The sequence below is a fragment of the Pinus tabuliformis genome, chromosome 3_1 (assembly GCF_031772625.1).
Source record: "Pinus tabuliformis cultivar Carrire ecotype Pingquan chromosome 3_1, CPIR1, whole genome shotgun sequence".
In the NCBI taxonomy this organism is placed as follows: Eukaryota; Viridiplantae; Streptophyta; class Pinopsida; order Pinales; family Pinaceae; genus Pinus; species Pinus tabuliformis.
Genome location: NC_142301.1, coordinates 608591880 through 608663968, shown reverse-complemented (window position 1 = coordinate 608663968; position 72089 = coordinate 608591880).

The following is a 72089-nucleotide window of genomic DNA, read 5'->3' as shown; positions in this document are numbered from 1 at the left end:
TCTTCATCAGTTTTATTCTTAATAATAAAAAATTGACTCTAACTTTTTCAAGCCTATAACTGGGTTTCGTCAAGGTTAGCCACTTTCTCCATAAGTGTTTCTTCTTATCATGGAGGGGATCAGTAGACTGATAAAAAATCCAAACTATCAAGTCTCATCCATGGGTATCAATTGGGAAAAATATTCCTCTCACACACTTATTCTTTATTGATGATATACTCTTAAATTTATGTGTAATGTATTAGAAGGGGAAGATATAGATAAATATTCAACAAAATATATATATCTATAAAATCTAAGGTTAATGTGGAAAAATCAACAACATACCTCCTATAGATTGAGGCAAGTACAAGATGATAGGTGATCAGAGTTTCTTACTACAAAGTTGTTGCACTTAATGATGGATTCAAAACATTTTGGGTTTAACATAAAAAACAACTATTATTAAATCATATATTGGAAATGTCTTTAGGAAAAAGTTGAAAACAAAATAAACATCTAGTTCAATAGTTGGATCTCCTCCAAGGGACATCTTGATCTCATTAAATTTGTACTTGAAGAAATCTTGGCTTATTGGAATTTTTTGGCACATATTTCAAAGGTGTCCCTTATTAAAAATTTGTAAAATAGCTTTCAACTATCTCTGGAAAGGATCCTTAGATTACTTGGGCTCCCATCCTATGAGATGGAAACACATTATGCTACCCAAGAAACAAAATGGTTGGGGACTCAAAAAAAAAATATTTTGGGAAAGCATTGGAAAGTAAGTCTTTATGTGTCTTTCTTACTTGAGATAGCTTATTGAAACAAATTATTACTACAAAGTGTATCACACCTAGGACAATATTGGATTGGACCTACTCCAAGTATAAGTATACTGCAAAATCATTCAACCAATGGAAATCAATATCTAGGGAAATTGTTCATAAACATGAAGATAAAGTAATATGAGATACTGACCCACTTTCTTGGTATAGACATTGAAGTCAAAATGGAATCTATAACGTTTGTTTTAAGAAGAAAACTATATATTTTAGCATACAAAGCCTAAGGATCTTTATGAAGGCCTTGAAGAGATTTCTTAATGTGGAATACAAGTTTGAAGTCTTTTTAACATAGTCAATAGGTTGCTCCCTGTAAATTTCTTCTTGAAAACCCCCCTGCAAGAAGACAAATTAACATCTTTTTGTTGGACCTCCCATTTATATTAAGTTGCAAGGGTTAGAAAAATGAAGATGTGATTCATTTTAACAACATGGGAAAATATTTTAATATAGACAATTCCTTCTACTTTAAAATCCTTTTGCAAATAATTCAACCTTACTTCTTTTAACACTTCCATATGAAGCAAACTTAGTTCTATACACCCATGTACATCTAGCATTTTTTCTTCCTTTTAGAAGAGGTACAAGATCCCAAGTATTGTTCACCATTAAAAACAATATTTTTCATTGATTATTTTACCCCAATATCAATCCCTAAATCTTTTGCAATTATTTTTAGATCAAGATTCTTGAAAAATTGAACTAAAACAAAGGAGCTTTTCTTGAACTATTAATGTGTATGATGTTGATTTCAAGGATTGTTGACAAGATAATTAGTTGCTTCTCATGTTGTAAAAACCCATCTAGAGAGTTGTGTTATTGGTGTAGATTCATGTTTAATAAAAACAACTAGAAGAAGGTGAGTAGATGGAAGTGGATTTTCATCCTAAATTTCAGCGTCTAAAGAAACTATCAAAAAAATTGGAATAGAAGATGACACAAACATCACATTATCTTGTAGGATGAGACACCTTCATTATTATTATTTTTTTTTAAATTTTAGGTTTGTGTTTCCTCATAAATTAAAAACATCAACATACATCTTCCATATTTCCATGAATTTCTAATTTCACCGATGTCAATCTCAATCTACCACTAAGGAAACCAAATATATTGACCACCTTCTAAGAAAAATTCATATTAGTACAAAATTAACTGAAATTAAACCAACCTATCAACGAGAAAATTGAAAAGGAAAATATCTTTGAGCAACATAAAAACTCACAAGTCCTAGGAGGTCACAGGTGTATGATCTTTGGCAGTGGAGCTAAGAGGAGTAGAAGGCTTAAGATTGCACTGGAGGTGGCTATGAAGGTGAGCTAGTTGGATGTCCAAACTTTCTATACATGAAAATTGAAATCTCTAAGCACACTTAATATCATTCAAGCCAGCATAAATGCATATTGTTCCTCTTGATTCTCATTTAATACTTTGTCAATAAGAGTTTTGAGTTTCCAATCAATATTTATCGAGTTACGATATTTTTTTTTTCTTCCCCTAATGTGGCCAAGGTCACGAACCCAGTAAGGAACATATTCAATAATATCAGAGTCCAAAAAATCAAGATGTTCATGAACAGGTAGAGTCTCAAGACGTTGAATCTTTTCTCGGATCTCAGGTGGAACAACAACATGGTAAATATTCACAACCTCATGAGCTTGTGATTGGGAATAGGTTCTAATATGAGAAGAATGACCACCCTCACCTTCACGGCCACCCTACCCTCCTTGGTGGCTACACATGTGATGTTGAGGTTGGGTACTCATACTGGCCACACATTGGGGGAATGATACAAATGAAGGAGAACAAATTGGGGAGGAGCATAATGAAGGATAAAACAAAGGCTTATAAAGAAGGAAATTGGAATCAGGTTTGTAGATAGAAAGTGGGTATAAAATGGAGTTAGTGGGAAGGAGAAAGATAACCAGACAAGAATTTAAGATATAAATTTCATGCCCCTTCTTAGCCACATAATGTAACAACAATAGAATATATAACTAATAAAAAACCAAAAGTTAATCTTCCAAGAGTGAGGGGAATTGAGACAATTCCACCAGGAGGGTCACTCGATTGGGGCTAGGGATCAAACTTAGGTGAGAATTTCATTGAAACATAAGAAGAAACAAGCACACTCCCAAACAACCTAATAGTAGGAAGAGGTTATCCACACTCATGAAGCCTTGGATCCATCCACTTTGTGAATATTGTTGTTACAGGGAAAAGTGTCTATATAGAACTACTCTATCCCACTAAGGTGTGACAGCTGCCTTAGAAACAAACAGAGAAAAGCTACTTTCATTTTTCCTTTATGAATTATAAATAGAGAAGAACAAGAAGACCAACCTCTGTCTTGCGCTAATCTCCTGATTCGATTCCTCTCTTCTTTGATAGTCCTTCGCTACCTGCTCTCTTGCACGCCCAGCTTCACAAAGTACCTGTAAGATCACAGTAGCATGGCACTATACAAAGACATGGATCTATAATCATAAAAAATCTAGGATCAGATGTAAATTGACCATACAAATGTAGCAAGCATCAATGACACAAGAGCATGGAGGAAAACTTGAATAGCTTTTATTGATAAACAAGAAAGAGCCAAGAGGAGTTACAGCCAGTTGTTCTGACCCAGCATCAACCTCCCAGCTAAAAAGCCCCTCTTCACCTCAAACAAAGCTTAGATCACCCAATAATCTGATGTTTGTCTCAAGAAACCAACAGCAATTCCTTACAATATGCAAAATTCCAGCCTCTGGATCTCTAGGATGAGGGATCCATATATAGATATCCGTAAGGGGGATGAGTCAGCTTGTGATTTGATTAGTGTCTTCTCTCTGATAGTTCTTGCTTCCACTTGGAGATTGATGATCTCTTACTCATCCTTGGTCGAATTCAGTGAGGCAAGTGTCACAGGAGAAGTTTCTGGAAGCTTCCATTGCCTCTCCACCTCGCGGAATGACACTACCATTTGTCATTTCTCGCCCATCGCACCCCATAGAAGGGATTTTTGAAATGCAACGCACCCACACAGTGTATTTAGGTGAGATGCAACGCACTTGGCCAGTGGAGCAGCTGAAATGATCTTGTTTTGACCAATTCTGAGCAGTTTTTCATGGAGAACTTCTGGGAGAAGCTGTAATCTGTTGAGCTTGTTCCTTTAGGGGTTAGAACAACACTTTTAGGGACTTAGGAGCCCTTGGTTTATGGACATTTCATGCTTGGGGTTGTAGGACCCAAAAATGTCTATAACAGTTGCCCCCTAAAGCATGAGGTCGTTAATCTTTTGATGTTGGGTGAAATGCTTTGTTATGAGGATCCGAAGTTCTTTCAAGCTGGGAGTAGACCTGTAATAAGATACAATACAATACATTATCTTCATAATATTTTCATGATCTAGCTGAGGCGGGCATTCCCATGCTCAGCTTTATAAATTCATTTTCATGTACATAGGACAGACAATCGTCTGAGTGTAGACTGATGATTCTGATAGAGCCATCATCCTTTTGATTGGATGATTATCTGTGTGGCAATGATGTACATTTGATGTCTTTATTTCCCTGAATATATATCGCAGTCCGAATGGATGAAACTAGATCCGGGGTCTTCAATCTTGTTCGATCTTCACTCTAAGTACAAGTCAATCCATGTGAGAAATTTTCTGAAGTCTAACATGGAAAGACATCGCTTGATTACTAGCCAATGATGTAAACTGTTAACAAGCACGAGAGGAATCACCGATAATTATAATGACCCTAATGACCCTCAAGGTACTGCAGTACAATTCACGTGGTGTGAATAAAGGACTTGGCGTCGAACACCATGCAAAATCTTTTGGTCGAAGGCCATTGATGTAAACCTATCGTCGGAAGTGAGAAACTTGCCATTGAGGCATGCAAGCTTCAAAGTGCTGAATGGGGTGTTCCTAGATCAACTTCTTGGATAATGAGCTGATGTCGACAAGAAGTGATCCGTCACAGGAGGGCCTTAATGAATCACACATCAATGACACGGAACGGAGCAAATGATTTTAATGGAGGTGAAAACGATCTGGTGATATAAGGTTCAGGGTGGCGGTCATGAAAGAATGGAGTATAAATGTATGGTAGTGGGTGAGACACAGGTGAATTCTCTGAATGACTTCTCTTGAACATATCGGCGACACTGATGTGATGGATTGGTAGCATTAACCCCAAATGTGGATTGTATGATGGGACCATGGTGATGTGACCGGTGAATGAAACAACCCAACCCGACTCGGACACGGAGTGGAAGTGTCATGTTCAAGAGCGATTTGCTACCAACAAAGTTTCTTCAAGTTTTCTTCCCAATTTTCCCCAGTCATTGCTGACCAGTACCTCTTTATTTTTGTCAAGCTTGAGGAGGATAACATATGCTTGTTCTATAATTTGCCCTTCGAGCAAACCCATCGCTATGTTTTAACGAGCCTAGCGATAGTGAAACTCGTTCTCATCTATATACAAGTTTGTCGCTATTAAACTTTTAACAAGTTTAACGACAAAGATAACTCGGTCCTTTTCAATTTTAGAGAGTTTGAAAAGGAACGTAAAGGTAACTCCAAAATTCCTTTTTCGTCATCTAATCCCTTAAGTCCGAAAAAGTACAAAACGATACAGAAGGGATGAATTTTCGATACTTTTAACGAGCCGAACAAAACAAGCGCTCGATCTTTTTGTGTAATAATCCCTCAGGTCCAAAAAGATTAAAATTTAGAGGAGGGATAGCACTTCCTATCCCTTAACGAGCTGGAGAGGCCAATGGCTCGGCAATATTTTCATATTTTACGAGTCAGTTGAAAAGAGATTAAAGGAGACTCGTCTTTTGAGGAACGAGTTATAAAATGGATAGCAACTGATTCCAGGTAAGGTTCGGAATTTTCCAATCATGGCAGTGTTACAAGGATGGCTAGTGAAATCACTCTTCGCAGCTGTTCCTCAAAATGGGTAAACAATCAAATGGAGGTGAATGATCGGCCAATGCAAAAGTGGAGGTAATGGTGCAAACACGACCAAGGCTTTAATGGCTGAAGTACTACATTCCCGATGGTTATTTACCAGGGAATAGTTCATTTTTTAATGAGCTTAAACGCGGGGGGAAACATTTGCTCATGGCTTATGTTTATTTTTTAACGAGCTTGAACTATGTGCTAAAACTGCTCGATTAATCCAGTCGTGTGATAAGAATGTCTCATATAAAAACGGCAATTTTTAGAGTTTTGCCCCACATCCTTTCTTTATGCAAGTTAGGAAACGACCAATCCAAAAAAACAGATAAATGATCGCTCTTTGCTTGCACTCCAAAAGGTTTGCATGCCCCCAGGTATAAAATAGAGTTTCAAGGTTACCCCTTCTTTATTCTGTTAAAACATTTGTTTTGCCGGGAGAGGCCTACCTCTTACAGGTTACCCAAAGATTGTTTTATTCACAGCGCAAACAAAACACTTCTTCGGCGATGTTTACCGAAATAGACAAAGGTGAGTGAAGGAGGCTACTCCACTCACGTAACTTTGACAAGAGAATCTTGTTCTAGAATAACCCCCTCTCCCAATCACGGATGGGAGTATATACTAGTCATATTCTCTCGCGAAAACCTACCCTATACCCGAAAATTTCCTGCTGAAGCAAACCAGGGTGCATGCCCCCTGGGTTTCAGTCATGTCCCCCCGAATCACTCACACTCATCGGGTGGACGGACTGGGGATTGAGACATTTCTTGCGTGAAAAGACCATTTAAGGATGGTATATGACTATTTGCTATGCGTGAACCGGGGAATGAAAGCTGGTCTACGAGCTTGACCACTCTTCCTTCGTGTGGAAAACACATTACTCTAAAGAGTGAGGAGACAATTGCTCCCATGCAATAAATATAGTCTCGTCCAAGGAGTAGATTGTAATCCAGGGGTCCTTGAACTACCATTACGTTCATGTGAACGGTTTTCCCTCTCAATGTTATGGGCACATTGGGAAGGATCCCTAACGGTCGACTGGTTCCTTTATCAAAGCCTGTTAGATTTCTCATCTCAGGAAAAAGCGATGGCGAACCAAGCGCTTTCCAAGCAGTTGAGGAAAGGATACTCACAGAAGCCCCCTCATCTATGATGGTACCAGCCATAACCATTCTATATATTTGAACAATGATTCAGAATGGTATACTAGCTGGTAAACGGGGTCTTCCTAGTTGATTCCAGTCAAAGGAGACAACTAGGTTGCTCGGAGGTGGGACCGAATAGATGGCTGGGTATGACTCTGACGAACTTCCTTCCTGCGGTAAAGGAACGGGTAAATTGCCCCCATGTTCGTTGGAGTCTGTGCTTATGAAAAGAATTTGGACAGTGTCATCCTTGTTCTCTTCGGTGACTGTATCATTTGAAGATGGAACCTTTGAAGGCAAGATCGGGTCAACTGCCACCTCGACCTTTTGACTTTCATCTGGTATGGGTTCAAATGGTTTGTCTTCAATGATAGATGCTTCAGCTGACCACCTGAGCGGGCCAGCCGGATTTTCAACTAGTGACGGACTCGGCAAGAGTTTTTTATATCCAGGAGGAAGTCGTAACGGTGAAACCGAACGATCGTCAAAAACTCTTTTAGCTTCGTCTAAGAAGGGAAAACGGTGGACGGCATGATCACCTTCGCACAGTTTACAAGGAAATCTATATTTTCCTTTTTGTCCTGGGGCTTCACTTTCACTAGTTGACGGTGTGTTTTCAACATGATCATCAGAGGTTGACGACACCGGGTTGTGCAAACGAGGAGACCAATCCCTTACGATCTGAGGGATGCAAGGACAATCTCTGTGATAGTGGTATCCTTTGCAAATGACACATGGCGATTTAGGCCTGGTCGGTGCAGTGTGTAGATTTTCGCTAGACGACGCTCGTTTACCCCCATTCACTTTTGGCTCCTTCTTCTTCTTCTCTTTCTTCTTCTTTTCCTTCTTCTTCTCAGGTACTTGACTTTTGGCTTTACCAGCCCCATCAAGCGAAGAGGAAGGAGGAGAGGAAGAATTAGAGGAAGTAGAAGGTTGGTGGGTAACTCTAGACTCGTCTAGTTGCTGATTTGATTGTTCAGGAATTGCGGTGTTCTGAATGACAGAGGTTGAGAAGAGCCATACAAGAAAACCAATTGTCAGTCCTGGAAGCGACGATGTGGCCATATGGGGTGCACTAACATCTCCCCAAGAGGAGAAGGGACTACGATTTCCTCCAAGGGGAATTCCTTGGTTGGTGGATTCCATTTTCTCAACCCAAGATCAACGTAGGAAAGGGTAATGAATATTCCGTTTAAAATAAATTTTAGACGCTTTGACACAACTTGTTTTTTCAATTTTTAAGAGTCGAGAAAAAACAAAAGATGACTCTAGTATCCTTCGATTTTAATGAGCCTGAAGTGACAAGTGCTCAGATGGACCTTTTCTGTTAAGGAGTCTGAAAAGGAACGAAAGGGACTGCTCCAGAAATCTAGGTAGAGGGATTATCAAACCAATCGCAAAACTGTAGAATAATTTTTACGGTACGGCAGTCAATCTTCCCGAATGTTGTGTTCAGTGCATTGCGATCGATAGGGCGGTAGACACGGCTTCCTATGGATAAAGGATTAAGCCTATTGGGGTCTCCCAAAATATACTCGACGGTACGTGGGAGCACAAGTCCATACTGGCACTTATCGTCTCAAAGTGGAGGAATCACCCAACCATCAGTGGGAACAACAGTTACCAGGCTTTACGACGCCGGAATACGTCTCTAGCCTAGACTTCTAAATGTTGTGTGTTAAGTTCCAAAGCGTTGTTAGATTCATTGGATTTATTTTAAGTTGATCTTGTTTATGAAGTTTGCCTTTCAGGTTCACCGCGAGATGTAGATGTAATTCCTAAAATGCAATCTAAGATGATAAACAAACTTTTTATCTTCTTTGTGCAATGAAAATCCTAGCTACTAAGGAAAAGAAAGAGAGAATCTTTTCACAAAGAGAAAAGAGCACACTCTAAATGCACTTTCCTAAATCAAGCCAATCAGACTGTCTATATGCAAATGCACATGCATGTATTTGTTTTCGACTTTCTTAGTATATGAATGCTAAAAAGAAAGTTGATGCACAAATCTGAATTTCTTTTCAAGCGACAAATATCAACAAGTTTCCTTTCGAAATCAAAAATTGGAGACGATCACAACACCTTACGATTTTGAAATGAATACTTGTTCTTGACACTATAAAATTACAAATTTAGACCAAAAGCAATAGTAACAGGATAATCGACCATCAACAGCAATCAAACTCTTTCCTACGATTGAAATCGACACTTGCGACAGTTTCAAATCAAGGGAAGACAGTACGATTATGCTACTTTTGCAAAGGAGAACTAAAAATGACTCAACAAACACACAAAAACATCTGCAGTTCTTTTGTACAAAGGAGGCGGAATAAAAGCAAGGAAAAAGGGTTTCAAACAGACATATACTGATCACAGGCAGCAAAATTCAGGAATAGAACTGGAAAGAATGAATCACAGAAACCAAAACTGCACAGAGCCTAGTCTGATCAACGCACCTGTAACACAGAGAATTTGAAATGCAGCGCACCTTGTCCACTCGGGAAGTGTGCTGTAGTTCAGATTCTCTAAACAGTACCTGCGCTGGGCCAGAAACGAGACTCTGTTTGGATTCTGGGTCACAGTTTGCAGTTCAGTTCTTGGGTTTTGGCCGAGCAAAAAGCAATCAGAATGCAACAATCAGGGGTAGATCTAAGGAGGATCTAAGAGCTATCACAAGGGTAATCAGATAGTTTGTGAATCAGTTGTTTAAATCATAAACAAATCCAGTAGATGGATTGAAGTACCAGTTATTTACTTTGCATTTGTTATGGCAAATGCAGTTCGAATACTACCTGTAAGTTTATGAAACAGACAACAAAGAATGATAAACAAACAAACTAATTCTTCCCCAGCGGAGTCACCATTTTGTTACAGGGAAAAGTGTCTATATAGAACTGCTCTATCCCACTAAGGTGTGACAGCTGCCTTAGAAACAAATAGAGAAAAGCTACTTTCATTTTTCCTTTATGAATTATAAATAGAGAAGAACAAGAAGACCAACCTCTGTCTTGCGCTAATCTCCTGATTCGATTCCTCTCTTCTTTGATAGCCCTTTGCTACCTACTCTCTTGCACACCCAGCTTCACAAAGTACCTGTAAGATCACAGTAGCATAGCACTATACAAAGACATGGATCTATAATCATAAACAATCTAGGATCAGATGTAAATTGACCATACAAATGTAGCAAGCATCAATGACACAAGAGCATGGAGGAAAACTTGAATAGCTTTTATTGATAAACAAGAAAGAGCTAAGAGGAGTTACAACCAGTTGTTCTGACCCAGCATCAACCTCCCAGCTAAAAAGCCCCTCTTCACCTCAAACAAAGCTTAGATCACCCAATAATCTGATGTTTGTCTCAAGAAACCAACAACAATTCCTTACAATATGCAAAATTCCAGCCTCTGGAACTCTGGGATGAGGGATCCATATATAGATATCTGTAAGGGGGATGAGTCAGCTTGTGATTTGATTAGTGTCTTCTCTCTGATAGTTCTTGCTTCCACTTGGAGATTGATGATCTCTTACTCATCCTTGGTCGAATTCAGTGAGGCAAGTGTCACAGGAGAAGTTTCTGGAAGCTTCCATTGACTCTCCACCTCGCGGAATGACACTGCCATTTGTCATTTCTCACCCATCGCACCCCATAGAAGGGATTTTTGAAATGCAATGCACCCACACAGTATATTTAGGTGAGATGCAACGCACTTGGCCAGTGGAGCAGCTGAAATGATCCTGTTTTGACCAATTCTGAGCAGTTTTTCATGGAGAACTTCTGGGAGAAGCTATAATCTGTTGACCTTGTTCCTTTAGGGGTTAGAACAACACTTTTAGGGTCTTAGGAGCCCTTGTTTTATGGACATTTCATGCTTGGGGTTGTAGGGCCCAAAAATGTCTATAACAATTGTGCTTCAAGAAGCCCACTCCCATGACTTCTTGGAGAAATTAACATTACTGCCAAAGTGCCATAGATGGCTTCAAGCTGAAAGTGAAAAGAACATTAAGGTTTAGCTAAGGAAACACACTAGAGCTATGAGATAATGGCATATTAGTAGAAAATTGACATTGTAAGTCTCCTTCCAGAGACCCACCTATGTTGGAGAGGGGAATAATTCACCATTTCTAACCCTCTACCTCAACCTTCTGGTAGCAAAATCCAAACAGGATATAGAAACAACCAACTCCATATGTTGTAAATCCATTCACATGCATGTGCATGTAGGGGGCAGGCCACGCCACCACCATATTTAATGTTTCTTGAGGTGTTGGGGTGGTGGGATCACCCCCCAACACCCTACCCATCTGCGCTTCCCACCCACATTGGGGAGACAACTTCATTAAAATAAACATATTTCCTAATAAACATTTCATTGGAAGGAGGTTGCAAAAGTATATAATCTTTTACATTTTTAAAATATCCAAAAAAAAATCATTTCTCACTCTTAGGCCACGCTTCTTTCCTTTTCTCTTTAAGGATGTGAGCCAATGCTTCACTACCAAACAAATGAAAGTGGATTACATATGGTTTATGTTTACTCCACACTTATTTTAGTGTTACTTCTTTTATATCCTTTTTTGGAATGTGATTGATCATGTAATTGGAACAATTAATAACTTCAACCTGAAAATGAAGACTTAGTCCTTCAAATTAGATCATACAATTTTTCATTTCTTTTAATGTTTATTTTTTTTAGAAAGACAATTTGGATGTGGTGTATATGGAATTATATGTTTCATTTTAATGCCCTATGTAGTGAAATAAGTTGTACATTTGTTGTTAACAAAGTCACGTCAATTATCTATTCTTAATTTTTAAAGTTGATTCCCATATTATTTTTCTACCAGGGCCTTATAGATCAAGAGAATACAAGAAAATTTAATATTTAAGGAATAAAATCAAGTTCATATTGAAAAATAATCAATGAAAGTTAATAAATACCTCAATATATTAAAGAAAGAAGTGGAAGAAATCATACCACACAAGTCACTATAAACAAGTTGAAAGGTGGTCAAGGCATGCCAAGAGGAATGTTTTCCAAAACTGTCTCAGTGATGTTTGTTGAGAACATAGTTAGAAAAAACATATCACCATGATAAACAACTAAAAGAATAGGACTTGTTAGAAATTTGGAAAGGAAGAAATATTTTCTTATGTTGATAATTACTTGTGATATCTTTGTGTTCTTATTAACTTTCTTATGTTCTTCTTTTCTCATCAAGAAATCTTCAAAACAAGACAAGAAGATAAATGACACAAGATGTAGACAATCATCCACAGCTAAACCCACTCTATAGGGGAAATCCCATTCAAACTCTTCCACTAGAAAATTCAAGTTGAGATAGACCAAGACTCTAGACTAGAAGGCCTTCGTCATACACCAAGTCAGCCCTCAAACTTTTCTTACAACCTTCAAAGATCGATGCAATAATATTTCATGAACATTGCATAAATACTGCATCAAGGACATATTTTCAACCCTACTACATCAAAATTTCATACGAGCTTCAAGAATACGATTTCCTCCCTTTTACAACTTCAGTTCCTTCACACGTGTGAGATAAGAGAGACAAAATTTCGAATTCCTTAGCTAGATAAATAATTCCTTCTCCTTCGCTAGACATTTCCTCCTTCTTCCTTGAATTTCAGACCTTTTACTACTTCCAACATCTACAATTTGAACTTGTTGAGTGAGTACACCAAATGAGGTCGATTAGATCCAATATATAGTGAGTTTATGAGGTCATATTCCCTTATTGGGGCTGAATTGTTCTTTCTTGAGGCTGGCTTGGTGGAGGAGGCCTAGAAGACCTAATTTACATAAAATTGAATTTCTTTTTTAAGAGATGAAGCCCAAGAATGGTCTTTTACATTATGTCATGGAAAATGACACTTGACATAAACCCTAGAATCCCACAATGCAGGCTTTAACGTATAAACAATTGACCCAAGCATGAAACCCATGCTTTAATAAGTCAATTTCTTTAATAATAAAATTCATTTTTCTTTGTTTTGACAAATACATTACATCATTACTCAAATATAATTATGAAAACCGACACTAGTTACATTCTTCAACACTCCCTCTTAACTAGGGAGGTATTCATAATTACATATACATAAAGGTACATGGAATCTATAAAAATGATATGCTCTATGAAGAGTCATAGCACATGTATGCTACAGATTAGATACTTGACCAGGGTCCTCTAATCAAGTGAGACTAATGTGAACTCAAGCTTTATCCACTCTAGATACCATCAAGCTTTTAAGCTCTATCACCAACCTAGATATCTTGGTGTGTATCCAATTTCTGAGCTCCATGACCAATGCTACCCTCCCTACTTTGGGATATATAAACATCAACACATAGGATAGCTATATGTACTCCCAAGTATCTTCCCATAATATTCTTCATCTCCCCTAACAAACTAAATTAGATATATCCACCAATTCAAGCATGCTTCAAACGCTCGACCTTTTATGGAGAGATCTCGCAAAATCATAATCCTAGTAAGTAATAAACCTTCAAATATATATACAGGTAAACACAAACCTTTAGGGTCCCTAATAATTATGATGCTACTTATATCATCATCAAGTCATCCAAATACAACTTGTCATAAGATTTCTTCTTTAATTTCTTCAGTAGCACCAAATACAGGCTCGGTACTTCTCAAGTCTTTTGTTTACAAATTCATGAATCAAAAACATTTGTCTATAGTACCTCAACTTAATTCTTTCTTCAAAGTATTGATTGTCATAATATGCCCTCCCTCTCAACTAGGGAGATATACCCTCTCTTCTATCCAATATCCCTCTTAACTTGGGTGTAACAACCCTGGTGAAAATTTTGTGTAATAAAAGTTAATAAAGGAAGAATAATAACCACAGTGGATGGGACACTTATTCCATGCTGAATGTTGGGAAAAAAATCCTAGTGGGTGTTCATTTGGTTTATTATGGCTAAGGAAATTGGCAAAGGAAATGGCTAAGGTTTTGGAAAGGAAAAATGGCATTTTTGGCACTTTATTTATGAAAAAAATGGAAATTAGGAGGAAAGGAAGGTGAAAGGTCATAGGTTTCATGTGAGGAGGAAAATGAAGGAGAATAATGGAAAATGAAGAAAATAGAGGCCTAATTGATAAAAAGTCTTCTAGGGATTAGCTTGTAACGTTTTGTCAGTTCAGTTGTGGAGCTCTCTCATTATTCTCTCACTCTTGGAAACTTAGAGTTTTCTTGGAAAATTTTGGCATTGCATCAAGAAAGGAAGAGAAAGCAAGAGGAATGAAGGAGGAATCAAGGATGAGAAGGATCAAGTAGCTAAAGTAGTATTCTTTGAAGATATCGATTTGCATGTGTATTTTCCTTGCTAGATTTGACATGCATGGTATTGCATGTGGTTCTTTTACTATTATGGCATGGGTTTTTCTAGGTGTGACAATGGTTTTATCTTAGCCTTTCCATTTCTAGATAGCCATGGTGTGATCGGGTTCTCATGTTTTGGTTGAGCTGGATCGCTAGATGGATTCGAAGCTGAGTGAGGTAGATCTCTGAATGATAGAAAACATGGCCTAGTAACCTCGGAACTAGACTGTGGATTGTGGTAAAGATGGATTTTGTGTTGTCATGATGTGCCTAGGAATCCATGCCATTGATTGGCAGGATATATTGTAAAGACAAGAGGTGGATTTCTCTCCATTTGGCCTAGTAATCTTAGGTTGGGAGATACGGTAAATCCTATAGAGTGGGTCTCAATTTAGGGCTTAGTGATCAGGTGTGGATTGCGATAAATCCTGAGAGACTACCAGATAGGAAAAATCCTCATAGTGTAGGTGGAGAAATTGTTGGCATTATGATGCATGTGTTGTCCTTGATGGAAACTCACTTGTATATGGTAACTAGATGAATCTAAAGGACAGATCAGAAGAGACAGAATGATGAAAAATAGAGATATAAGAAGTGACAGAATGATGGAACAGAATAATGGTTAATGGTTAGATACAAGGAGATTGTGATAGTGTTGTCCTTGATAGACAACCTTGTTGATGAATGGACTACTTGATAAAGATATAAACAGGATGTGACAAAATGCATGGAAATTGTGTTTACAAATGTGACAAAATGCAGTGTAGTTCAGAGGAATCAGTTCAGAAGTGATGTATGATGGTACTCACATTGTAATAGGTCAATTAAGAGGTAATAGAGTAATGGCACAAAAGAACATGATGATGGAACAAAGGATTATAGATCAGAATCAATAAATTGAAGAAAAAGAATGTTTTAAGTCCTATTAAGTTGTATACGCGGGTAAAGGCACCTATATGTTCAATTATGTGTTCTAGTTATAGTGATCAGTCTATTCCAGTTCATTGATTGAATTTTGTTACAGTATTGGTTCATTGAGTTTTCAATGATTGATTGATTCAGTTGTGGTTGATTCAGAAATTGATGATTGAGTGATTCAATTATGTCAGAGGTTTCAGTGATTGATTCAGTTGTGGTTGATTCAGAGATTGATGATTGGGTTTCAGTGATTGGTTGATGCAGATGTATTTTGTGTTACAGTGGTGATTGATTTTGAGATTCAATGTTCTGATGGGTCCAATATGAAAATTTGATGAAACATGTCCTACATATTGTGTTGTTGTGTATTAGGAGTATCCAGTCTGAAAATTTATGAAACATGGTCCCTGGAGGATACTGAGGGTTGGATCCTTTAGTGAGGAAGTCGAATCTTCCTGCTAATAGTGGCTGTCATTAGATCATGGGGTTGTAGCTCCCTTCCAGTAGAAGCTGGAGCATGAGAGAAGGTTGTATCCTTTTGCAGGTGGGTTCTTGTGTATTGGTATGAGTTTGCACCAGTACAAGTTTGTAAATATCTTATTCATTATATTAAAAAGAAGAAAAATACAACAACACCAAGTGGCTTTTCGCCCACAATGGGTTTCCACCTTAAATCTTGTTGTTCATATGTGTTTCTTATGTGTGATGGTTTATTTATTACAACACATGGTTAATGTTTATCTAATGTTTAATAAAGTACTAATGCACTAGCTGAAGATATACATATGATGGATTAACTGAATTATAATTTCCCTAGATATACGCTAATTGGCTTAAGAATAGTCACGTGCACATGCAGGTTCGATTCAGTAAAGTCGCGTATAGAAATCTAAATATGAAATGTAAAAAGTTATTGATTTGTAAATATTGATTCACACCCCCCGTCTCAGTATTTTTCCCAACAATTGGTATCGGAGCAGGTTCTTTGGAATAAGCTTGATCGCTTGAAGGAGATCCGTTGTAACAATGGGAAAGACGAAAAAGAAGAAAGCACCTCAGAAGAAGAAGACATCTCAAAGGAATAGTGACATCAGGAGAGACAATTGGCTATTAGGTGGAAGTAAGTATTTAGATTTTGAATCACTTCAGATTGAAGATGAACAAGAAAAAGAATTATCAGGTACAAATTTTTGGTTTTCTGGTGATACATTTCTTTGTTCATGCAATATTGATGATAATGAAAGTGACAATGAAACAACTGAATTTTCTCTTATGGGTGAAAGCGAAAGAAATATAAAGGCAGAAGTTAAAAGGCTCACAGACAAAATTAGAGATCAAAAAGATCTATTTGACAAAAGGGAGTGTACCTACAAAGAAGATATTACTAGGTTAAAAACTCAGTTGGAGGAAGGAAACGAAATAAAGAAGCAGTACAAAGAAAAGGAGGATTAAAGTCAAAGACTGCAAGATAAAGTGATATCATTAAGAAATGAAGTAATGAAAAGGATACAACAACCAAGGAACTTATAGAAAGAACCAGTTACTATGAAGGTCTTGAAGCTGTGGTCGTCTCTCTAAAAGTAGATTTTAAAAATTCAAATAAGCAGAATGAAGAACTACTTCAAGAATTTAAAGAACGAGAAAATGAGGTTCTCAAATTAAGGCAACAAGTGGAAGAAGGAAGAAAAGTTGAATAAATCATAAAGAAGAAGCATCTTGAAATGGAAGAGCAATATCAAGTTGAGGTAAATATCCTAAAAGATAAATTAGAAGAAAAGAATAAATGTTTATGATTTCGAGATAGTACTAAGATTTTGGATAATATTCTTAGTAGTCAAAGGTCTCCAGCCATCAAATATGGTCTTGGTTTTCATGAAACTGTTAAAGGTGAATCTAGCTCACAAACTAAAGAAATGAATTCTAATGAAAAATTTGAAATGCTCAACAAGGAGATAAGAGGTCAACCCCATCAACAACCAAGGAAAGAAAGTCTTCAAAGAAAATCATTTACGCCTAACTATGGAAGTGTTAATCGATTATTTCCTCTAATGAATAATGTTGAATGTTATATATGTCATAATTTTGGACATGTTGCAGCCATATGCAGAAGTAGAATGGTTCAAGCTAATAACCGTCACATAGAAAGATCATCAGCTTCCAGGTACTTTAAGGGATATTGTTTTTCTTGCAATTTGTTTGGTTACAAAGCCATTGATTGTTATAGAAGGAATACGAAACACATAAGATTTTATGCTTGTAACAAGTTTGGGCATGTAGCAAAAGAATGTAGGGGCAAGTCTATGGGCCATCATAGACAATATGGTAAGCAATAAAAAAAGCAGATTTATATCATAAAATATGAAAAATATGAATCCATCAAGAATCAAGAAAAGGAAGATCAGATAAGGTGTGATATTTCTCTATGCTCATTCAAAGACAAATATGATAGTGGATGTGCTCATCATATGGTTAGAGACACAATAAAAATTTAGTATCTAATGAAGAAACATCATGGTAATGATATTCTTGGAACTGATGCTTCAGCAAAAGTTCTAGGACCAGGTATAGTAAGAACGGAATCAGGGGAAACTAAAAGTATGTAGTTTCAGTGGTCCAATTTTCGTACGGAAATATTATGAAGACAAGTCACGTATATACATAATTTATAAACTTCACAGCTGCGTATATGTTGGTTTGATGAAAAAACAATGGCGCAAACTCAGAAAAAGGGTCTAATGTGGTTCAAACAATTATCAATTGTCTTCTCTGTTTTGATAGTTGATGATTACAGTATATGGATGTTATTTAGAAGTGATTTTTACCCTCATAAGTTGTTGATGACTTGATGTATAACTAGTTGATGATGATGCCTTGATGATTCTTACTGATATTTGCAATGATCAGATATGACAGTGAATAGTTGGCATAGGTTCAGGGGGAGAATATGTTATACTTCTAACAATGCATTGTTGGCATTATGTTTAGAAGTATTTGGTTACATAATGATGATGATGATGCTTATGTTGTTGAAGTATTTAATGATACATCATGCGATGCTGCAATCATGGATTGCCTATGATGAAGTCTCAGATGATACTTATATTGCTTAGGCAACATAGTTGTTATTTAGATCAGATTTATGGATGATTGTGGATGAATCCTTTGATGATTCATATAGTACATATTGTATGTTGCTTACATGGTGATCTTCATAAGGTCAAGGAGAAGAACAAAACTTGAGTACACAAGTTCATTATTTGATAAGGGTCATTCATTTCTTTTATGTTGCTTTCATAATGACTTCAAAGATGCATCAATTTCATATGGTACAGTTATGGATAAGGATTCCTATATTTCTTGGATCTCACATGGTATATTGGTTGAGGATTATATATCTTGATGATATCAAGAAATTTTGTCTATGAGGTCATGATTTAATTTTCTCATTGATGAGAAGCTACATACATATTATGTTGATACATGGATGATTACTTAAATTACACATTGGTAAATAATGTTGGTTGGTCAAGAGAATGGTGTTGTTGCAGGTTTCATGAAGACATATCTATTTGAAGACATGGTTATTTGGAGACATGGCTTACTTAGTCACATAATGATGATGAACTATAACTTTATGATGATAGGTTTGATTCTCACATATGTTGATTATCATGGTTGATGCTTGTCATATGTGGGATGTTGGAAAAATCCCTAGTGAAGATACATGGTTGATATATTGAGGGTTGTTATGGAAAGATCATACAATTCTTGGTACGATGATGATGGTATAGTCATGGATGATGACTATGGTGTTTTCACATTGTTATATACATAGGGGGGATAATATGGGGTACAAAGGGAGGTACCCAAGGTAATAATGTAATAATGGGATGGGCCATAGTAATAAATAAGGTGGTTAACCCATATCATGTAAGGGACCATAAGTAGTTATTAATAATGTAATGGGCCCATGGTATTAGTTCGATGGTATGAGGGAACCATGGTAATGATCCATGGTATTGTATGTATGAAGCCTATATAGAGGCTAGAGACTCCACATGGAGAGAGGTGAAGGAATATTGTATGAACAGGCATATGGCTTGTGGAGTGTTCTCCTTCCTTAAGGAGTGAATGTATGGTGTTGCCCTACCTTAAGGGTTTTGATATTAATAAAGAAGCATCTATCGATATTCAGATCTTGTTATTCTTAGGTTTATTTATATTATCATATATTTCTGGGTTAGATCTATAACACACATACATATGAAATGATGTGAATAATTTTTTGTTACTGCTTGGAGATATGACATACGCTTAGTTGATTCATGGAAGGCTATGTTAGGGATTTTTTTACTAAGGAAATAGAGCAAGTTGATCTTGATAAGATCAAGAGGATGAGTTGATATCTATATGCAGAATACTTTGTCACTGGTTGATGATATAAAAGCTACATTGACTTATCATGTGATCTGATGATGGACATATACAGGTTGTTGTTCTTGCTATTGCTGACAGATGCTTATGGTGCAGATCATATATGGTGTATGATAGTTGCTACTAACTATCATGATATTGTTTAGGTATTTGGTCTTTGTTATAAATGTAATGTATAGCATTTTGATGTAAAGATCATGTAAAGATATGTGATGTAATAATTGTCATATTCAGTCATGTATGGACTCTTGTGATCATGTCAAATATGTAATCCCACTTGGTTGAGTGGTTGTGTCATTTGGTGTATCCGCACTTGGCTGGGTGATTGATGTATGTATGAGTAATTGGTGATATGAAGGTTATTATATAGTCATGTTATTCTTTCAAATATTTCTGCAGACTCTGCATATGCTCAGGGGGAGCATGGATGGTATAGTGCATATCAACATGTACTAAAGGGGAGGTTGATCAGAGAATTCAACATGTGCTTAGGGGGAGCATGATCAGTGTTCATATTCAGAAGAATGTATTTGGAAGCCTTGAATTTACATTGGTCAACCCTTTGCCCTTGATGTCAAAGGGGGAGAGTAGCTTGGTGCTTCCCTAAGTAGCTTGTTGTTTGGAGAGTAACTTGGTGCTTGTCTTGATGTTATTTACAGGTTGTGGTGATCAAACACAAAAACAGTTTCCATAAAGTCCAAAGGGGGAGATTTATGTCATTATGATGCATGTGTTGTCCTTGATGGAAACTCACTTTTATATGGTAACTATATGAAACTAAACGACATATCAGAAGTGACAGAATGATGAAACACATAAATATCAGAAGTCACAGAAGGATGGAACATAATAATGGTTAAAGGTTAGATACATGAAGATTGTGTTAGTGTTGTCCTTGATAGACAACCTATTTGATGAATGGACAACTTGATAAAGATATAAAAAAGATGTTACAGAATGCATGGTAGTTGTGTTTACAGATGTGACAAAATGCATGGAAGTTCAGAGGAGTCAGTTCAGAAGTGATGTATGATGGTACTCACATTGTAACAGGTCAATTCAGAGGTAACAGAGTAATGGCACAAAATAACATGATGATGGAACAAAGGATTACAGATCAGAATCAAGAAATTGAAGAAAAAGAATTTTTTAAGTCATATTAAGTTGTATACGTGGGTTCACCTAGTCCAAGTAGTGTATACAAGCAGGTTCATAGAACAAAAAGAGCATATAGGTATGCACACACTTTTACAGAAGAAAAAGCACATATGGGATGGAAAATTAAGGTTAAAGAATACCAAGGGTCCATACCATGGTATTACCCCACAATATTGAGTGGAATAACGGTTACTTGATCTCGTCCAAGAATACCACAAGTTCTAAGTGTTGTTTTGGTTTGAGGTATTGAGAAAGGCTAAAACTATATAAGGAGGAGAAGATCAAAGGGCTATGGGTGCAAGTAATGTATATCTTATGAAGAGTTAGATCAAAAGAAGTTATGGGTTTTTGATGCTTTGCTTGATCTGAACTAAGTATGCATCTGAGTGTTTGATGATGGATGAGATCTAATGATGGATCAGGATCATAAGACCTGAAATGACTTAACATTGTATGATCTGATAATGGATGGGCCAGATCTGATTGCTAACACATGTTTTTATCCTTTAAATGTTGGGATATGGGTATGTATGAAGTTTGGAATAATTGCAAAGTTATAAGTTATTATTTGCATATCTATACGCTAGTTCGCCTTGGTAAAGGCGCATATACACACTGGTTCGACACTTCCAAGTAGCATATGTAGAAGAAAATCTTGCTATTCAAAGATGACTGATCTATCTGATCAGTGCTACTATTTTACTGATGTTTGTCAATGATGTCTTCATTAGATCTGAAAGTAAAACTGATTGTATAAGGAGATTGAGTCTAGTTGATTGATTGATTGATTAAGAAGGGTGATCTTTGCTGCGATCTATTTAGAACTATGTAATTTGACAACAGATATTCATAATGTCATTGGTTGGTACAATTTTTGGTTCAAAGTTTTTATGATTTAGTATCTTTAGAGGTATACACAAGTTGGGTTAAATGAAGTAGCATATACATGCAAATTTTCTTCACTAAAGTAACGTATACATTCTAACATATGAATTTTAAGGTTTTAGTTAGTTTTGTTTGCTGATGCAGTGTTCTGGGTTCAATTATGTGTTCTGGTTATAGTGATCTGTCTGTTCCAGTTGATTGATTGAATTTTTTTAATTGTCGGTTCATTGAGTTTTCAATAATTGATTGATTTAGTTGTGGTTGATTCAGAAATTGATGATTGAGTGATTCATTTATGTCAGAGGTTTTAGTAATTAATTTAGTTGTGGTTGATTAAGAGATTGATGATCGAGTTTCAGATTGGTTGATGCAGATGTATTTTGTATTACAATGGTGATTTATTTTGAGCTTCAATGTTCTGATGGGTCCAGTATGAAAATTTAATGAAACGTGGCCTACATATTGTATTGTTGTGTACCAGGAATATCCAGTCTGAAAATTTATTAAACGTGGTCCCTGGATGATACTGAGGGTTGGAACCTTTAGTGAGGAAGTCGAAGCTTCCTGCAAATATTGGCTGGTGATTAGATCAGGGACTTGTAGCTCCCTTCTAGTAGAAGCTAGAGAATGAGAGAAGGTTGTAGCCTTCTCCAGGTGGGTGCCTGCATACTGGTATGTGTCTGCACCAGTACAAGATTGTAAACAACTTATTCTTTATATTAAAAAGAAGACAGAGACAACAGCAGCAGGTGGTTTTTCTCCTGCATTGGGCTTCCATCTTAAGTATTGGTGTTCATGTGTGTTTCTTATGTGTGATGGTTTATTTATTACAGTGCATGGTTAGTTTTTATCTAATGGTTAATAAAGTACTAATTCAATAGCTAAAGATATACATATGATGGATTAATTGAATTATAATTTCTCTGGATACATGCTAATTGGCTTAAGAACAGTCGTTTTCACACGCAGGTTCGATTCATTAAAGTCACGTATAGAAATTTGAATATGAAATGTAAAAATTTATTGATTTGTAAATACTGATTCCTCGCCCCCTCCCCCTCTCAGTATTTTTCCCAACAATTGGTATCGGAGTAGGTTTTTTGGAAGAAGCTTGATCACTTGAAGGAGATCCATTGTAACAATGGGAAAGAATCAAAGAATAAAGCACCTCAGAAGAAGAAGACATCTCAAAGGAACAGTGACAACAGGAGAGACAATTGGCTATTAGGTGGAAGTAATTTTTTAGATTCAAAATCACTGCAGATTGAATATGAACAAGCAAAAGAATTATTAGGTAAAAAAATTTGGTCTTTTGGTGATACATTTATCTGTTCATGCAATATTGATGATAATGAAAGTGACAGTGAAAGAACTGAATTTGTTTTTGTGGGTGAAAATGAAAGAAATATAGAGGTAGAAGTTAAAAGGCTCACAAACAAAATTATATATCAACAAGATCTATTTGACAAAATGGAGTGTACCTAAAATAAGAGATTAGCAGGTTAAAAACTCAGTGAGAGGAAGGAAACAAAATAAAGAAGCAGTACAAAGAAAAGGAAGATTAAAGCCAAATGTTGTAGGATGAAGTGACATCATTAAGAAATGAAGTAAATGAAAAGGATACAACAACGAAGTAACTTATAAAAGAACCAGTTGCTGTGAAGGTCTTGAAGATGTGGTTGTCTCTCTAAAAGTAGATCTTAAAAATTCAAATAAGCAGAATGGAGAACTACTTCAAGCATTTGAAGAACAAGAAAATGAGGTTCTCAAATTAAGGCAACAAGTGGAAGAAGGAAGAAAAGTTGAAGAAATCATAAAGAAGAAGTATCTTGAAATGGAAGAGAAATATCAGGTTGAGGTAAATATCCTAAAAGATAAATTAGAAGAAAAGGATAAATTTTACGATTTCAAGATAGTACTAAGATTTTGGATAATATTCTTAGTAGTCAAAGGTCTCCTCCCATCAAATATGGTCTTGGTTTTCATGAAACCGTTAAAGATGAATCTAGCTCACAAACTCAAGAAATGAATTCTGATGAAAAAATTGAAATGCTCAACAAGTAGATAAGAGGTCAACCCCATCAACAACCAAGGAAAGAAAGTCTTCAAAGAAAACAATTTACTCCTAACTATGGAACTGTTAATCGATTCTTTCCTCTGATGAATAATGTTGAATGTTTTATATGTCATAATTTTGGACATGTTGTAGCTAGATGAAGAATTAGAATGGTTCAAGCTAATAACTGTCACACAGAAAGATCATCAGCTTCTAGGTACTTTAAGGGATATTGTTTTTCTTGAAATATGTTTTTTCACAAAGACATTTATTTCTATAGAAGGAATATGAAACACATAAGATGTTATGCTTGTAACAAGTTTGGGCATGTAGAAAAAGAATGCAAGGACAATTCTATTGACCTTCGTAGACAATATGGTAAGCAATCAAAAAAGCAGATTTATATCATAAAATCTGAAAAAGATGAATCCATCAAGAATCAAGAAAAGGAAGATCATATAAGGTGTGATATTTCTCCCTGCTCATTCGAAGAAAAAGATGATAGTGGATGCGCTCATCATATGACTGGAGACAAGAGAAAAATGGAGTCTCTGATGAAGAACCATCATGGTAATGATATTCTTGGCACTGATGCTTCAGCAAAAATTCTAGGACCAAGTACAGTCATAACAGAACCAGGGGAAACTGAAAGTATGAAGTTTCATTGTTCCAATTTTCATACGTGGAGCTTATTAATACAAGTCGCGTATATGCTCTAATTATAAACTTCACAGTCGCATATATGTTGGTTTAATGAAAAAGAAGTGGGACAGACTCAGAAAAAGGGTCTGATGTGGTTCAGACAATTATCAATTGTCTTCTCTGTTTTGATAGTTGATTATTAGAGTCTATGGATGTTACTTAGAAGATATTTTTACCCTCATAAGTTTTTGATTACTTGATGTATAACTAGTTGATGATGATGCCTTGATGATTCTTACTAATATTTGCAATGATCAGATCTAACAGTGAACAGTTGGCACAGGTTCAAGGCAAAATATGCTATACTTCTAACAATGCATTGTTGGCATTACGTTTAGAAGTCTTTAGTACATAATGATGGTGATGGTGCTTATGTTGTTGAAGTATTTAAATGATACATCATGTTATTCTGTAGTCATGGGTTTCCTATGATGAAGTCTCAGATGATACTTATATTGCTCAGGCCACATAGTTTTTATTTAGATCAGATTTATGGATGATTGTGGATGATGCTTTTGATGATGCATATAGTACATATGGTATGTTGTTTTCATGGTGATCTTCATAAGGTCAATGAGAAGAACAAATCTTGAGTGCACAAGTTCATTATTAGATAAGGGTCACTCATTTCTTTTATGTTGTTGTCATAACAACTTCAAAGATGCATAAATTTCACATGGTACAGTTATGGATAAGGATTCCTATATTTCTTAGATCTCACATGGTATATTGGTTGAGGATTATTGATCTTTATGATATCAACAAAGTTTGTTTGTGAGCTCATGATTTACTTTTCTCACTGATGAGAAGCTACATACATATTATGCTGATACATGGATGATTACTTAAATTACACATTGGTAAATAATGTTGGTTGGCCCAGAGAATAGTGTTATTGCAGGTTTCGTGAAGACATATATATTTGAAGACATGATTATCTGGAGACATGGCTTACTTAGTCACATAATGATGATGACTTCTTACTTTATGATGATAGGTTTGATTATCACATATGTTGATTATCTTAGTTGATGCTTATTGGATGTGGGATGGTGGAGAAATCCCTAGTGAAGCTACATGGTTGATATATTGAGGGTTGTTATGGAAAGATCATGCAGTTCTTGGTACGATGATTATGGTAGAGTCATGGATGATGACTATTGTGTTTTCACATACATATGATATGATGTGAATGGCTTTGTGTAACTGCTTGGAGATATGACATATGCTTAGTTGATTCATGGAAGGCTATGTTAGGGCTTTTTCTACTAAGGAAACAGAGCAAGTTGATCTTGATAAGATCAATAGGATGAGTTGATATCTATATGTGGCATACATTGTCACAGGTTGATGATATAAAATATACATTAACTTATCTTATGATCTGATGATGTACATATATAGGTTGTTGTTCTTGATGTCATTGACAGAGGCTTATGGTGCAGATCATATATGGTGTATGATAGTTGCTAATAACTATCATGATACTATTTAGTTCTTTGGTCTTTATTATAAATGTAATGTATATCATTTGATGTAAATATAATGGAAAGATCTATGATGTAATAATTGTCATATTCAGTCATGTATGTACTTTTGTGATCATGTCAAATATGTAATCCCACTTGGTTAGGTGATTGATGTATGTATGATTCATTGGTGTTAGGAGGGTCATTATAGAGTCATGTTATTCTTTCAATATATTTTTGTAGACTCTGCATATGCTCAGGGGGAGCATGGACATTATAGTGCATCTCAGCATGTACTAAGGGGGAGTTTGATCAGAGAATTCAACATGTGCCTAGGGGGAGCACAATTAGTGTTCATATTCCATAGATCAAATTTGGAAGCCTTAATTTTACCTTGGTCAACACTTTTCCCTTGATGTAAAAGGGGGAGAATAGCTTGGTGTTTTGAAAATATTGGTGCTTGTCTAAGTAGCTTGTTGTTTGCAGAGTATCTTTGTTCTTGTCTTGATGTTATTTACAGGTTGTGGTGATCAAACACCAAAATAGTTTCCATCAAGCCCAAAGGGCGATATTGTTGTCATTATGATGCATGTGTTTTCCTTGATGGAAACTCACTTGTATATGGTAACTAGATGAATCTAAAGGATAGATCAAAAGTGATAGAATGATGAAACACAAAGATATCAAAAGTGACAAAATGATGGAACAGAATAATGGTTAAAGGTTAGATACAAGAATATTGTGTTAGTGGTGTCCTTGATAGACAACCTATTTGATGAATGGACTACTTGATAAAGATATAAGCAATATGTGATAGAATCCATGGTAGTTGTGATTACAGATGTGACAAAATGCAGGGCAGTTCAGAGGAATTAATTCAGAAGTGATGTATGATGGTACTCACATTGTAACAGGTCAATTCAGAGGTAATAGAGTAATGACACAAAAGAACATGATGATAGAACAAAGTATTACATATCAGAATCAAGCAATTGAAGAAAAAGAATGTTTTAAGTCATATTAAGCTGTATACACGGGTTCACCTAGTCAGATATTCATGATTTGATTTCAGTGATTGGTTGATGCAGATGTATTTTGTATTACAGTGGTGATTGATTATGGGCTTCAATGTTTTGATGGGTCTAGTATGAAAGTTTGATGAAACGTGGTCTACATATTGGGCTGTTGTGCACCAGGATTATCTTGTCTGAAAATGTATGAAACATGGTCCCTAGAGGATACTAAGGGTTGGAGCCTTCAGTGAGGAAGTCAAAGCTTCTTGCCAGTAGTGGTTGGTGATTAGATCAGGGGGTTGTAGCTCCCTTCCAGTAGAAGCTGGAGAACGAGAGAAGGTTGTATCCTTCTTCAGGTGGGTTCCTGCGTACTGGTATGAGTCTGCACCAATACAAGATTGTAAACAACTTATTCTTTATATTAAAAAGAATACAATGGCAACAACAACAGGTGGTTTTTCGTCCGCATTGGGTTTCCACCTTAAATCTTGGTGTTCATGCATGTTGCTTATGTGTGATGGTTTATTTATTATAACACATGGTTACTGTTTATCTAATGATTAGTAAATTACTAATGCACTAGCTGAAGATATACATATGATGGATTAACTGAATTATAAGTTCTCTGGATATATGCTAATTGGCTTAAGAACAGTTGTGTTCACACATAGGTTCGATTCAGTAAAGTCACGCATAGAAATCTGAATATGAAATGTAAAAATTTATTGATTTGTAAATATTGATTCACCCCCCCCCCCCCTCCCCCCCAGTATTTTTCCCAAAAATTGGTATCGGAGAAGGTTCTTTGGAAGAAGCTTGATTGCTTGAAGGAGATCCATTGTAACAATGGGAAACAAGCAAAATAAGAAAGCAACTAAGAAGAAGAATACGTCTCAAAGTAATAGTGATAGCAAGAGAAACAATTGACTATTAGGTGGAAGTAAGTATTCAAATTTAGAATCACTTGAGATTGAAGATGAACAAGAAAAAGAACTATCAGCTAAAAAAATTTGGTCTTCTGGTGATACATTTCTCTGTTCATGCAATATTGATGATAATGAAAGTGACAGTGAAACAACTGATTTTTCTCTTATGGGTGAAAGTGAAAAAAATATAGAGTCAGAAGTTAAAAGGCTCACAGGCAAAATTAGAGATCAACAAGATCTATTTGACAAAATGGAGTGTACCTACAAAGAAGAGGTTAGCAGGTTAAAAACTCAATTGGAGGGAGGAAACAAAATAAAGAAGCAGTACAATGAAAAGGAAGATCAAAGTCAAAGGTTGCAGGATGAAGTGACATCATTAAGAAATGAAGTAAATGAAAAGGATACAACAACCAAGGAACTGAAAAATGTAATCTTTGAAACAGGAACTGATACTGCTACCCGTTTCGTAGAGAAAGCAAAAAAGTGACCCGATTTTGAAAAGGGGTGATGCAGAACACACATGTTTTTTTAGACCATAGTTTTTGGCACTTTAAATTTTTTTATGTACAATACGTTTTAGAATGGTAGTGATTTTCATGCTGATTTTAAAAAGTAGTAATTTTGCATCAGGTCCTTCTTTTAAAAGACCTATTTTTTGACTTTAAACTTTCTATTGTATGAAATGTAAATAATTATTTTCTAAATTTAATAATTTTTGAAGTGGTCTTCTTCTTCATATTTTCCTGTTTTTATTTTTATTTTTTATTTTTTTTGTAGTGAAGTTTTTATTGTTTTGCAAATTTAAACAAGAAGGTCGATATTTTGAATTTTTTATATTATACATATTTATACAACGTTAATTAATTTTTCAATCCACATGAAATAATTGTCTCTAGAAAACAATCATTTTTAACAATTGACATAAAGATAGCCATTTTCAACATAAATATAACTAAAAAACTACACATTTTGATAATTTTTTGTAATTTTTTTGCTAGAAATGACATGTCAAAATCACAATTTTAGGGGAAATTTTAACTAAAAAAGGTTAAATAATAGTTTTTTTTATGAATTTCATGTCAAAATAATAATAATAATAATCACTTTTTTTTTTCAAAAAATAATGATTAACATAAAAATTAATGCGAAAATAACATAATACAAATATTGAACGCATAACAACATTAATTGAATGCTTATTCTTCTCATAAAATTTCAAAGTCAAAACATTACAAGTATAACTAATTAATAGTTACAAAAAATGAGCTTGATTTCCAAGCATAACTTAAATTTAATCAACAATGTCACGTGATCCAAACTCTTTGTCCTCTAGAGTTTCGTTATTGTCTTCTTCCACAATATTTTCTACTTCATTTTTCTCATTTTCCTCTTCTAATGGATCTTTGATGTCTGCGAATCTCCCATTTTATGCTTTTCCAATCATTCCATGTAATGATGGTTGGGGTTCCTTTGCCTTTTTTTCCACACATGATTCATTAAAGTCCCCTTTCCTCAACCCAATTTCTTGCATTGCATCTGGAAGAAATTGAAGAGCATTAATTCTTTGCTGAATAAAATTGCATTGTATTGGATCTTTTTCAATGGCAATGCAATTTCTTCCTTTTTGAAGGCAACATGCTAGTGTTGTACCTAATTATCAAGCACAAAAGAAATAATGAAGTAAATTAATACAATGACATATAAATTAAGAAATAACATATCGAAATTCAATTCCACATAATAAAACTTACCTGAGCGAGAAAATAAATCCAGAACCCAATCTCCTTCATTTGAACATATGTCTATAATATAGTTAATCAATAACTGTGGTTTTTGATAAATGTTAATTGTCTCTCCTTTCACTTCTTTGTCTTCATATGGTAATTTTCTCACAACATCATAAGTCAGTATTTGGCTATGAATCTTTCCATCTACCCAATTAAAAATCATAGACATATAGCTATCATATTTTTCCCAACTATCAATATGGATGAACTCACAATCATTTATAAATGGTTGATCTTCCCAGTTAAGAAGATTTGACTTTTTCCTGTAACATGAAATAGTAAAAGTTCAATTAACTTGTACATAAATGAATTTTTTAACATTAATTAAATATACATTTTAAACGTCTTACCATGTAAGCTACATCCTTGAATTTGTTTTCCCCTTGAAGCTTGACAATAACATTGCTAATTGTGCGTCTGAATGAAATTTCACAAATATCCATAATGGTGATGACGTGACTTCTAGAAATCCTGCAACCACTTTACTAAGAGCTTGATAAGTATAAGGGTCACTATCATAGTCAATGTTTGGAATATTGAAACCATGGGGAATATTTGCAATAACTAGAGCATAATCCAGTTTAGGTATGAGTTTAGCAATGTCTTTATAGTCGCCACGTATTACTTGATATTGAATAGTGTCAAGCCCATTCCAAATGAAATTAGTAAGAGTTAGATCAAGTTCAACATTCTTAAGATGTTGCTTCCCCAGTCTTTCGATCTTGATTTTTTCAATAAAGGTTCTGAAACTATCTAGTGCTCCATTTGCCTCCTTCATCTTTTATAAAATAAACAAATATATGTGTAAGTTATAAATTAAAAATAGTATACAGATGAATAAAAATGAATGTATAAATCAACATACCTTTCTAAATGCAAGATAAAAAAAAAAATTAACGTTGATGTAGAACTTGAATCTGGATAGTTGCGTACAACATCATCCCAACTATATTCATTCAACAATTTAACCATTTTTTCTTGAATTTTCATGTAAACTTTGTGACTACATAGATAAAGTAAAAAAAGTTAATATAATGATATGTATAACAAATACTACCAAGAACAATATGTTATATTTAAAAGAAAATTATAATCTAGAAATAAATAAATTTAATTCAACAAACTTACTTTTGAAATTCCTCAGACATTTCCTCCAATGATAATTCCCCTGACCTCGCACGAGATAATATTGCTTTGACAAGTTTTTCATCCTTCACTCCTTGCAATGTTCTCCAAGGTGTGATAATCATATCTTTTGGAAGTTGCTTCATTCCATGACCTAATTGACTGTTGCTACATATCAATGGTTTAGACATTTTAACCTTCTGGTTTTTAATGCCAATTTTCTCCCACATGCTAAAAATCTCATTAATCAACTCCCATATCTCTCTAGTTCTAAATGTCAACTGGAAAATGTTATCAATACCTCTGAATAAATCACTAACTCTGTCGCATTTTGAATTGATTTTCTCTTCAATTTGATATCCTATTTCCATACAACACTCCTTTCGGAAATCCACAGTAACATTTATCTTATCCCCACCACATTTTTCTTCAAATTCACTATCAATAAATCTAACCCTTTGGATGAAAGCCATAGACATCCTATATTCATTATCTGAATGATGATCTCATGCCACTAAATTTTCTTCTGTATCTGATAAAGAAGTATAAATTATACATTTTATTGTTTCAAAACATGGGTTATTGGGATATTCCTCCATCAATTGTCTTTGAGCTCCTACAAAATGGTTCCCCCCAAGCACATAATAATTGTATTCAAAACATTTTGACTTATCAAATGCTTCTTTGTTGGGAACTTGAACTGGATCAACAAGAAGCACATAATTAACCACATGAGCATATGGATTGTACCTCATCAATGTTTTCAAGTTGTGAACATGCAGATGGTGTGGCTTTCTGATTTGATATTTACATTGTCCTTCACTTGCCTTATAGATTTGTCTGACATTAAGCTGAAATGTACAACCACCCTCAATTAAGTTTCTCTTTGTCAAGTTTTGTTGAATGGCATTTTGTTTTGTTTTGATAATGTCATCCTCTAAATCAGCTCCTGGTGTAATGATATATCTACTTTCTTTTGAAGTTTCACTAGGTTATTCACTGTTGGTAATGACTACTTCAAAATGTTCAACTTTACTTTTCTTCCTCATAACATTCTCATCATTAACTGGAACGGATTTATTCTTAGGCATTGTTACTTTTGGTATTTTACGGCTCTTCTCAATTCCAATGTCATCCTCAGTAATGACAACATATTCTTCATTGCCAGTTTCAACTTCCTCATCTTCAAAAGTAACTTGTATACCTTTTCTAGATTTACCCACTAGAGGCTTTTTTTTTTATCCCTTGGATGTAGTTTTGTAGCATCATGAATTACTACATTTTACTTGTTTTCCATATCTTCTTCTGACACTGAGTAGAAACTGCTAACAACTTTAATAATATCATTCCTTATAAAATGAATGCCTCCCAACCTAATTGAACAACTTTCAACAAAATTCTGGCAAATGTCAATAAAAACAAAGCTATAAAAATATGGTGATACAGTTACAAGAATGCAAAACACAAATATAAATAATAATACTTATGATATTTTGTGTCATCTCATTTACGATTTGTTTACACAACTTTGTAGATGCCTCTCTCGTGTCATACAATGAATATGATAATTGGTATTTAATCCTTTCATGTGACTTTGGAAGTTTTGTAAGTATGTAAACAACTTCATTGTCCGGTACCAAACACATGTCTATGACCTTTCCCATCACCTCATAAATTCCATTATCATTAGGTATATCAACATATAGATATATCTGCACATTTTGGCTTTCTCTTTCTTTCACATACCAAACATTTGTTGGAACTTTCACTCATTTTGATTTCTTCCAGTATGAAATCATCTTCTTATCATTTGAGGCACTTGAAAGATTTGTAGCCATCAGCTTAGGTGGAGTTCGTTCAAAATTTTTTTTGAAGATCCACTTTTAAGAGTCTTTGGTCCAGAAATATTTACAGAAATCTTCTTTGCTGCCATTTTCTTGAAACAAAAGACACATATAAATCAGTAAATCATAAAAAAACAATAACTTAAATTAACAACGAAAATGATAAATGATAATTAATTTTGTAAACCATAACAATTTAAAAATAAAAAAATAATAAGAAATTAAAAAAATATATCGCCGTATCGCCCCACCCTGAAAATTAGCCAGCCAATCGAGTTGACCGTTGGGTCCGGCCGCCCTACCCCACCTTGGTGGCCCAACAATTTCCCCCCTCTCGAACCCAAACCCCACCCCACCTCGGTGGCCCAATGGCCCACCACCCCTGCGGGCCGTTGGGAATCGGCCCGCCACCCTCGTGGGTCGTTGGGCCGTCGGGGTGGGGCGGGGTGCCGAGTAGCCAACCTCACCGCCCCTAACCCACGGGCCTGTTTAGCCACCGTGAGCATTACCGGGCCCACCATGCCCACTACGGACGTAGTGTGTAAATTTTGCCCACAAATATTTTTTATTTAAAAAAAAAAATAAGCTTCATTAAACTTATTTAATTTTAAAATTTGCAAAGAAGAAAAATTAACTAACCTTTCAAATACGAGAATCCTCTGCTGAATATGTTGTTGATAGCAATGTAGCTACTTCACAAATTCGCTCCAAGTCTTTTACCAAACCTCGGAAAGCCTTGATGTGATGTGAGTAATAGTGATAATGAAATTTATTATATTGGTGAAATTACAGAAATGTTTTATCGTACTGTTAATGTGGGATTAATTTGTTTTTAAAAAAATTCAACTTGTTAATTTTGTTATGGTGATATCGGAAACTATGATAAAGTGAATATTATGGAATTGTTTTACAACACGGTGAATGTGGGATTAATTTGTTTTAGAAGGCATTATAAAAATTTAAAAAAAAATCAATTGTCTAGTAAATATTATATAGTTTAACTATTAAATTAATTTAGGTAAAAGATTTAGTTTACAATTTTAAATTTAAAGATTTATTTCATAAAAAAAATTAATTAAATTTTTTTAATAAATCGTAGAATAAAATAATGGATGGAAATACATGAAATGAAATTTTTGGAGGGAAAAATTTTGGTGAAAATTTTTGGAGGGAAAATTTATTTCTTTAAGCTATATAATATCATTAGGAGAGTCTTCATTTGTATCATTCAACCTCTTCTATTTGAAAGGGATAGATTCTTCTGATAGTAAAGTTTTGCTTTGTGAAGCATCAACATCTTCGTCACGTAACAACTCTATTCTTATTGATAAATATAACAAAATTTCTTCCACTATGAATAGAGAGTCAATTATTCCACTTAGTCCTAATCCTAAGGACTATGAGAGCAACACTGATGAAAGACAGGATGAAGAATTTCAAATAAATAAAGAGTCACGGTTTCCACTTAGTCCTAATCCTAAGGATTATGAGAGCAACAGTGATGAGGAGCATGACGAAGAATTTTAAAAGAATGGAGTGTCACGATGTCCATTTAGTCTTAAACCTATTGACTATGAGAGCAGTAGTGATGAAGAGCATAATGATGAATTTCAAAAGAATGGAGTGTCATAGTGTCCACTTAGTCCTAATCTTATGGACTATGAGAGCAGTAGTGATGAAGAGCATGATGATGAATTTCAAAAGAATGGAGTGTCACGGTGTCCACTTAGTCCTAATCCTATGGACTATGAGAGCAGTAGTGATGAAGAGCATGATGAAAAATTTCAAAAGAATGGAGTGTCACAGTGTCCTCTTAGTCCTAATCCTATGGACTATGAGAGCAGCAGTGATGAAAAGCATGATGACAAATTTCAAAAGAATGGAGTGTCACGATGTCCACTTAGTCCTAATCCTATGGACTATGAGAGAAGCAGTGATGAAGAGCATGATGAAAAATTTCAAAAGAATGGAGTGTCACGATGTCCTCTTAGTCCTAATCCTATGGACTATGAGAGCAATAGTGATGAAGAATTTCAATTGAATAGAGTGTCACAATGTCCACTTAGTCCTAATCCTATGGACTATGAAAGCAACAGTGATGAAGAACATGATGAAGAATTTCAAAAGAATGAAGTGTCACTGTGTCCACTTAGTCCTAATCCTATGGACTATGAGAGCAGCAATGGTGAAGAGCATGATGAAAAATTTTAAAAGAATGGAGTGTCACGGTGTCCTCTTAGTCCTAATCCTATGGACTATGAGAGTAGCAATGAGGAAGAGCACGATGCCGAATTTCAAAAGAATGGAGTGTCACGGTGTCCACTTAGTCCTAATCCTATGGACTATGAGAGCAGCAATGATGAAGAGCATGATGAAAATTTTCAAAAGAATGGAGTGTCACGGTGTCCTCTTAATCCTAATCCTATGGACTATGAGAGCAGTAGTGACGAAGGATAAGATGAAGCACTTAGTCCTAATCCTAAGGACTATGAGAGTAGCAATGGCAAATGACAGGATGTAGCATTTTCAGTAAGTAAACAATCACATTTTCGACGTAGTCCTAATTCTATGGACTATGAGAGCATCTATGACAATGCACATGAGGAAGAATATCCAATAAACCTCAAGTCAATTTTTCCATTTAGCCCCAATTCTAAGGACTATGATAGTAGCAGTTAAGAAGGGGAAGATGAATAATATCCTCCAAGTTAGTATTTGAAAAGCACAGCTGATCATAGTGTGGATAACATTCCTCAGAATGATGATGAAAATGCTTATACAAATGATGATCCAATGATGGAGATGTTGCCAAGAAATATTGTATCGAGGAGTAGGAGCAGACCTTTCTGTATCAATCCAAGATGTTCTAGTTATACAAGGGGGTAGAGTAGAATATCTAACAAGAATAAGTTCTATTAGTGCTCTCATTTCAAGTGAATGTTGTCAAAAAGATTGCTTGAAACATATGGATTTCAAATTTACATTAGAGAAAAGGAAGAGATATTTGTCAATGAATAAAAGCATGAAAAATTAATATTTAGTTGGGTGCATGCAATATACATTGTCATGTTATAATTATCATATTGGGTCTTTATTTATCTGTAGACAGGCTTTCAAAATGTTCCTTTCAATGGGTAATTTTCGTCTCTCGAGAATCCAAAAAAATTTGGAAAAGGATCCCACATTTTATTCAGAAGTACATCATAAATGACAATTTGAGCCATTATCAAATACTGCAATGTCATGGATGAAAGATTTCTTTTCAAAGCATGGAGAGTGTATGCCAAATAGAGAGACAATACATATTCCAGATAATTTTTCAAGATGAGAAATCTACAACTTATACAAATAATATGCAGAAGGTTCTGAGGGACATGGTCGGTTTATTACATATCAATATTTTGTGAAGGTATTGAAGAAAGAATTCAACAATGTCCATATTCCTAAGAAGACAAGGATGGGGATTTGCAGTACATGTGCTTATTTTAAATAAAAAAAGGTCAAATGTGAAGGGTTAGAAAGAGGTAAGCATTCATAACTTTAACTTTTAAAATTGTATAGTCATCAACTATGAAAACATATTTCTTAATGGCTTTCTTTTATGTTGTGTAGATTCAATTGTCAAAGAACTTCAGGAGCGTCACAAACAACAAACAAGTGAAAGGAAAAAGTTGTACAAGCATCTAAAGAAGTGTTATGATCATCCGAATAAATATTTGGGTTTGATAATTGATGGTATGGATGAGAAGACATCACTTTTACCACATTTTCTTCGCACACCCAAAATTTTATTGGAGGAAAATTTTGTTCAGTATCACTTGGTTGGTTATATGGTCTTCAATAGGAAAATGTTGCCAAGGGTGTACTTCACAGCTCCAAAAATTCATAATGATGCGAATCTAACAATAACCATAATCCATGATGTGCTTTCTCATTGTTCTGGTAATCTTCCTGAAGTTTTGTATCTACAATTGGACAACACTTGCCATGAAAACAAAAATCAGGTTGTTTTTGGATATCTAAACATGATTGTTGCATTGAGATTTTTTCAGAAGGTAAAGGATGGTTTCCTTCTTGTTGGGCACACTCATGACCATATTGATCAGATGTTCAGTCTTTTTTCAATCACATTGAGGAGGAAGGAAGTTGGGAGCTTGCCATCATTAATTGAATCTATTAAGAAATCATACATGCCAAAGCCTACTTTCGATGTGTTGGAAGAAATTGTTGACATGCGAAGGTTTATTCTGGGATTTCATGGTGAGGAGAAATGCATTGACCAACTTAATGACATTAGCTTCCAACATCAATTTCGTATCAAAAAATTGATGGGAAAACACTAATATGGGGCAAGAAGTATTCAACTAGTGCAGAATGGGCACCGTCATCAGGTTTGGAATTTTTGAATTTCATTCCAGATCATCCAATGTTGGCATCAAAAATATTGTTATTACAATCCGTTGGTGAAGTTCATAATGCATGCAGACAAAATAGAGATATAAATTATTTTGATTGCCTAGAAGAAATTAAGAAATGTAGTAGATATACATATGAGTACTTTGACATCGTTGATTCAGTTTGGTGGGAGTCATTTTTCAATAATCAAAGTGATATCATTTCAACAACAATAAATGAAGATATACCTTTGCAAAATCCATTTATTTGGCCACAAAATGTGTCAAATGAACATGAGGAAATAAACATTGTTGAACAACAACAATCTCAAGGTATTATTAATTCTTCACAGGCAGAGGAAAGAGAGATGTATATTGGTTCCAGAAGATCTCATGCATAATGTGAAGCCATGGAAGACCTTTACAGGGGTTTAGTACAGGATATTAAGGAGGGTTTCATGATCGCAGTGCTAGCAGATGAAGATCCCAATGGCTATCCATTTTGGGTTTCTAAGGTTATAAAGGTCTTTATAGAAAATGAGGATGTTACAGGTGTTGAAGTACATTGGTATGCCACGAATACACACCCATTCAATGGTGTGTATAAGCCAGAGATGGTAGTTGACAAAAAAATTGGTGGAAAGAGAAAAAGAAAGGGTACAATTATAAATCACCGTCGCACAGACCCCTTAAAATTGGAGGATGTTGACATACTTGTTTATGACTACAATTTAACAAAGAGAGGAACTCTCTGCTTCAAGACGACAGAAATTTTGAAAAGGTTGTTACCAGAAGGAACAGTGTTGAGATGGGAGTCTGCTAAAACCAATCGTAGATCTAGAAGAATTTTGAAACCTGAAATGATGGGCATGCATGTGGACTTAGATGGGGCACTAGTTGATGAAAGAGAAGAATATGGAACATCGTACTGCATCCAGTCATTCATCCGAAGATGTTAATTTTTGATGGTGTGCAAGAAAATATGAGTTATTTTGAATAATTATCTAAGACAGTTTATATAACTAATGTTTGCATCATATCTTGAAATAAAAATTTTGATTTCCATATGGTGTTAAATCAGAAGTTATAAGTCATTTTTATGTTGTTGGATTATATGTCTTAATTATGATGATTTTTATTGTTTAGGATATCTACAATGCAACATTAAATTAGAGATATAATGTATGTTTCATTCAATATACAAATAATGACATTTTTATTAATTTAGTCATGTAATTTGTTCATAATGTCATGGTTTTTTAATTTTATGGTTCAAAAAATTCCAATTTTTTTTTGTATCTTTAATGTTATGGTTGAAAACAATTAGAATTTTAGCGATCTTTAATGTGATGTTATTATATGTTTAACAACATGAATGAAAACTAATAGAATTTTAATGTATTTCAGATCCCATTGTTTTATCTTTATGGTCATTACTAAAACATGTTGAATTTATACTTAGCAAAGAAAAATTATATTCTACCAAAAACATTAGTGTGTTTTTTCCTCATAAATAGCTATTTTTTTGCACATAAAAATTCGGTTTTACTGGAATTTTTTCAAAATGTTGAAAATTGACCCTAAAAAAAAACCATTGTTCCAGTATCAACACTTTTCGTTTTCAGGGTGTTTTTTGCATGAAAATTTCATTTTCACTGCCATTTTTAAAACATGTTCAAAATTGGCGCTAAAAAAAAACCATCATTCCAATATACACACTTTTCGTTTTTAGCACTGTTTTTTATGTTTTTTCAAGGTTTTTGGGCCAAAGTTCCCGTTTCGAGTTTATAGTTCCCATTTCAAAGTTTACATTGTTATTTATAGAAAGAACCAGTTACTCTGAAGGTCTTGAAGATGTGGTCGTCTCTCTAAAAGAAGATCTTAAAAATTCAAATACGGAGAATGAAGAACTACTTCAAGCATTTAAAGAACAAGAAAATGAGGTTCTCAAACTAAGGCAACAAGTGGAAGAAGGAAGAAAATTTGAAGAAATCATAAAAAAGCAATATCTTGAAAAGGAAGAGCAATATCAGGTTGAGATAAATATCCTAAAAGATAAATTAGAAGAAAATGATAAACCTTTACGATTTCAAGATAGTATTAAGAATTTTGATAATATTCTTAGTAGTCAAAGGTCTCCTACCATCAAATCTGGTCTTGGTTTTCAGGAAACTGTTAAAGGTGAATCTAGCTCACAAACTGAAAAAAGGAATTCTAATGAAAATATGAAATTCTCAACATGGAGATGTTGGGTCCCTATAATACTAGTGATTACCCCCTTACTATTGTAGTTGTATCCCTTATTAATATTGTTGTGCCCCTATTGTCCCCATATTTTTATTATTGTGCCCCATAGAATCCCTCTATTGTTAATTTTGTGACTTTATATTATTATTGTTAGGTCGACTAGGTTATATTGTGACTCCTTAGACTCATATATATAGAAAGGAGGTTTTGTCATTTGAATCATCCAAGAATTGCTCATTTGTGTAATGTAAAGGAGGTTGACCCCTCGAAGAGGCTAAATTCTAAAGCATTGATCTCTCTTTTCTATCTTTCTGTGAGCTGGTTTCATAACATTTGGTATCAGAGCTTTGGATTCTAGGGTTTCGCTACTCCAAACAGGTCATTGTGGAAATTTTGCTGTAACTTTTTTCTACGACGTTTCAGAAGCTAAAAAAAAACCCATTGGAGAAGAAATCGCGTTGAACCTTGGGTCCAAATTTCAGAGCTTTTTGTGCTACATTTGCGGAGATATGATCTGAGGAAGTTGGTCTTTTTGCAGACTCCTGAATTACATTCCAAACAGGTGACTTGGGGAAAATCATCATAACTTTCTCTCTGAGCATCGGATTAAATTTTTTTAAGAAGGTACAGAAAGAGGACAGACTGTAGTTTCTTGTATATCCTTTTCAGATCCAAAGGTTGAAATAGTGACTCGTGGCACATCGTACAAGTTCGCTCTACTGAACTAGTCTATAATTAGGTCATCTTGGGAGATTGTGCATAACTCTTCCTTGGAGAATCCAATTTGGATCAGACTGGTGGCATTGGAAAGAGAAAATAGAGGACTACTACAGATTGCAATTTCAAAACTGGATGATCCCAGATTGTAGAGATACATCAGATTCAATATCAAGCTTCTACAAAGTGAAAAAAGGTGTGTAGTTTTTTTTAAATTTTTGCATAAGCTTTGTTTGAAAAATTAGTTTGAATCGGTAATTGATGCCCCGAGGAAAGAAAATGCAAACACCTAGTAAGCAATCTGAAATCTCTTGCATGACTCATGAAGAAGAGGAAGAAATGCAACATAATATATCAAAATTATGAGACCAAGTGCAACAAGTGTCACTTGCACAAAAGCAACAAAATCTAAGATGAACGGTTTAAGGAAAGATGTAGAAGCTAAGATGGATGGTTTAAAGAAAGGTGTAGAACGTAGAAGCTAAGATGGATATCATGGAATCTAAGATGAATGGCATGGACGCTAAAATTGATGGCATGGATGATAAGATGGAAGAATTGAAGATAAATATGAATAAGTTGCTACAAGAAATGGTCACTAATGGTGAAAGGGTAGTAAAGGAAACTCATGATGAGAACAAAAGAAATGTTAATCATGATTCCATAGACTCTAACGTTGGATCGAAGACCCACCATATTCCAAAAATCGATATGAGGAAGTTTGATGGCAAGGATCCCACAACATGGATATTACAGATGGAGCAATTTTTCGATCTCAATAATGTGCAAAACACACAAAAGGTACGTATTGAAACTTTATATTTGGAACCAAATTAGTTTGTATGGTATCAATGGCTTTGCTCTCGTAAACAAATTATCACTTGGGAAATTTTTTCGGAATAATTGACAGCACATTATGAGGATACAAAAAGCAACACTTTTTTTAGCCAATTGATAAGTCTCAAACAAAAGGGTTCAATAATGGAGCACATTGAGGAGTTCCAAAAATTGAACATAAGGGTAACAAATATTCTAGAGGAGCATAGGATTGATGTGTCCATAGGGACTTTAAAGGATAATATCCAACATTATTTTCACCTTTGGGAACCTGATTCATTAGAGAAGGCATTCAAGTTAGCAAGAAAAATGGAAAGCAAAATTATGGCAACCAGGAAGCATACCACTCACAACTATAAAGATGGAAGTGTTGTTGCCCCTAGTCTTCCACAACCTATAAGGTTGACACCACAAAAATTGGAAGAAAAAGGAAAAAAAGGGCTTTGTTACAGTTGTGATAGCAAATACACTAAAGGTCATAAGTGTGTTGAGAAGAAATTATTCTACATAGATTGTGAAGAGGAAGAAGAAAAGGAGCAAGAAAGGTCAAAAGAAGAGGATATACTCCAGGAACAAAACCTAGATAAAGAAGAAATGAATCCGACCATATCTTGTAATGCATTGGTGGGAATTACCACTCCTCAAACCATCAAGATAGAAGGACAAATCAAGAAGAAAAAGGTAATAGTGTTGATTGATTCAGGAAGTACCCACAATTTTATTCATTGTAAGGTAGCAAAAGAATTGAATTGCTTCTTATATCCAGCACTAGAGTGTCAAGTGATGGTTGCAAATGGAGGAACAATAAATTGCTCTGGAAAGTGCCATAATATCAAGCTATCCATGGGAGAATATGTATTGACTAGCCCAATGCTTTCCATTCCAATGGGAGGTGCTAATGTTGTACTAGGAGTCCAATGGCTACAATCCTTGGGTACAATAGCTTTTAATTTTCAAGAAATTTTCATGAAATTTTCTGTGGAAGGAAAGGAAGTTGAATTAAGGGGTATTGCAGGGAAACCAGGAAAGATAATCAGCTCTAACGGTATGACAAAGCTTCTAAAAAAGGAACAAAGAGGTGTAATTGCACAATTATGTTCGCTAGATGTTTCCACATTGGAATCATCTATTTCTCCAGATCTCCAAAAAGTCTCGGACAATCATTCCAAGGTATTTGAGACTCCCAAAGGTCTCCCACCTATTCGTGATCATGATCATGCTATTTATCTGATTCGAGGAAGTGTGTCTCCAAACATCAGGCCGTACAGATATCCCTATGCCCAAAAGAGTGAAATTGAACGTATGGTTGCAGAAATGCTAGAGGCTGGTATAATTCAACCGAGTCAAAGTTCTTTCTCTGCTCCAGTAGTATTGGTGCACAAGAAGGATGGATCATGGCGCATGTGTCTGGATTATAGGGAGCTCAACAAGCTCACTATTAAAGATAAGTTTCCCATTCTTGTCATTGATGAATTACTGAATGAATTGCATGGATCAATTTACTTCACCAAGTTGGATCTTCGTTCACAATATCATCAAATCAGAATGAAGACTGAAGACATTCCGAAAACAACATTTAGAACTCATGAGGGTCATTATGAATTTTTGGTCATGCCTTTTGGCCTTACCAATGCACCTTCAACATTTCAAGGTTTGATGAATTCCATTTTCAAACCATTCCTTAGAAAATTTGTGTTAGTATTTTTTGATGATATACTAATCTACAGCAAGTCTTGGAAGGATCATGTTGAACATGTTGACAGGGTGCTACAACTATTGGAGGAGAAACAATTATATGCAAAAAGATCCAAATGTTTCTTTGGAGTACAAGAGGTGGAATATCTGGGTCATATTGTATCTCATGAAGGAGTTAAGGTAGACCCTAGCAAAATTAAAGCCATTAAGGAATGGAAAATCCCCACATCCATAAAGCATCTGCAAGGATTTCTCGAGTTGACAGGGTATTATCGCAAGTTTGTTAAGAATTATGGGAGAATAGCAGCACCTCTAACAACATTATTGAAGAAAGATGCATTTTCATGGACTCCAGAAGCAACAAAGGCCTTCGAACATCTTAAAGAGGCAATGTGCCAAGCACCAGTCTTAGCTACACCAGACTTCACAAAACCTTTATTGTGGAATGTGATGCTTCAGGAAATGGAATTGGTGTTGTTTTAATGCAAGATGAAAGACCCATTGCTTTCGAAAGTCATCCAATCAAGGGAAAGTTTTTACACAAAGCTATTTATGAGAAGGAAATGTTGGCAATACTCCATGCACTTAAGAAATGGTGAACCCTACCTAATGGGAAGACACTTCAAGGTAAAAACGGATCATGATAGCCTTAAATACTTTTTAGAACAAATATTATCCTCTGAAGAGCAACAAAAGTGGGTCACAAAGATGTTGGGTTATGACTTTGAAATAATCTACAAAAAAGGGAAGAAAAATGTGGTGGCAGATGCACTCTCAAGAAAGGATGAGGATGTGGAAGCATTGTTGTGCGCCATTTCTATTATCCAACCAGATTGGATAAACGAAGCAAGGGAGGAATGGAAGAATGACAAAGAAGTGTGGGCACTTATTCGAAAGTTACAACAAGACTCTAGTATGTCTGATACATTTAGCTGGAAAAATGATTCGTTATGGTACAAAGATCGCTTATACCTCTGTAAGAATTCCCAGCTAAAACAAAATATTCTTATGGAATTGCACACTTCTCCCTTAGGAGGGCACTCGGGATTTTTAAAAACTTACCACAGGGTTAAGAAGGAATTTTTTTGGGAGGGTCTTAAATCAGATATTCAAAGTTTGTGGTGGAATGTTTGGTTTGCCAAAAAAATAAAGTTGAAACAATTAAGACACCGGGTCTATTACAACCTTTATCCATTCCAAGCCAACGTTGGGAGGAGGTTTCAATGGATTTTATCACAGGTTTACCCAAGTCTGAGGGAAAGAGTGTCATCATGGTGGTAGTTGATAGACTTACCAAGTATGCACACTTTTGTGCATTATCACATCCATTTAAAGCCAGTATAGTTTCTACTGCATTTATGGAAACAATTCAAAAGCTACATGGAAACCCAAAGATTATTGTAAGTGATAGAGATCCCATTTTCACTGGAAATTTTTGGAGAGAATTATTTTCTTGTCTTGGTACTCAGTTAGCTCATAGCTCATCTTATCATCCTCAATCTAATGGGCAAACTGAGATAGTAAACAAATGTTTGGAAGGATATCTTCATTGCTTTGTATCTTATAAACAGACACAATGGGTCAAATGGTTGCCTCTGGCTAAATGGTGGTATAACACTTCCTTCCATACAGCAACAAAAATGAACCCATTTATGGCACTTTATGGTTATCATCCACCATCCATCACATCACATCTAAGAGAAAATTCTAAGGTTCAAGCAGTGGAACATCACATCAAACATCAACAACAGTTCCTCCAACTCTTAAAGGATAACCTCATGTTGGCACATAATAGAATGAAACAACAGGCAAATCAACATCGCAGCGAAAGAAGTTTTGATGTAGGTGATTGGGTATTCCTACGGCTACAACCATATAAGCAAATGTCCCTCAAGCAAGCTAAGAAGGATAATAAATTATCACCAAAGTATTATGGTCCGTACAAGGTGTTGCAAAAGATTGGTACTATGGCATATAAATTGGAGCTTTCTGCAGCTTCTCGATTGCACCTAGTTTTCCATGTTTCATGTTTAAAGAAGGTTATAGGCAACAAGCTCCTAGTTCAAACAATATTGCCAGAACTTGACAAGGAAGGAAAAATTATATTGGAACTAGCAGCAGTCACAGAAACAAGAACTCAACAGTTACGAAATCGATCAATTTCGGAGTATCTTATCAAGTGGAAGAACTTATCCGCTAAAGATTCCACATGGGAAGATGAGAATTTTATACAGAAGCATCCAAAATTACTGAAGCATTGAGGACAACACTTTTTTGAAGGAGAGGGGCATGTTGGGTCCCTATAATACTGGTGATTACCCCCTTACTATTGTAGTTGTATCCCTTATTAATATTGTTGTGCCCCTATTGTCCCCATATTGTTATGACTGTGCCCCATAGAATCCCTCTATTGTTATTTTTGTGGCTTTATTATTATTGTTAGGTCGGCTGGGTTATATTGTGACTCCTTAGACTCCTATATATAGAAAGGAGGTTTTGTCATTTGAATCATCGAAGAATTTCTCATTTGTGTAATGTAAAGGAGGTTGCCCCCTCGAAGAGGCTGAATTCTAAGGCGTTGATCTCTCTTTTCTATCTTTTTGTGAGCTGGTTTCATAATAGGAGATAAGAGGTCAACCCCATCAACAACCAAGGAAATAAAGTCTTCAAAGAAAATCATTTACTCCTAACTATGGAAGTGTTAATCGATTATTTCCTCTGATGAATAATGTTGAATGTTTTATATGTTATAATTTTTGACATGTTGCAACCAGATGTAGAAGTAGAATGGTTCAAGCTAATAATCGTCACGCAGAAAGATCATCAGCTTCGAGGTACTTTATGGGATATTGTTTTTCTTGCAATATGTTTGGTCACAAAGCCATTGATTTCTATATAAGGAATATGAAACACATAAGATGTTATGATTGTAACAAGTTTGGGTATGTAGAAAAAGAATGCAGGGACAAGTCTATGGACCATCATAGACAATATGGTAAGTAATCAAATAAATATATTTATATCAGAAAATCTAAAAAAGATGAATCCATCAAGAATCAAGAAAAGGAAGATCAGATAAGGTGTGATATTGCTCTATGCTCATTCGAAGACAAATATGATAGTGGATGTCATCATCATATGACTGGAGACAAGAGAAAAATGGAGTCTCCGATGAAGAACCATCATGTTAATGATATTTTTGGAACTGATGCTTCAACAAAAGTTCTAGGACTAGGTGCAGTTATAACAGAATCAGGGGGAAATTAAAGTATGAAGTTTCAATGTTCAAATTTTCATATGCAGAGCTTATGAAGACAAGTTGCGTATATACGCAAGATATAAACTTCAAAGTCATGTATATGTTGGTTTGATGAAAAGGTAGTGGGACAGACTCGGAAAAAGGGTCTGATGTGGTTTAGACAATTATCAATTGTCTTCTTTGTTTTGATAGTTGATGATTACAGTCTGTGGATGTTATTTAGAAGAGATTTTTACCCTCATAAGTTTTTGATTACTTGATGTATAACTAGTTGATGATGATGCCTTGATGATTCTTATTGATATTTGCAATGATTAGATCTAATAGTGAACAGTTGGCATAGGTTCAAGGCAGAATATGCTATACTTCTAACAATGCATTATTGGCATTACGTTTAGAAGTCTTTCGTACATAATGATGGTGATGATGGTTATGTTGTTGAAGTATTTAAATGATACATCATGTTATTCTGCAGTCATGGGTTTCCTATGATGAAGTCTCAGATGATACTTATATTGCTCAGGCCACATAGTTTTTATTCAAATTAGATTTATGGATTATTGTGGATGATACTTTTGATGATGCATATAGTACATATGGTATGTTGCTTTCATGGTGATCTTTATAAGGTCAAGGAGAAGAACAAAGCTTGAGTGCACAAGTTCATTATTAGATAAGGGTCACTCATTTCTTTTATGTTGTTGTCATAACGACTTCAAAGATGCATAAATTTCATATGGTACAGTTATGGATAAGGATTCCTATATTTCTTGGATCTCACATGGTATATTGGTTGAGGATTATTGATCTTTATGATATCAAGAAAGTTTGTTTGGGAGGTCATGATTTACTTTTCTCATTAATGAGAAGCTACATACATATTATGTTGATACATGGATGATTACTTAAATTACACATTGGTAAATAATGTTGGTTGGCCAAGAGAATGGTGTTATTACAAGTTTCGTGAAGACATATATATTTGAAGACATGGTTATTTGGATACATGGCTTACTTAGTCACATAATGATGATGAATTATTACTTTATGATGATAGGTTTGATTCTCACATATGTTGATTATCTTAGTTGATGCTTATCAGATGTGGGATGTTGGTAACATCCCTAGTGAAGATACATGGTTGATATATTGAGGGTTGTTATGGAACGATTATGCAGTTCTTGGTATGATGATGATGGTATAGTCATGGATGATGACTATGGTGTTTTCACATACATATGATATGATGTCAGTGGTTTTGTGTTACTACTTGGAGATATGAAATATGCTTAGTTGATTCATGGAAGGCTATGTTAGGGATTTTTCTACTAAGGAAACGGAGCAAGATGATCTTGATAAGATCAAGAGGATGAGTTGATATCTATATGTGGCATACTTTTTCATAGGTTAATGATATAAAAGATACATTGACTTATCTTGTGATCTGACGATGGACATATACAGGTTGTTGTTCTTGATGATTCTGGCAGATGCTTATGGTGCAGATCATATATGGTGTATGATAGTTGCTAATAACTATCATGATATTGTTTAGGTCTTTGGTCTTTGTTATCAATGTAATGTATATCATTTGATGTAAAGATCATGTAAAGATCTATGATGTAATAATTGTCATATTCAGTCGTGTATGGACTTTTGTGATCATGTCAAATATGTAATCCCACTTGGTTGAGTGGTTGAGTCATTTGGTTGATCCCCACTTGGCTTGGTGATTGATGTATGTATGAGTCATTGGTGATAGGAAGTTTATTATAGAGTCATGTTATTCTTTAAAAATATTTCTGCAGACTGTTCATATGCTCAGGGGGAGCATGGATGGTATAGTACATCTCAGCATGTACTAACGGGGGGTTTGATCAGAGAATTCAGCATGTGCCTAGGAGGAGCACTATCATTGTTCATATTCAACATATCAGATTTGGAAGCCTTCATTTTACTTCGGTAAACCCTTTGCCCTTGATGTAAAAGGGGGAGAGTAGCTTGGTGTTTTGAAAGCTTTGTGCTTGTCTAAGTAGCTTGTTGTTTGGAGAGTAGCTTGTTTCTTGTCTTGAAGTTATTTACTGGTTTTGGAAATCAAACACCAAAATAGTTTCCATCAAGTCCAAAGGTGGAGATTGTTGGCATTATGATGCATGTGTTGTCCTTGATGGAAAATCACTTGTATATGGTAACTAGATGAACCTAAAGGACAAATAATAAGTGACAGAATGATGAAACACAAAGATATCAGAAGTGACAGAATGGTGGAACAGAATAATGGTTAAAGGTTAGATACAAGAAGATTTTGTTAGTGATGTCCTTGATAGACAACCTATTTGATGAATGGACTACTTGATAAAGATATAAACAAGATGTGATAGAATGCATGATAGTTGTGTTAACAAATGTGACAAAATGTAGGGAAGTTCATAGGAATTAATTCAAAAGTGATGTATGATGGTACTCACATTGTAATAGGTCAATTCAGAGGTAACAGAGTAATGGCACAAAAGAACATGATGATAGGACAAAGTATTACAGATTAGATGTTAGGTCCCTATACTACTAGTGTAACCCCTTATTGTTATTAGTGCATCCCTCTTATTATATTGTTGTGCCCATGTAGTCCCCATATTGTTATTATTGTGCCCCATAGAAGCACACTATTGTTATTATTGTTCCCTTACATTATTATTGTTATGTCGGCTTTCATTATATTATGACCCCTTAGACTCCTATATATAGAAAGGAGGTCTTGTCATTTGTATCATCCAAGAACTATTCATTTGTGTAATGTAAATGATGTTTCCCCTTCGAAGAGGCTTATTTATAAGGCATTGATCTATCTTTTCTATCTTTTGTGAGCTAGTTTCATAACATTTGGTATCAGAGCTTTGGATTCTAGGGTTTCGCTGCTCCAAATAGGTCATCGTGGAATTTTCTCTCTAACTTTTTTTCGGCGACGTTTCAGAAGATTAAAAAAACCCATTTGAGAAGAGCTTGTGTTGAACCTTAGGACCTAATTTCAGATCTTGTCTCGCTATATTGTCGGAGATATGATATAAGGAAGTTGGGGTTTTTGCAAGCTCTAGACTTTCATCTAAAGCAGGCCATTGTGGAATTGTCACCATAACATTTCGCTACAAAGTTTCAGAAGCTAAAAAAAAAACCCCATTTGAGAAGAAATCAATTTGAACCTCGGGTCTGAATTTCAGATATTGTCTTGCTATATTTTTGGATATATTATCTGAGGAAGTTAGGGTTTTTGCAGACTCCCGAATTACATCCTAAACATGTGGCCTTGGGTAAATCATCATAACTTTCTCTCTCAGCATCAGATTGAAATTTTGTAAGAAGTTACAGTAAGAGGACATACTTTATTTTATTTGGGTATAATTTTTAGAACCTAGAGGGGAAACCATGACACGTGGTACATCGTACACGTGCACTCTATTGAACTAGTCTATAATTAGGTCATCGCGGGAGATTGGGAATAAATATTTCTTCAGGAGTCTAATTGCGATCAAACTTGTGGAGTTATAAAGAAGACTCAGAGTGATATTATAGGCCAAAATTTTAAAACTTAAAGATCCGAAATTACAGAGCTACAATGATTTCAAGATTGAGCTCCTAAAATCAAGAAAAAGTGAGATGAGGAAGTTTGATGGCAAGGATCCGGTAAATTGGGTACTACAGATGGAGAAATATTTTGATCTACATGGTGTACCACTGTTACAAAAGGTACATATTGCATCTAATTATTTATAACCGAATCAATTTTTATGGTATAAAGGGCTTTGTTCTCATAAATCAATTGTCACGTGGTCAATTTTCATGGAGGAAATGATAGCACATTATGATGATGCAAAGAGAAACACCTTCTTTAGGCAATTGATAAATCTCAAACAAAAGTATTAAATGATAGAGCACATTGAGGACTTTCAAAAATTCAATATAAGGGAAAATGATATTCCAGAGAAGCAGAGGATTGATGTATCCATAGGGACTTTAAAGGATAACATTCAACATGAGGTTCATCTTTGGGAACCTGATTCATTGGAGAAGGCATTCAGGTTGGAAAGGAAAGTGGAAATCAAAATTATGGAAACAAGGAAGTTTACCCCTCACAACTATAAATATGGAAGTGTTGTTTATCCTAGTCTTACACAACCTACAAGGATGACACCACAACAATTGGAAGAAAAAAGAGAAAAATGGATTTGTTACAATTGTGATAACAAATACATTAAAGGTCATAAGTGTGCTGAGAAGAAATTATTTTACATAGATTGTGAAGAGGAGGAAGAAAAGGATCAAGAAACATCAAAAGAAGAGGATATACACCAGGAAGCAACCCCAAAGAAATAAGAAATGAATTCGACCATATCTTGTAAAGCATTGGAAAGAATTACCACTCATCAAACTCTCAAGATAGAAGGACATATCAAGAAGAAAAAGGTTCAAGAAGCGAAAGATCACATCGAGAAAGAATAAATAAATCCGACCATATCTTGTAATGCATTGGCTAGAATTAACACTCCTCAAACTATCAAGGTAGAAGGACATATCAAGAAGAAAAAGGTAATATTGTTGATTGACTCGGGTAGGACCCATAATTTTATTCATTTTAAGATAGTCAAGGAATTGAATTGCTTCCTATACCCAGCACCAGAGTGTCAAGTGATGGTTGCAAGTGGAGGAACCATAAATTGCTCGGGAAAGTGCCATAATATCAAGCTATCCATGGGAGAATATGTATTGAATAGCCCAATTCTTTCCATTCCAATGTGTGGTGTTGATGTTGTACTAGGTGTCCAATGGCTACAATCCTTGGGTACAATAGATTTTAATTTTCAAGAACTTATCATGAAATTTTCTTCAGAAGGAAAGGAAGTTGAATTAAGGGGTATCACATGGAAACCAGGAAATATAATCAGCGCTAACAAACTGAAAAAGCTTCTAAAGAAAGAAAAACGAGGCATAATTGCACAATTATGTTTTCTAGAGGTTCCCACGTCGAAATCATCTATTTCTCCAGATCTCCAAAAAGTCTTGGATAATCATTCCAAGATATTGGAGACTCCTAAAGGCCTCCCACCTATTCGTGATCATGATCATTCTATTCATTTGATTCCAGGAAGTGTTCCTCCAAACATTAGGCCTTACAGATATCCCTATGCCCAAAAGAGTGAAATTCAACGTATGGTTCAAGAAATGCTAGAGGCTAGTATAATTCAACCTAGTCAATGTTCTTTCTCTACTCCAGTAGTATTGATGCAAAATAAGGATGGGTCATGGCACATGTGTCCGGATTATAGAGAGCTCAACAAACTCACTATTAAAGATAAATTTCCCATTCCTGTCATTGATGAAGTATTAGATTAATTGCATGGATTAATTTACTTCACCAAGTTGGATCTTCGTTCATGATATCATCAAATAAGAATGAAGGCTGAAGACATTCCAAAAACAACAGTATTGAAGAAAGATGCATTTTCAGGGACTCCAAAAGAAGAAAATGCCTTTGAACATCTTAAAGAGGTAATGTGCCAAGTACCAGTCTTAGCTACGTCAGACTTCACAAAAACCTTTATTGTGGAATATGATGCATCAGGAAATGGAGTTGGTGATGTTTTAATGCAAGAAGAAAGACCCATTACTTTCGAAAGTCGTCTAATCAAAGGAAAGTATTTACACAAAGCTATTTATGAGAAGGAAACGTTGGCAAGACTACATGCACTTAAGAAATGGCGACCTTACATAATGAGAAGATCCCAGTTAAAACAATATCGCCAGAACATGACGAGGAAGGAAAAATCATATTGAAACCTGGAGCAATCACATAAACAAGAACCTGAAAGCTATGAAATCAATCAATTTCAGAGTATCTCATCAAGTGGAAGAACTTACCCGCTGAAGATTTGTCACACGGAATCAGTCAATAGTGCGGACACAACCGACCTTCCTAGAAGTCTAAGACATTCTAATGACAAACAAAACAAAGTAGAGCAATCCTTCTCTAAACATGCATTATGATATGAGATATCAAGTGTTTTGTTCTTACCTTTGTCCAAACGCTGTTGTAGAAGTCCAAGCTTTGTTGATCTGGATGAGCTCCTCCTTTTCTCCAAAACCTGTAATCACCAACAGTCAAACCATTAAATAGCACCTGATTATAACATAAAACAAATCATATTCAACATGTAGACCAAGGAGTACATGAAACAACTCATAAACAACAAGTCATTGAGAAGAATGTACTAATTTGCATTAAAGGTAACAAAAGGAACAAATACAACCTGAGCCTTAGTGTTGTGCAAGTCCCTCCCAGGGTCCATCAAGAGTTCTCCTTTACTTTGACAAAGCTCACCCACTTCCAAATAGAACAAGCAAAGATGGCAATCTCTCCTCACAAGCTTCTAAATGGGAGTCCTAATTCCAGTAGCATCTACCCATAGAAATGTATAGCTTCCAACCTCTCCTCCTTCTGGCCCAATGCCTGTATTTATAGTGCTCAAGAGGAGGTTAATCAGGTCCACCATCAATGGGATAATCCCCTCTTTGGGTGGGATAGCTCCCTTATTGATGGGATAAGTTCCTCTTTGATAGGAGTGCATGAACCATCTGGAGGCGCCCAATACACATCGAACAACCTTCTAGAATGCTCTAGAAATGACCACAAGTAACTTTTTAAAGATGAAACTTGCGCATTCTAACCTTTACAGGGGGACGCACCTGTCCCTTTACATACAGAGCGTCCAAAGACGCAGTTTTTGTGAACATAGAGGGCGTCCCCGCAGGTAAGGTTGAGAGAACCTGCGTCCCCAGAGATAAATACATTTATACAAGACTTTCTCTCTTTTTGGAGTTTGACATGGAGAGCAGAGGCATAAGACTTGCCTAAGAGGGTAGCATGACTGTTGATTGAGCCATACTAACTGTAAATAGTCATGGTGACATTTTTTAAGTGTAACAGATTGCCCCCTAAAGTGCGAAGCCTGGAATAGATTAGGGTTCGTAATATCTAGGAAGGGTGAAGCGCTTTATCATTTCAAGGATTATCCCGTGGAGAGCCTGGTCAGAACCTGCAATTTTCAACACAAAATACATGTATAAGATTATATCATCACTGAGGTAGGCATTCCCATACTCAGATCAAAACTTTAACTAACAGACTAACTACTCTGATACAGGAATGATCTTGCAATACATCATAATCATAGACTTTTGTAGACACAGTATGGACACAGCCATCTGTTTATGATGAGTCTACTTAGATAATGAATACAAAACTCCTCGCAGCCTGGATGGTGGAAACTAGATCCAGGGTCTTCATTTCTACTTCCCGAATTGGTACGATTCTAGCCATGCGAATAAATGAGTTGATGTCGAACATGGTAGAAACCACTTGATTACCAGTCGATGATGTAAACTGTTAACAAGCGTGAGAGAGACCACCAGTAATGTCAATGGTTCTCAAAGTACCCAGTACAATCCATGAGATGTGAATGAATGAGTTGATGTCGAGCATTTCACGGAATCCTTCGATCGAAAGTCAATGATGTAAACTGACGTCAAAGGCGAGAAACCTGCCATTGATGCATGCAGACTTCAAGGTACTGATGATTTCTAAGTCATCTCTCTAGATAATGTGCTGATGTCGATAGAAAGCGACCCGTTGCAGGCAAGCCCGCAACACGAAATCATTGTTCAAGTTGAAGAAATATTGTTGTAAGGACTGACTCAGGGATGGTCAAATGGATGACAAGTATTTTGCAGATGAAAGTTTTGCTTGCAGACCTCTTGAACACATAACGACACGACAGATGGCTTGGTGACGAATAACTCAAAGTTAATCCCCGGAACCCGGCTAAAGACTTTCAAAGTGGTTTGATCAACTGTGAGGTAAAAGATTTCCCAACCCAGGTGAATGAAAAGTGTCGTGTTCAAGAGTGGTAATAAAGTTTCTTCTGAGACAAAAGGTAACAAACAGGTTCATTCTTCTCTCTTTTCCCCCACCATTTCTGGCAAGTACCTCTTTATTTTTAACAAGCTTGAGGAGGATAACATATGCTTGATTATAAGCTCATCCTTCGGATGAGTCCAACCTAGTTTTGATTCGAACCCTAGGAAGGAGTGGTTCGTTCTTGTTTGTAATTGAACATGTCCTTTACTGTGAAATGTTTAACGAGCCCAGTATAGGAGAAACTCGGTGTTTTTCAATTTTAGAGAGTGTGAAAAACTTAAGAAGACTCCAAGTTGAACTTTTTCGTAGATTTGTGTCCCTCAAGCCCGAAAAAGTATAAAATAATACCTGGGGGAACCGCTTGATCTTGCGACCAAGGAGTACTTTCATATTTAGTGTCGCTGACCTGAAAAGTAAAAAGCGATCAAGGACACGTCGTTTTATTTCCAGTATCGAGTTTGAAACGACAAAAACCCGGCAATCTTTTCCTGATTTTACGGTCAGAAAAGAGCTATAAGGGGACCGTCTTTTAATTCCGTTTTAACGAGTGTAAAAGAAACGCTCGTCAATCTTTTCATGTTTTAGGAGTCAGACAAAGGGCTTAAAAGATGACTCTGAGGTTTCACTTTTTCGTAAGTTTTAACGAGTTCGAAAAAATGATAAAAATGTACTCATGGTTTTCACTTTTTCATAAGTTTTAATGAGTTCGAAAAAGGGATAAAAATGTACTCATATGGCCGACTTTCAATTTAATTTACGAGCAGGAAAAGACGGAAAGAACTCGGCATTTTCATTTGTTTTACGAGAATGAAGGATAGCAAAATAATATCGGTATTTTCATGAGTTTAACGAGTCTTGAAAATAACTGAAATTGACTCGAAAAAGGTTTCATTTTTACAAAAGCTTGAAACAGAGAAAAACTATGCTTCAAAGTAGTTTCATTTTTACAGAAGCTTGAAACAGAGAGAAAACTGTGCTTGATGCGCCCTAAGCGTAACTACTAGAGCGCATGCCCCCCAGCTTCATTTCATTCAACTAAGTACAAGCAGGATGGAATGAAGGTTCATGAACGAGATCGTTTGAAAGACTCAACCTAAAACTTAAAAAACTGAAATAACTAACCTAAAAATACAACTTTAACATTTATGAGATCTAGTCAATCTCTCGACTCAAGTAGAGGAGGATTTGTTTCATTTTTTAACGAGCTTGACACAGGAAAAGAACTATGCTCGGATTCGGTTTCATGTTTACGCAAGCTTGAAACGAAAAACTATGCTTGTTATAAGTTCACATGCCCCCAGCATAATGACGTAAAACGAGGTACATGCCCCCCAAGCTTCATTGCATTCAATGAGGTGGTTGGAATGAAGCTTTACTTTCAATATTTTGGAAGGACTTGTGGGAGATGTTTCATTTTTTAGTGAGGTTGACACAGGAAAAGAACTATCCTCAAAAACCCTTGTTTCATTTTTTAAACGAGCTTGACACAAGATAAGGAACTTTGCTCATAACTACTCTCTACAATCTATCTAACAAAAAACTTTACTCTAAAAACCTTAATTCATTTTTTAACGAGCTTGACACAAGACAAGGAACTATGCTCTAAAAACCTTGATTCATTTTTTAACGAGCTTTACACAAGACAAGGAACTATGCTCATAAATCCTTGATTCATTTTTTAATGAGCTTGACACAAGACAAGGAACTATGCTCATGACTACTATCTATAATCTACCTACTTAACCTACCCTTGTTTCATTTTTTAACGAGCTTGACACAAGACAAGGAACTATGCTCAAAAAGTTCGCATGCCCCCAGCATAATGATGCAAAGCGAGGTACATGCCCCCCAAGCTTCGTTGCATTCAACTGGCTGGATGAAATGAAGGTTTACTTTCAATATTTAACTTGAAAAGGGAGTTGTTTCATTTTTAAGGAGGTTGACACAAGAAAAGAATTATCCTCATACCTGATTCATTTGTTAACGAGGTTGACTCAGTAACAGGAACTATCCTCATACCTGATTCATTTTTTAACGAGGTTGACTCAGTAACAGGAACTATCCTCATACCTGATTCATTTTTTAACGAGGTTGACTCAGTAACAGGAACTGTCCTCGCAAAATCCTACTTTCTACAATCTATATAGCCTAAAATCTAGCTGATTCATTTTTTAATGAGGTTGACTCAGTAAAAGAACTATCCTCATACTAGCCTGTTTCATTTTTTAACGAGGTTGATACAGGAAAAAACTATCCTCGTGCTAGCCTGTTTCATTTTTTAACGAGGTTGATACAGGAAAAAGCTATCCTCGTACTCACTGATTCATTTTTTAATGAGGTTGACACAGTAAAAGGAACTTTCCTCATAACATCCAATTTCATTTTTTAACGAGGTTGAGAGAGGAACAAACTATCCTCGTGCACACTGATCATGTCAATGGACACACCTTGATCATGGCTTCCAAGAGATCTTCATCAGAAGGAAAAATAGTTCTGTGGAAGGAACTCATGTCAAGGGACTCAAAAGGGATAAGAACATCGTGTTCAAGTAATCCCATAGAGTTTTCCATGTCAATTACCGGATCTACATCAAAGGAAGATGAGAAACCAGTGAGAGGCTCACTTACATTGGTAACTGAAAACATGGGACCAGTTGCCACATAATTAACCCGTGGCAGGGTAGATACCACTTGAGAATTAGGAACATTTACGGCTGTCATATTATTGGTAGTTGAGACAAGACTAGGGAACGAAAGCTGGTCTACAGTCACAATGCTGCCATTGTGAGGGAAAGACATCACGCGAAAGAGTGTCGATACGACAGCTTTCATTACATAAACATAGTCTCGCCCAAGGAGTAAATTGAAATCCAAGGGACCTCGAACTACCATAAGATCAATACAGACAGTTTTACCTTCCAAGGTAATAGAAAACTTAGGAAGGATCCCTAAAGGTTCACTAATGGTTCTGTTAAAAGCTTTCAGATTCTGCGTAATAGGCGCAAGCTGAGGGGAACCCAAAGCTTTCCAAACAGTTGAGGATAAAATACTAACAGAAGCACCTTCATCTACCTGAGTACGATGTATGTCCCTACCACCAGCCTTGACAATGATTTGGAAAGGGATGGAGGAAGGAAGACGAGGTTCTGTCAGTCTATTCCAATCAAAGGAAAAGACCTCAGTACTTGGAGGGGGTTCTGTAGAAACAGGTGAAATGCCCCCTGGCATAGAAGAATCTGATGTAACAAGAAGAACCTGAGCAGTATGAAGTTCACTCTCTAAAGGGAAAGTGGGATCGACCGAATGTGAAATTGAATCGACCACTTGATCAACTAATGGATCATCAACTTGAGTGACATGAGTTTCACTCTCCAATGGGAGAGTGTGATCGACTGTACTTGAATTTAAATCAATCACTCCGTCAGTTGACGGTAGGTTGGGAGAAAGTTTACGGTAAACAGTTGGAAATTATTGCTGTGGAACAATAAGGTTTTCCAACAATGTTGAGGCTTCATCCATGTGAGGGCAAATGTGAGTTTGATGACTGCCTTTGCATAACTTACAAGGAAACCTAACTTTACCCTTTTTCCCAGGAACCTGACTATCACTGGTTGATGGATCAACGGAAAGTTGATGAGGTTTCTGACCATACTTCCAAGACCTTTGGAATACCAGGACAATCGACAAGGAAGTGGTCACCCTTACAAAGCTTGCAAGGGTATTTGGGTTTACGATGCATGTCAGAATTTTCATCAACACAACTAACACTTACAGCCATGGTTGGTTGGTTGACTTCTTTCTTATCTTGCTTCTTCTTCTTCTTCTTCTTCTTCCCTTTCTTCTTCTTCTTAGCCTCCTGGTTACTAGCATCAAGGCTTTTACCAGGCGAAGAGGAAGAAATGGAGGAAGAAAAATTAGGCGAAGAAGGTAAAGGGTCAACAGAAGGTTGGTGATGTTGAGATGGTGAACTCGGTTGAGGTGAAGCATCCGGTTGAGGTGGTACAATTGGAGTATTTTGGGCCAACGAAGTTGAAAATAACCATATCGGTAAACCTATTGTAAATCCAGGTAATGACAAAGTAGCCATATAAGGAGGACCAACATTTCCAAAGTAAGGAAAAGTACTAGGATTCTCATTAAGAGGGGTTCCTAGGTTGATAAATTCCGGAACATTTGCCATTATATTCAACTTCAGTGAATTTTATTAACAATTTAAAACTAAAATTACCAATTCACAATTCACACCTAACAATTAAAATTCACAATTCACACCTATGGTCTTTAAAAGTAAAAACAAACAAATTAACACGCGCTATCAAATCTAGGAGTCAAACCATACACTAACAGTAGCCTTCCGGACCGAAAACACTAGTTGGTGATGAAGCCCAACATCGTCGAATTCAGTACAGAAGTGGTGGGTGGAACAGTTACCCCGGCAACCTGCTTAATGAATAGACTGGACCAAGTTCCTCCACTTTAACCGTCTCGAGTGAAGTGAACCCCCCAGAAAATCCAAGTGAGTCTAGCCGACGTCTGCTCCAGGTACAGTGGGATCTTCCCTCCACCGTCACCTTGGGTAGAACCCTAAAGATAATGGTCACTAAGGTTACCAACAGCAACAAATGCACCTGGGGGAACAGTCTACACTCCGACAGCACGCAAGGGCAGAGTATCAAGCTCAATCCCCTTGCGGGCTCCTTGACAATAATCCAAGGTTTACCGACAAGTTACCCCTGGCTCCTCGACAATGGTTAATCCGAGGTTTACCGTTTGTAATACGTGCGTGTCTGGCGTCGTTCCCAACAAGGGGGGATTGATCCCCTCACTGGTTCGGACACGAGCTCGTGCTTCTCCTTTAAGAGGAGCTTTCCCAGAGTACAAATGAGACAATTGGATTTAATCTATCACAAGATGAGCTACTTGTTTGGTTTTGCTGTCTTGGAGAGTTAATTACTCTCCTACTCCAAGGCACTAGCCTAAGCTATGTTGGTGTTTCAGAGCCCTAGAAATGTAAAAATTACTAGATGAATTTTAATTAAGCGCTGTGTTATTAAGGCTGTTATTACTCAAATGGGTAAATGGAGATGAAACCAATGGTGTTATGACCCGACTCAACTGAATGCAATCGAATATGATAATGTAATCTTTTCAATTCGATGAATCCTAACTAAAGTAAGGAGAGAGTTTCCATTCACTTCCGACAATGCAAAAAATTGATCACTAAGAGAAAATATAACAAATTCTCCAATGCACTAATTTCATCAAGAAAAACTAATGCAAATCAATTCCAAACCATTTTTTTATTTTTTATTTTTGTGTAAATTCAAATCAAAGAAAACTGATCTAAATCTACGATTGATTTTTCAGAATGTAAACTATGCAATTGTAATCTATGCACAATTCACTTGAAAAGTATGCAAATGTAATCTATGCACATTTTTCATTCATATTCTGAAAATGAGAATTCTAATTACGCAAATGTGATCTATGCAAGAGAATCCTCAAACACAAGACGATTCTAATGTGATCTAAGAACCAATCAAGTGCAAGTTGAGAAAATTGGGTGAGAGTTCCAAAGATCAAAAAATAAAAACACTCAAAGGCGATTAACACTCATACACAATTTAGCACCCCCCCCCGGCGAATGAGGGGGGAAATTTTTTGCAAAAACAAAAGCAAAAAGATGCAAAATTGTGAAAGGACTGAGAGAAACCTCCAAGTTATGACCAAAGGAAAACAAATCAAAAATTTCTCAAAAAAAGAGACTCAAAACACCCAATTGATGAAAGCTTAAAGTAGGAATGCTGATGAAAAAAGTTCAGGTGAAGATCTTTGACAAGCGACTAATGAATCTGGGCAGTAAAAACTAAGAAAAAACAAAATCTAAGACTAAAAAAGCAAAAAATGGAGTTTTCTCAAATTTTAGCAGGGGGACGCAGGCGACCCGTTAGAACAGGTGCGGGCCCGCTCTGTGCACACAGCAACAGTGTGTCCAGGGACGCACTGTGCAATACTCAAAGGGTGCGTCCTACTGAAAAACTTAAGAAAAAATAAAAGGATTCTAACTCTAAGCTAACCCACCCAAAGACAAAGTCACAGAGCCAAAAACCAGAACAATAAACTAATTTTCTCAGAGCAAAGTTCATACAAAGGAAAAGACTTTTCACATTAATGGAATCCCCAGTATGGTCGCCAATTTGTCACACGGAATCAGTCAATAGTGCGGACACAACCGACCTTCCTAGAAGTCTAAGACATTCTAATGACAAACAAAACAAAGTAGAGCTATCCTTCTCTAAACATGCATTATGATATGAGATATCAAGTGTTTTGTTCTTACCTTTGTCCAAACGCTGTTGTAGAAGTCCAAGCTTTGTTGATCTGGATGAGCTCCTCCTTTTCTCCAAAACCTGCAATCACCAACAGTCAAACCATTAAATAGCACCTGATTATAACATAAAACAAAGCATATTCAACATGTAGACCAAGGAGTACATGAAACAACTCATAAACAACAATTCATTGAGAAGAATGTACTAATTTGCATTAAAGGTAACAAAAGGAACAAATACAACCTGAGCCTTGGTGTTGTGCAAGTTCCTCCCAGGGTCCATCAAGAGTTCTCCTTTACTTTGACAAAGCTCACCCACTTCCAAATAGAACAAGAAAATATGGCAATCTCTCCTCACAAGCTTCTAAATGGGAATCCTAATTCCAGCAGCATCTACCCATAGAAATGTATAGCTTCCAACCTCTCCTCCTTCTGGCCCAATGCCTGTATTTATAGTGCTCAAGAGGAGGTTAATCAGGTCCACCATCAATGGGATAATCCCCTCTTTGGGTGGGATAGCTCCCTTATTGATGGGATAAGTTCCTCTTTGATAGGAGTGCATGAACCATCTGGAGGCGCCCAATACACGTCGAACAACCTTCTAGAATGCTCTAGAAATGACCACAAGTAACTTTTTAAAGATGAAACTTGTGCATTCTAACCTTTACAGGGGGACGCACCTGTCCCTTTACATACAGAGCGTCCAAAGACGCAGTTTTTGTGAACATAGAGAGCGTCCCCGCAGGTAAGGTTGAGAGAACCTGCGTCCCTAGAGATAAATACATTTATACAAGACTTTCTCTCTTTTTGGAGTTTGACATGGAGAGCAGAGGCATAAGACTTGCCTAAGAGGGTAGCATGACTGTTGATTGAGCCATACTAACTGTAAATAGTCATGGTGACATTTTTTAAGTGTAACAAGATTCCACATGGGAGGACAATAATTTTATACAAAAGCATCCATAACTACTCAAGCGTTGAGGACAACACTTTTTGAAGGAGAGGGGCATGTTAGGTCCCTATAATACTAGTGCAACCCCTTATTGTTATTAGTGCATCCCCCTTATCATATTGTTGTGCCCATGTAGTCCCCATATTGTTATTATTGAACCCCATAGAAGCACACTATTTGTATTATTGTCCCCTTACATTATTATTTTTATGTCGGCTCTGATTATATTATGACCCCTTAAACTCCTATATATAGAAAGGAGGTCTTGTCATTTGTATCATCCAAGAATTGTTCATTTGTGTAATGTAAAGGAGGTTGCCCCCTCCAAGAGGCTTATTTCTAAGGTGTTGATCTATCTTTTCTACCTTTTGTGAGCTGGTTTCATAACATCAGAATCAAGCAATTGAAGAAAAAGAATGTGTTAAGTCATATTAAGTTGTATACATGGGTTCACCTAGTCCAAATAGCGTATACAAGCAGTTCACAGAACAAAAAGAGCGTATAGGCATGCACGTACTTTCATAGAAGGAAAACTGCATATGGGATAGAAAATTAAAGTTAAAGAATACCAAGGATCCATACCATGGTATTACCCAACAATATTGAGTGGAATAACGGTTACTACATCCCGTCCTAGAATACCACAGGTTCCAAGTGTTTTTGTGGTTTGAGGTATTGAGAAAGGCTAAAACTATATAAGGAGGAGAAGATCAATGGGCTATGGGTGAAAGTAATGCATATATTATGAAGAGTTAGATCAAAAGAAAATATGCATGTTATGGGTTTCTGATGCTTTGCTTGATCTGAACTAAGTATGCATCTAAGTGTTTGATGATGGATGAGATCTAATGATGGATCAGGATCATAAGACCATAAATGACTTAACATTTTATAATTTGATAATGGATGGGCTAGATCTAAATGCAAACGCATGTTTTATCCTTTAAATGTTCTGATCTGGGTATGTTTGAAGTATGGAATAACTGTGAATTTATAAGTTATTATTTGCATATCTATATGTTGGTTCACCTTGGTAAAGGTGCGTATACATGATGGTTTGGCTATTCCAAGTAGCGTATGTAGAAGAAAAGCTTGTTGTTTAGAGATGACTGATCTATCTGATCAGTGCTACTGGTTTAATATTGTTTGTTAATGATGTCTTCATTAGATCTAAAAGTAAAACTGATTGTACAAGGATATTGAGTCTGGTTGATTGATTGATTGAGTGAGAAGGGAGATCTTTGCTGCTAGATGTTAGAACTTTGTAATTTGACAGTAGATCTTCAGAATTTCATTGGTTGGTACAACTTTTGGTTCAAAAGTTTTATGATTCAGTATCTTTAGAGGTATACATAGGTTGGGTTAAATGAAGTAGCCTATATATGCAGGTTGGCTTCACTGATGTAGCGTACACATTCTAACAAATGAATTTTGAGGTTGCAGTTGGTTCTGTTTGGTGATTTAGTGTTATGGGTTTAGTTATGTGTCCTAGTTACAGTGATCTATCTGTTCCAGCTGATTTATTGAATTTGGTTCAAGTGTCGGTTGATTGAGTTTTCAGTGATTGATTGATTCAGTTGTGGTTGATTCAGAAATTGATGATTCAGTGATTCAATTATGTTATAGGTTTCCTTAATTGATTCATTTGTGGTTGATTCAGAGATTGATGATTGGGTTTCAATGATTGGTTGATGCAGTTGTATTTTGTATTACAATGATGATTAATTTTGAGCTTTAATGTTCTGATGGGTCCAGTATGAAAATTTGATGAAATGTGGCCAACATATTGTGTTGTTATGTACCAAGAGTATCCAGTCTGAAAATTTATGAACATGGTCCCTGGAGGATACTAAGGGTTGGAGCCTTTAGTGAGGAAATCGAATGTTCCTCCCAGTAGTGGCTGGTGATTAGATCAGGGGGTTGTAGCTCCCTTCCAGTAGAAGCTAGAGAATGAGAGAAGGTTGTAGCCTTCTATAGGTGGGTTCCTGTGTATTGTTATGAGTGTGCACTAGTACAAGATTATAAACAACTTATTCTTTATATTAAAAAGAAGACAGAGACAACAACACTAGGTGGTTTTTCTCCCGCATTGGGTTTCCACCTTAAATATTGGTGTTCATGTGTGTTTCTTATGTGTGATGATTTATTTATTACAACACATGGTTAATGTTTATCTAATGGTTAATAAAGTACTAATGCACTAGCTGAAGACATACATATGATGGATTAACTTAATTATAAGTTCTCTGGATATACGCTAATTGGCATAAGAATAGTCATGTGCACACGCAGATTCAATTCACTAAAGTCACATATAGAAATATGATTGTGAAATGTAAAAAGCTAATTATTTGTAAATACTAATTCACCCCCCTCCCGACCCCCTCTCAGGATTTTTCCCAACAATTGGTATCAGGTATCGGAGAAGGTTCTTTGGCAAAAGCTTGATCAATTGAAGGAGATCCATTGTAACAATGGGAAAGAAGTAAAAGAAGAAAGCACCTCAAAAGAAGAAAAAATCTCAAACAAACAGTGACAACTAGAGAGATAATTGGCTATTAGATGGAAGTAAGTATTCATATTCAGAATCACTCAGATTGAAGGTGAACAAGAAAAAGAATTATCAGGTATAAATTTTTGGTCTTCTGGTGATACATTTCTCTGTTCATGCAATATTGATGGTAATGAAAGTGATAGTGAAACAAATGAATTTTCTCTTATGGGTGAAAGTGAAAGAAATATAGAGGCAAAAGTTAAAAGGATCACAAACAAAATTAGATATCAACAAGATCTATTTGAGAAAAGGGAGTGTACCTACAAAGAAGAGATTACCAGGTTAACAACTCAGTTGGACGAAGGAAACAAAATAAAGAAACAATACAAAGAAAAGGAAGATCAAAATCAAAAGATATAGGATGAAGTGACATCATTAAGAAATGAAATAGACGAAAATGATACAACAACCAAGGAACTTATAGAAAGAACCAGTTACTGTGAAGGTCTTGAAGCTGTGGTCGTCTCTCTAAAAGAAGATCTTAAAAATTAAAATAAGAAAAATGAAGAACTACTTCAAGCATTTGAAGAATAAGAAAATGAGGTTCTCAAATTAAGGCAACAAGTGGAAGAAGGAAGAAAAGTTGAAGAAATCATAAAGAAGAAGTATCTTGAAAAGGAAGAAAAATATCAGGTAGAGGTAAATATCCTAAAATATAAATTAGAAGAAAAGGATAAACTTTTACAATTTCAAGGTAGTACTAAGATTTTGGATAATATTCTTAGTAGTCAAAGGTCTCCTGCCATCCAATCTGGTCTTGGTTTTCATGAAACTGTTAAAGGTGAATCTAGCTTACAAACTTAAGAAAGGAATTCTAATGAAAAATATGAAATGCTCAACAAGGAGCTAAGAGGTCAACCCCATCAACAACCAAGAAAAGAAAGTCTTCAAAGAAAATCATTTACTCCTAACTATGGAAGTCTTAATCAATTCTTTCCTCTGATGAATAATGTTGAATGTTTTATATGTCATAATTTTGGACTTGTTGCAGCCGGATGAAGAAGTAGAATGGTTCAAGATAATAATCATCACACAGAAAGATCATCAGCTTCCAGGTACTTTAAGGGATTGTTGGGAACGGATCCACCAAAGGATAGTTTTGGGGCTAAAAGCCCATGTTTTGGTCAAATTTTGTACTAAACTTGTAAATAATCCACATTTTTTGGTTTCAGAGCATGAAGGTGGCATAAGTCATAAAGGGTTGTCTGCCCTTAGTTTTGTAGTGTAAAGTCAGCTGTAAGATATCCACCCATGGTCCGCAAACCATGGAATTGTATAAAAAGAGATAAGCTCTAAGTAGTTAGGATAATCAATCATGTAAGAGAGTTGTAGCTCTAAAGTAGAAGTCTAAGTTTTGGGTCGTAGTGTAGGTAGAGGCTCTACAGCTGAATGTGTAGAGGCCTAGGGTGGAAGTCTGCAGCTGAGTGCATGGACCCCTGCAGCTATGTGCACAGGGTGGATAGAGTCTGTAATCACTGGAAGACATCAATAAAGAGAAGTATTCTACAATTTCTGTGTCTTATTCTGATTAACGCATCTTGTCATGTTATGTATGAATTTCCTTTATAATGCTTATGTGATGCGCGAATGAATATAATTATGTTGGATAACAAAACGCAATTAAGAATATCTGTTTACGTTGTGCTAACTGTGAGTATCTAAGAAGACCAGTAACATTCTTAAGACAACTTGACAATCCATGCAATACGCTTCCTTAGCAGCGTGAAAGTGTCTAGATCAAGGGTTAGGGTTGTGCGAAGTTCAGTCATACCCTTTCATGGAGCTATCGAAGGAAGGAATAAGGGGTTAGGTAGACAGAGCCCTAGAACTAAGTGACCTACGTGAAGGTCGGGATAGAAGGAATAAACCGACATCACAACCGTTTCAAGGTGTGGAAACTTGGTTCCAGCATCCCCCTGTACTGCTTTGGGTGAGACTTCGATCCATGCTCCACTGGCTGATGCCGAAAGGGCTAGTAGTGTAGGGGTTCCTTTGGCTAACTAACACTAAACCTAGGTTAGGCCCCCACAAGCCAACAAATGGTCCGTTATCGGGACCGGAATCTACATAAGAGATGTGTGATGTTGTATCACTGGAATCTAACTAAGAAAGAGATTGGAGACTAGTTGGATAGGAAGATCCATGAATTCGCGGCGCAAGAGAATGGAAACCTACAACTAACAAAGGAACAATGGTTGGTCAGGTACCTGTATACAGAAATCCACGAGATCTTTTTTTGCTCTTTTCCGATTGAGCTATACGAGTGGATCACGAAGCTAGCAGATAGCCAGGGAAGGTGGAAACTTGACGGTCCTATTGTTTGGACCCCGGATCTAGTGCGAAGATTGGAAGCATCGGAGGATAAGATCGCCTGTGCTGTCAATCATTGGCTCAGTCGCGTCATAGGAGGATTTGTAACTGAATTTGCAGTCGACACCTCAGTCAACTACAGTGAGGCAAAGAGACGCTTTTTCAAAGGACTGTGAGGTAAGTACGTGAAATATTTGAATACTTAGATGAAAGTGCTATTGTGCAAAAAACGAGTTATGTAGCTACATTGATGTTCGGAGCTACGTGAAGTAGAAAAACTTAAAGAAACGAAGGAAAAAGGGTCCTGAATATAGTCCGTTGATTTCACCTCCACGAGGTGATGAAGAAGGGATAGCGTAGGTTTCTCTGCCAAGTGTTATTCAGTTAATAAGGCAAGGATTCCCATGAATACCACCTCCACCCACACCACCTCCGACTTCACCACCATCACCTACGACTCTACCCGTACCACTGCCACCTCCACCATAGTTGAGTATGGCAAATTTAGTGAAGTTGCCTTTGTTCAAAGGCTTGGGGAATGAGAACCTGGACCAATTGTGGTTTGTTGTAAAAACTGTATGGGAAGCTCTGGTGTTACAGATGATAACATGAAGAAGGCGACATTGGTTGGTTCTCTACAGAATCGCACACTAACCTGGTACATCAAGTACTCTAATGATAACACGAATGCTAGAGTGGTAGACATCCAAACCATGTTGAACAAAGAACTCAGTAGGGCTAAATATGAAGAAAAGTCTATTATGGGGTTCAAGGAAATCATGATGCAACCAAGTGAGACACCTTAGGAATGAGATCAGAGGTTGAAGTGTAAAATCCTCGAAGCTAATATGAACTTAACAGATGGACAACATCGCAAGTGGTTTGTGGCTTCGCTCCTGCCACACCTAAGGGTTGCATTGTCACAACAGAAGATAACGACTCACATAGAAGCCTTGGAGATCGTAATGAGGCTACATGGAACACTGATGCAAGATTCAAATCTGGGGGTTCAGCAAATCCATGTGCAGTTGAAAAATATTTTCCTTGTGATGCAAAGCTTGAAGCAGGACAGAACAGTTTAGCCAGAAGTGCACGAAGAAGTATGGTGTCTGAAATACGAGGGTTAAGTGCATGACAAATATCATTGCCTGGTATTTGCGAACTATCTGGCAGGAGGAGGGTCGATGCCTTTAAGGCCGAAAGATCAGGCAAGACCAAGCACGCGGCCTACATTGTCGTGTGCTATATGTCAGGTAGCAGGAAAACATGCCACAGATAACTATTATTTGCTGCAGAAGTTTGTACAGACACCACAACAACTGTTCTACAACTTCTCTAGATCGGTAGGGCATGATGAGTACAACTACAGAAGCTATGAGTTGATGATGGATTGAACACCCGCCTATAGGGTACAGGCAGAAATGCGCCCCCCTAACCAAAGCACGAGGATGGCGCGGATAGGCCTTTAGGGGCGCAGATGAGGCCGAGGAGGACCTAGCAGAGGTCAAGGACAGTTTATCTGCTACAATTACGGAGGACCGGGAAATTATGTCCAAGATTGTACTAACCCAACATGTCCGTCATGCAAGTATTGCATGTTTTTTGATCATGAAAAGGAAGACTGTCCTACGCTGATAGCAAGGATACATGACAAAATGGCACCACCACCACAACCTACTCAGAACCTGCAGATGATGAGGTTTGAGTTGTGCAAAGAGGATCTGAACGTGAATATAGTGCTCTGAAGTGGAATTGCAACAGGAGATGATAAGGGGAATTATCCAGAAGATAGCACATGGGTTCACAAAGCTCCAGCAAAGGAAACAAAGTTTTATTTGGAGTGGACACGTGAAACCTTCATGGAAGCGAAGAAGAGCTTCGCTGAGGCCTCCACCTTGGGAAGCAGGGATAATCTTGATCAGGAGATGGACCTGTTATCACCCCAATAAACTCTCCTAGTTTGTATATCGGAGATGCTCGAGAACATTACAAACTCAACAAATTTTTTTGAAAAATGGTGGATGAATGAAAGAAATGTTGCATATTCAAGCCAGATAACCACTTCTACTATGCTTAACCCCAAACATGGGTGAACACCCCCAGACTACAAGGCTTTAGACCACCAATTACTCATAGTTTAAGAAAAAGGTGATGATGGAGAAGACTGACCACACCAGCAGATGCATAGGACCCTGTGATGGCTGGCTGCAACCAGTTAAAAGGTCTGTAAATCTATTTTCTAATGCACAGACAGGATGACAGCTCTCTAGCATTAAAATAATAGAAACCTGCAAACAAATTCAATGATACATGCTAAATCCTAACACAGAGGTGGGATGACAGCCCCTCTAATGTTGAACATTAATAGCGAATGAATAATTGCAAAACAGGCACAGCCTGGAACAAGAAGAAGAAGTGGACGGTGAGTAATTAACAGCAAAAGAAGCTTACATTAGCTGAAAATGAAGACCAGACACTATAGGTATCACAGCAGTTACAATCTCCAGAATTTGAACCTTATAGCAAAATAACACTCATCAACCTCATTACATTCTGTCTCCAGATATATATAGAGATTGGTTACAAAATGGCTCTGCTAGGCTATGCGTGGAGGTGTCTTAATGGACCACCAACCGCATTTACAATTAGATATGTTCTCTGATACAGTTTGCTGATTTTAATGGGCAGAATCAACCTTTTCTGATATTCTGAAGTCATTCTCTGGCAGCTGGAGTGAATTATGGATTAAATTCCATGCCTGATAAATTCTCTTCACTACTCAAGGTCGTCCTATTTTTCCTTTATCATGTTGTCTTTAATTGCAGTTGTCAGAGCCTTAACTGTGCAGAGAGAAGGTAGATCATCCCCTTCATTCTTCGGGAGCACAAAACAGGTTATGGGCAAGAATAGAATGGTGGAAGCAGACTTGAATCGAAGGAATGAATCTCAACCGTCGGATCATACAGATCTACGATGGAGATCAGACTATGGAGGCCATCGGAAGGTAAATGATCATGGTGAATGAGGGCCGTCAGATCATTACTGGGCAGATCTGACGGTCATTGCAGGCAGAAGTTGTAGGGTAGATAATCGGCGGGAGATGTATGAGATGAGAGATTTCGCAGGCGGGCAGTTTCCCCGCACTGCCTTTGGGCCCAAGGCGGTTTCTGTAACGTAGGGCGCGATCCAATATAAATACGACATGTGGCAGGTGGGAAACCACTTCCCCATAGGTTAACAGGCGATCGGTTTTCCAGGAGAATACTTGTGAATATCGTTGGATTTGTTATCACTCAGGTTGTCCCCCCGGTTGGAGTAAAGGGATACGGGTGAGGTAACCACAAACCAACTTTGGACTGCGGGTTCTAGCCCACCTGCAGTCAGAGAGGGCTCTCTCTTTCTGATTTAGCTTTTTTGATGATGATTTTAGGCTAGCTATTGAGTTCAGGGGTTTTGTTTGTGTTTTGGAGGGAAGATTGATGTTTTCAGGTAAAGAGGTTGGTATAGTGTGAAGATTTCAAACCATTGGGCATGGATTCAAGGAGTAGGACTACTGGTGCGTTTTCTTTGTCACGGGAGGAATAAGGAGCAAGGTAGCTGCACATGGAACAAATTTTCAAGTTCAAAGGATGGAAAGAATGCTAAGGAAGGAGAGGAAATTAAGAATCTCTCAGTCAGCTTAACAGAGAAGGGTGGATGAGCTCTATCTAAGGGCAGTAAAGAATCCCTAGATAACTGTCAAACACATGTGAATTAGGGTAAATATGAGCCACGGGGAATTCATATTCATGTCCAAGTCATTTCAGATGAGAAACATAAAGAAACAGCAGAAATTGAGCCTAGAGTGCAGTTAAACAAGTTCTAAGCTAATCTTTCCTCTTGCTATTTAGATGATGAAAAATGAAAACAGAGGTAAGGGGCACTTATTGATTCATGTTGCAGCACAAGAATTCCATCATTTGGTCTCCAAAGACCATTAACAACACATCAGACAGTCATTCCTCCAATCTCTTCAGCAATCTTTGATTAAAGAAAAAGTATTAGACATACAGTGCGAGTCTCTCATGAAAAGTTATCAATCGACCAACCCTTGAAACAATACAGAGGGTGGTATATATAGGAAAAGTTCTCGAAAATCGTTCACTACAGCTTTGACCTAAACAGGTCTGAAAGTAAATGATCACTTTAACCTAAACCTATCAGAAATAAATGCGAAAAAATATCTATGGGCTGCGCTGAAGGCAGCCGTATCAAAACTGAATTAATGCGTTGTCCTCGGTGGCTTGGTGCAGTGCTTCTGCAATAACTATGCATGGGCCTCTGTTCCATTTTGGTTCGGTGGTTTTAAGTGCCTTAACTATGATTTGAGAGCCGGGATGGACTTACACCACCTGATTTGACTTTGCTGGAGGCCATTCAATGCTGACCTGCTTTGGGAACTGAATATTTCCATTAAACAATTTAACTGATACTCTTTGCCCTTCATCTTTCCTCTGATACTCTTTGACAAATGAATCGGGCCGGTTCTCTCCTTTGCTGTGAGTCAAATCAAAATTCAATGGCCGCTGTTCGGCCCTCTGTTTTCTGTAGAACTGTCTTTTTCTCTGTTCTAAAATCTTCGCGAAGAAAAACAGGTCGTTCGGCGCCTTTCGGGCTTGCTGGGGGCTGCATGATTAGGGGCTTTCCACTTTGGCCCTTTTCTCGTAGCCATGCACGATTAGCGCTAGGCACTAATCGCGCATGAAAAACTGCCTCGGAATTTGAATCCGGGCTTCCTAAGCACGATTTTCGCCTCTCGCTCCAAAAATTGATGATGACATCAGCATGACGTCAGCGGGTGGGACCCAGTACAACGGATTACGTCAGCATGATGACGTCAGCATGTACGACGGGTGACGTGGCAGTGACACGGTGGCAGTGACGTGGCAAGGGTGACTCGGCAGGAGGCCGATGCTGTGCAGATGACGTGGCACGGTGACGAGGTAGACACGTAGAACAGGATAGGTGACATGGGGCGCGCGTACAGAAGGCGGAAAGCGGTTTCATCGGACCGCTTTCTGTACGGGAGCGGTATCCGTCAGAGCCCTTCCGATGCAATAGAAGGCGGACAGGTGTCTTTTGTACGGCAGAGAAACCGCCTCGCCATCGGAAGCTAACGGTCGAGCAGCAGGGCGCCTCCGAAATCGTCGAGAGCCGTCAGATGGGGAGGGCCCGATCCGACCGTGGACGGGACAGGTGAATCGGCGGGGGAATAATGGACGGGGGTGCGAATATTCGGATTTTGATATAGCGCGGCGGGGGGGGGTAAAAACTTTAGGACATGAGGGTTTTCGTGGGTTAGTTTAGGTGGGGGGGACATAACTTGACATTCAATCAAGCTTTTGAACATTAATATTTGGAAAAAGACCGCGGAGGGGTAAAATGTGGGGTTTTTTAAGGGGTAAAGGTTCTTGGTCTAACCAGAGGTTTAGACCAATCCCAGTTTCATGACACGGATGGGTTCACAATAGCCCCAGGTGGACTAGTATGTCCCAGGACTAAAAAATACATAGCTATAGTGCTATAAGGCGGAATATGTACATAGGGGAGTTTATTAACATAGATTTAATAGGGGAAGGGGAAAACAGATAGGGATTTACATAATAGAGTCAGTAGTTAATATGAAGATGATGAGAAAGCGCTAAGGTAAGGAACCTTAGGCTATTTTGGGGGAATAGAACTTTGTAAAAGAAGAATGGAAATCCTCAAGTGAAGCAGATCTTCACCAAGGCCAATGTTATGGAACATGATGAAATTAAGAGGCTCAAGCAGATCTTGATCTCTTTAAGGAAATTAGTGAGTGATTTGGGGAATAAGAAGAAAGGGGAGTTAGTTATGTCCAGCTTGAGCTCCTCCAGATGAAAAACTGCATCCTGATTGTGATCTGAAAATATATAACACTTTGAAACAACAAAAAAATGATCATAAATCATCATTCTGCAACCTCAACACTACCTACCCAGCCTACTTTCCTAGCATTTTTTCCTTCTTTTTGGTTTGGGTGCACTTAGACTTGCAGACCCAGCTTTACAATTTTTCTTTTTTCTGTCCTCCTATCTAAGTCTACACTTATTTCTGCCAAGGGCCTAGATTAAGCAGTTGGGCTCCTTTGTTTCTCTACCTATCTACAAAATTTGCCAAGATTAAGCTGTTTGGACAGATATCATTCTCTAT